Genomic DNA, 72,089 nt, shown 5'->3' with positions numbered 1-72,089 from the left:
CGTCACGTGTTGGCCTTGGCGCGGTGTTGATGCAAGATGATAGGGTGATTGCCTATGCGTCTCAACAGCTGAAGACTCATGAGAAGAATTATCCAGTCCATGACTTAGAGTTGGCATCCATTGTTCATGCATTGAAGATATGGCAGCATTATTTGTACGGTGTCCCTTGTGAGGTATTTACCGACCATCGGAGTTTACAACATCTGATCAAATAGAAAGTTCTTACACCATTCTATATCATTTCGAAAAGGCCAATGTGGTGGCCGATGCCTTGATTTAAAAGGTGGAGAGTTTGGGTAGTTTAGCATATCTACTGGCAGCCGAGAGGCCATTAACATTGGATGTTCAGGTCTTTCCCAACCAGTTTGTTAGATTGGATGTTTCGGATCCCAATAGAGTTCTTGCCTGTGTGGTTTCTCGGTCTTTGATATATGATCGTATCAGAGAGCGTCAGTATGATGACCCCTATTTGCTTGTCCTTAAGGCACGGTTCAGCACAACAATGCCAAGGAGGTTTCTATCGGATATGACTGTGTGTTACGGATGTAGGGCCGATTATGTGTGCCTAATGTGGACAATTTATGTGAGTTGATTCTTCAAGAGGCCCACAGTTCACGGTACTCCATTCATCCGGGTGTCTCTAGGATTTGAGGCAGCACTATTGGTGGAGGAGTCATAGTGGAGTATGTAGCTCGGTGCCTAAATTGTCAGCAGCTGAAGTGTGAGCAGCAGAGGCCGGACAGTTTGCTTCAGAGACTTGAGATTCCCGAGTGGAAATGGGAGCGTGTCACCAAGGATTTTGTTGTTGGGCTCCCACAGACTCAGAAGAAATTTGATGCGGTATGGGTGATTGTGGACAGGTTGACCAAGTCAACTCATTTCATTCCGGTAGTGATTACCTATTCTTCAGAGTAGCTGGCTTAGATCTATATTCGCGAGGTTGTCCGACTTTATGGTGTGCCGGTATCCATCATCTCTGACCGGGGTACGCAATTTACATCGTAATTTTGGAGAGTTGTACAGTGTGAGCTAGGCACACGGGTTGAGTTGAGTACAATATTTCACCCTCATACGGAGGGACAGTCCAAGCGCACTATTCAGATATTAGAGGATATGCTTCGTGCTTGCGTTATGGATTTCGGGGGTGCTTGGGATTAGTTCTTGCCACTTGCGGAGGTTGCCTACAACAATAGCTACCAATCGAGTATTCACATGTCTCATTTATCAGGCCCTATATGGGAGACGGTGTCGTTCTCCAGCTGGGTGGTTTGAGCCGGGAGAGGCTACGTTATTGGGCACAGATTTGGTTCGAGATGCTTTGGAGAAGGTCAAGACGATCAAAGATCGGCTTTGTACAACCCAATATAGACAGAAGAGTTATGCTGATCGAAAGGTTCGCGATGTTGCATTCATGGTTGGAGAGCGAGTCTTGCTCCGGGTTTCACCCATGAAGGGTGTGATGAGGTTTGGGAAGACTGGCAAGCTGCGCCCTAGGTATATCAGGCCTTTTGAGATCCTTGAGAGGATTGGTGAGGTAGCTTATAAGCTTGCATTTCCACCTAGTTTATCTGTGGTTCATCTGGTGTTCCGTGTCTCTATGCTGCGGAAGTATTACGGTGATTCATCTCATGTTCTAAACTTCAACACAGTCCAATTGGATGGGGATTTGACTTATATTGAGGTGCCTGTGGCTATCTTGGACAGACAAGTTCGGAAGTTGAAATCAAAGAATATTGCTTCAATGAAGGTTTAATAGAGGGGTCATCCAGTCGAGGAGGCAACATGGGAGACCGAGCATGACATATGGAGTCGCTATCCACATCTATTCACCACTTCAAGTATGTCCTTATGCACGTTCGAGGACGACTGTTTTTTTAATAGGGGGAGAATAGAACGACCCGATCGTGTTTTGTGTAATTGCGCCTCGTGGTGACGTCCACAACATACCTCTATGGGAGATATGATACAGTTGTATGCAATAATAATTACCTAACTATGAGTCGAAGTTGAATCCACTGGGAGTTATGAGGGGTGTTAGGAGTATACATTTGAAGCAAGCAAATGGGTTATCTAAGATTGCACTTCCACAACAAGGTTTTGTTTTCTATTTCTACTGTTACTCTAATGAATGCAAGCTAAAGAAAATAGATTATAGATAAATATTTTTGAGGTTTTTCCAATTAGATTAAAGGCCTAGGGCTGTGACCATAACCTAGGTGTTTGCCTAATGGGATAAATATGTTTATACTTATTTTGTTGATTGAGGTGTATTATAGCTCTCAACTCCACATTACCCACTCAATACCTCTCGGTCAGAGAGTGATTTTGCCCAATTTGGCTTTCTCAAGTCCAAATGGGTATCAACCAAAACAGTTGATAAGAGCTCAAGTCGGGTTCTTACTATCTCTAGTTTGAACTCTTTACTTAGGTTAATCAATCTCTCAATTCACCCAATTCCTTGTTAGCTAAGTTATCCTAGACTAGGTATCTCTTTCTCAAGTAGATACTAAGTCAAATAGGCATGAATCAATGTTTGCAACCATTAATTCCAAATACGAAGCATGAACTAAGTTAAATAATCAACATCCAATCATAAAACAACATAAAATTAATCACCCTAAGGTCCACACACTAGGATTGGGTCACAACTCTAGTAAAAATCTTGCTACTCATAATGGGATTTGAAGAAAATAAAGATGAAAAGCTAATTAAACTCATAAGGGAAGATTAAAATGATGAAATCTAATGTTAAAATACTCAAATAAGCTAAATCTTCCTAAAATAGCTAAAGGAAATGGTTACAGCAGGTTTGTATATTCCAACTTGACCTAATTTTGTAAAACTCGTCTATTTATACAGGGCCAAAAATCACAGACAAAAATTCCCCTCGGGAGGTTCTGCGGCCACACAATTCCATGTGCGGTCCGCAAATTTCTTCAGTTGGCTGGAAGGTGAGTTTTGCGGCCGCATATTTTTGGACTGCGGCCGCAACGCACATTTCATGGCTGCGACCGCGAGGCAATCTTCTGTGGCCACATAATTCTTGTGTGGTCTGCACATTGCTGAAAGTTCTGTTAGAATTTTCTTCTTGGTTTGCAGCGCGGCACAGATGGAATTTTGCGGTCCGCAATTTCTTCTGCGGCCGCATAATTCCTTTTGCGGACCGCACATTTGTGCTTTTGCGCCCTTTATTGCCTTGTGCTTCGGAACACTCCTTTTTGAGTCCGATTTCATCTCGGGAGACCAAACTTCTAGCATTCCTGCAATTTGCACAATTTCATTAGTTTCGGGAACACAATTCAATACTTTCGGACTAAAACAAAACTAAAATATGGTAATAAGCAGTCAAAATCCCCACTTATCAACTCCCCCAAACTTAAGTCTTTGCTTGTCCTCAAGCAAATAAATTAGTTCCCACCTTCAAAAGTTAAGGGTCATTTCAGAGAGTCAAAGGTGAGCCATCCACACATCAGTTGGTACCAACAATTACCCACACTACTCATGTATTATCAACAAGGCGACAAGTTAAACATTCATGCACATATAGTTCTAATGTGACATTTGAGCTTCAAGAGACTTTACTCATCAAGGACTCTTGCTCTATCATGTAAGTCATGGTGGACTCCAAACTCTTCCTCCTCTACTTTCCATTTTCCTAGCTCACTTAAGAAATTTAGCACTCAATCCAAAGATTTATGAAAGGTTCACTCATCTCTCTCAAAAGAATGTCACAAGTACGACTTCAAGTACCATAGGCTTTCCCCTTGTGTAGATCACCACTAATGTAAGCTTACTCGGTTTGAAATCAAGTAGGACTTATTTCGGGATGTAATGAACGCTTTTGGGTTAGGGTAGGATACCGTATGAGTAAGTGGTTACACTTTTCCTTAAGCACTCCATCTTTCATTTCTCGGCTCACACTTTGCCGATTCTCAGAGGCACTTTCTTTTCATTGGGGACTAGAGAGACCTAGCATCACTCTTTCTTGATCGTTTTATTATTTTTCTCCCTTTTTGATTTCTCCATGTTTGGGATCATTACCTCTTTTTGAATCTTTTCAACCCTTCCACTTATTCACTTTTTGTATCTTTCTTTTTATTCTTTTCTTTTCTTGCCTTTTCTTCTCATAGAAATAATTTATTTTCTCTTTTTGTGCCTTGATACCTTTTTCAAGTTCCTCATCTCTATCCCAAACTTACGTTTTAAGCCATTTGTTTCAGAAGAGTGTTAAGGAAAGCTCGGGTGCCAAAAAAGGGTCACGACCAAACGGGTAAAGGCTTGTAAAATGGTTATCAAATGATAAAGGCTAGAGGCTCAAAGGGGTTGACTAGGGATAATGACATTTGTTGGCAATAGAAAAACTCAAACGGGCCAAGGAGAGCCTACAATCACTTTTTAAATCAAGCAAAACTTTAGATTTTGCCTTGAAACACATTCGGGGAAAGTTCTACACCCTTCGCATGGATACTTGGAATAGCAACAATTCATGTCACTCCTCACGCAATCGGATTGTAAAAGAGGACAGAGTCGAGGGACCACATTGACCACATTCAAGTTTAAAGATCACTATGGTCCAATTAAACCACTCGATGATTGCAAAAGTCAACTCAAGAGTCACAAGTCACTAACTAGAGCTATTTCTTTCAAAAACCTTATTTCTAACCATAAGCACGTAGTTAAGTGTGTTGCTGCCAATTGAAGCATGGCTAACTCTTCGAGCATGACTTAATTAGGTCTATTTATTCATTAATACTACTATTGTTACCTAAACACAAAAAACAGACCCATTACCTTAAGAAGGTTGTCACGCCGTCCACCGTTAGGACGAGTCACCCTATTCATACAACAACTACCCTTGGAAAGAACCATGGCATTAAGAAAACCAAAGGCTTTATTATCTACTAAAACATAAAAATAAGCTACTAAATCAAAAAAAGAAGCTACTAAATCAAATAAAGAAACAAAAATAAAGAACCTAATAAGCAAAAACTACTAAAGATAGAATGAATATACATAATGAGAGAAAGAGAGAGAATATATATACATAATAAGAAAATAGAGAATAATATCAAGATATTACAGGACAAATATTTCAGAATGTATTAAATATAATAAATAAACTCTCCCCCCCCCCCCCCCAAATAAAGATAAGCATTGTCCCCAATGCTTAACAAAATAAGAGTAAAAGAGGGGAAAGAGTGAAGACAACTCCCTATGGCTCCTTGGACATATTTGTGTCCCCAACAATGTCATCGCCCTCAGGCTCAGCTAACTGAATCTCATCATCCTCAACTGTGGGTGTGGCTGGGTTGGCGATGTGAAACCCCATGTTTTCGTACGTAAAAATAAGTCGTAAGTCAATTAATGTAAACTCGAAAATGAGATCCTCTTTGAAAGTATATAAAATTACATCCAGTGTTTCCGTTCAACATACAAATGACTAGGTTAAGGACAAATGCACTTAAACGTGAGAAAGGAGGTTTTGGATAAATAAAAATAAGCTGCTTTGTTACCCGACATGCCTGCTTCACCAACTTACTTTCCGTCCCACTTGCTTGAGCTACTCGACACATGTCTAAATAATTTAACGAGGATGAGACACATGTTTCAAAATTGAAAAAGAACCAACATGTATCACCTACTTGATTAAGTAGGTGCATCACCTACTTAGAGTTTGTGGACCAAATTAAAAGGGAAAGGAAAAGGATAGAGATGGATAGCCCAACCCATCTGCCCAAGCCCATTAGTAGGGCCATATATACATAGATATTTTACTTAAAAAATAATTTAGAATCCCTCTCTCTCTATTTCTGAAGGAGCTCCAAAATATCATCCCAAAACCTCTCTCAGCGTTATCCTAGGGTTCAAGACCAAATCCAAAAGTTGGTAAGGTGATTTCTCTCTTCGAAGATCAAGATCACCTAGTTATCTCTCTACTTTGTTGTTTGGGGTAAAGAGCTTGTTTGAGCTTGAAGTAAAGCTTAGTTGGACAAGTATTCTTACTGCCAAGGTAAGGTTTCACTTCTCCTATATGTATTTAAGATCATCTATGTATATCTAGTTGATTTGATAAAGGGAACTTGTGAAGTAGGTTGAACTTCATGTTGAAGTGTTGTAGTTGCTGGACTATTTTGGAGTTGAATTCTTGATGTTTTATGGCTGAAAATCAGTAGAAATAACTTAAGAATACTATTGCTATTGTGGTTGATGTGCTAGAAAGAAGAGAAGGTTTGGAAAAGTGCAAGTTAGAACTTGATTGTTGGGTGAGATGGTGTGGACTATTTTGGTGATGTATTGATATATATATATATATATATATATATATATATATATATATATATATATATATATATATATATATATATATATATATATTTGTTGACATTCTAGACATATTGGTCTTGTTTTTTTATTTGAGGAAAGTGAAAAGAGTAAGGGGAGGTGCTGTCCAAAATTTTGTAGACGAGTTAGTCGCTCATTTGTGTTGAGTTATAGCTTCCGTATGATTAACAATGGTCCCTTATTATTTGTTGTAGATTGAAGTACTAACGGGCTGAACCGATGTCGTGTAGTTAAGTAAACTACAAAAGTATGTTAAGGCTATCCCTTATTTCCTTTTGGCATGATCAATATGATACAAATAAAACGATCAAACGCGCAACTTTCACAAATGACACTATTCTTAGAAGTACTAGGGGTGCCTATGTTCTTGATTCCCCATGTGTCCTATTATTATATCATTTGTTCATGGGTCTCAGAAAATACGTAAGTTGATAAAGTTTATTTCATGATATTAACCGAAGGCATATTGATCTTGTGACATTCTAAGAGATCTTATTGACTTACTTCTTTATGCATTGCATTAATTTATACATGTACATTGATTCATGACAAGATGGCATTATATACACGTATATTATATGTATATGGGGTATGGGAAAAGGTTACGACGTTATATACGCACTACCACCTGATTAGTTAGTATACATTGATGATTTCGCCCACAAATGCCGAGATGATATGATGGGATGCCCTCAGAGGCGTGATGATGTTATGTATGTATGTACCTATGCATGATATGACATTTATACGCACATGCATGACATTATAAATGTTGCATGATTCACAGAGTTATTCAGACTTACAGGTTGAGTCATTTACTCCATGTTTCTTTCATGTCTTTATATACTGATTTTCATGCCTTACATACTCGGTACTTTATTTGTACTGACGTCGCTTTTGTCTAGGGACACTGCGTTTCATGCCTGGAGGTCCTGATAGACAGTTGGGTAGACCTTCCTAGTAGACAGAGTCAAACATTAGCTTTGTTGGTAAGCTCTACCTCGGAGTTACCAGGTCTAGGCCTTGGAGTCCATTTTATATATACAGGTTTGTTGGGTAGGTCGAGGCCCTATCCCGACCATAATATAGTTCACTTATCTCTAGAGGCTTGTACACGAGTCCTGTATATTTTGTATATCCGTATTGTGGCCTTGCCAGCTGGTGCATATGTTAGTTTGGTATTGCTGGTTGTAGACATTCATGGTGGTCACGTCGGCCTTGATTGGTATTGTCAGCTCGCAGGTAGGCCTCATCAGCCTAAGTTAAGGGTTACCCCTCCAGAGTTTACAGTTACAAAATGGTACACTCGGGCCAAATATGGCACCGAGTGCCGGTTAGGCTTCCCCAAGTTTGGGGCGTGACAAATATGGTATCAGAGCAGTTCTATCCTAGGGAGTCTACAAGCCGTGTGTAGTAGAGCCTTGTTTAGAGATATGTTGTGCACCACATTATATATACAGGAAGCTACAAGGCATTTAGGAGTTTGTTACCCTTCTTTCAAATCTAAATTGTGTTATAGAGCTGAATCATAAGAGTTTGAGCCAGAACATAAGTTTGCTAATAATACAGAGATATTTGCAACTAGAAAGATTACAGCTAGCCAGAGGGTTAATACAGCAGAAAGTAAGGGCACTAGTAGAGGGAGAGTTCTTGACGACATGGCCCAATTTGAGGCACTATCAGATCGTGCATACAAGATGTGCAAATTTCCTGCTTAAGACCTTAGGATGGGAATATCTAACGTGCCCCGCGAATAGCTGGACATGGGAGTATCAGAAGGTAAAAGTATAAGTTTCAATAGGTAACAGAAACAAGGTGAAGGAGGGTACGAGGTACCCAGTTAGTGAAGATTATCAGTATTTACAATTCAAGCAGAGAAATATAAGCATTATGAGTTACCTTCAACAGTAACAGAGGTATGTACAATTGGCCACACCCATCTCAGTTATGCCCTATGGGAGCTAACAGATATAGTTTAAGAGAAGGATAGGATATCAGGATCAAGCTGGGGTTAAAGTAACCCAAAATGGTGGATGGATTGTTAGCGTTAGCTGACATTTTCGAAGGATATTGCAAATATGGTAATAGTTCTATTTGTGAGACATCCAGATGATGCACTCTAGAATAGTACAGTCAGATATGAATACTAGAACTTTCAGGAATTTCAGAAGATATGCAATGGAATCCTAAAAGGGATAAATATTTACCTTAGTATGACTCCCTCCCCAAGTAAAAAGAGAATGTTAGGCAACCCGAAGAGCCAATGAGATAGAGCAAGGAAGCTAAAAGTGAAAGAATGTTTTGTTGAAGTTTTCAGAATAAGGTAATAGACGAAAATATTAACAGGAGAATAAGAAGAGAGTAAATGAAGCATTATGAGTAAGATGTGATAAATGAGTGATAACGGTAAATCAAAATATGACAGGATGACAGAGTCTATAGTCAAGTGAAGGGAAGACAAGAGGAGACGTGCCTTGAAACAATAAAAGAGCATAAGTCATAAAGTCATATCCTAATTTTGAGAAATAAGTTGGTGACTCCAATGTGATTACTAGAAGGAAATGTTAGACCCCGGAGTAATAGAAATCACTATGGGCTAGTGAACAAGATAAACTGAACATGAATTAGGGACCGAAGGATTTTATAATAGTCGGCATCGTGAGAGTTTCAGAGATAGCGTTCCGGAAATAATAGAATGGACAACAAAAGAATAACCTTTAAAGTTCATTCAGGAAGACGCGTCCCTAAAGCAAGCACTATGAGCAGAGTTAAGCTTAAGAGACTAAGTGTTCCAATTACACTAGGTGTCACCCTTGTGCGTATGAAATTCAGTTATCCCTGGTACAGAAAGGTTACCGTAAGGTGAGTAATGGTCATTGATGATGTTAAAAGACGCCAAAGATGAAGAGGTAAAATATCTATAGGTAGATCGTTGTAGCACTAAATCTCAGTACTCCCCTAAAGGGGGGGAGGGGAGAGATGGTTTGATGTGGTATTAAGTCGGAGTTAAGTGGTTCATGTAACTATGGACTGGTAAATGAAGAATGCGATAAAAAGGCAAAAGGGATGAAGTTGCATTTATTCAGATCCTACAGATATGTCGCGACTCCAGAACATTATGCAAGCACGATGCCAGGGAGAGGCAGTAAGAGTTCCCGGCCAGGATGTTATTGATAAATAAGTGCGAATGGACACTTGATATATCAAGAGCCAGTGTAAGAGGTAAGTTAAGACAAAGTACATATACCAAGAGAGATTACACGGAATATAGATATGAGAATGGACCAACGAGTAGTTAGTAGTTGATTGGGGTAGAGCCTAGTTATGGCTAGATAAGAGGATACAGACAATCAGCATATCATGCAAGATAAACGCAGTAAACCCCAACATAGTGAATTCAACTTCGCAGATATGACATCATGATCCTTGAGAAATATTCATATAGGAGTTGGGGTAGTTAAAGGTACTGTATAAGTATTACAAAAATAAAAGAGAGTGCCACTGGGGAGACAGTTAAAATTTCAGTTCAGAAGCAACCCTACGAGCATAAGGTCGCGGAGGTAAGTAACTAAGGATATATACAGGCGAGTAATAACATCAAAAATTCCTTTGGGTATATGATGTAATAAGCTCGCAGCTTTATAGGAGTCAGAGGGTCTCCCTTATACAAAGAAAGACTAGCTGAGGATATAAGGAAGAAGGCTTCAACCTAAGCATAGTGACATAAAGAAGAAATGGTCTTGTAACAACAGTCCCACTTCAACATTGTATGCACTCCATAAGAAAGTGACACCTATACTGGCTAATTAACGGGAAGAAAAAAAAATCAAAAGTGATATTTGAGATCATATAAGTTACAGAAAATTCCAGTATTTGTGGGCAACAAGATAAGCCAAGTATTCATGCAACAAGTGGCAGAACGACCAGGAAAAGTTATTGCTTACATTTAAAAACAACTAAGAAGGCATAGAAGGAAATCTATAGTGCTAGCAAGTCAAAGGAAGGTTGCGAGTAGTATAAATAGATAGGTGTAGGTCGCAAGCTTATGGTAGAGTGACAAGGTTTTAGGTAGATAGGAGTAAGGATACGAAAAGGTGAGTGAAAAGGTGATAAGAATAGATAAAGCCTCGGGATTAAGCCCATAAAATCAAGAGAGATGATGGTTTTCGTAAGTTATAGAAAGCTAAGTATAGCCTGAATGAACTTGGAGAAGACTAAGACTAGGAGCAATTAGAAGAGATGAATGTTGCCCTGATAGTAGAATAAATGTGTAATTGTGATAGATAAGAGGATGACGTTTAGGCATTTGATTGAGTAATGATCTAAAGAAAAGGGATTTCATGAATTGCACAGGATTAGAATACCCCCAATAAGATGAATCACATTGGGATTCTATGAATTACAATTATTGAAGTATAGTATCGTCCCTAGGTGGATCGGGAAAATCACTTCAAATGTTCCTCGATGCGACGTGAGCCCTAGTGACAATGTATTACATAAGAGGTTTCAAGTTATCAGTGGTAGATTATAGATCAACATTGAGGTGAATCAACAATGGATGGATAAAAGATACAAAGTATGAGATGAGATTAGGTCGTCATTCTTAAGATGAATAGAAATGAGGAAGCATTAAAGGACTTAGATTTATACATATAAGATAAGTAACGAGAGTAACCTGGAGTTTGGTAGCAGACCTCAGTAACAATAAACCGAAGTAAGAGTTATGGTATAGTATGACCTACTTAGATGTAGTAAAGCCATAAGTATAGATAATAGAGGCTATGAAACAACATATAGCAATAGTCGTAAGTTCAACAAAGTACCGAGCGAAAAACTTCAGTACACCTATAGATGCCAGCGGGACAACATGAGAGAAGAGTCGCATAGGAGCACATACAAGGACAAAGATGTACAGACTGCATGATAGAAGGTAGAAATAGTTACAAGATTAGAAGAATTCCGACTACAAGTCGTGGTGTGAGAAAGAGGCCTAAATGGGGGAATGCCCCATTTGGATTTATTCTCAGAACAGTTGCCTAGATGGCAATGATAGTATTAAAGTACTCATAAGAGCTATAAGTTATGAGAATGATAAGCGCATCAGTCAACATTCGAGGATGAATATTCCAAAGGGGGGAATAATGTTACACCTCATGTTTTCGTATGTGAAAATATGTCGTAAATCAATTGATGTAAGCTCGGAAATGAGACCCTCTTTGAAAGTATATAATAATGTTATACCCCATGTTTTTGTACGTGACTAGGTTGAGGATGAATGCACTTAAACGTGAGAAAGGAGATTTTGGACAAATAAAAATGAGTTGCTTTGTTACCCGACGTGAGTGCTTCACCAACTTACTTTCCATCCTACTTGCTTGAGCTACTCGACACATGTCTAAATTATTTAACGAGGATGAGACACATGTTTCAAAATGGAAAAAGAACCAACATGTATCACCTACTTAATTAAGTAGGTGACAAGTAGGTGCATCACCTACTTAGAGTTTGTGGACCAAATTAGAAGGGAAAGGAAAAGGATAGAGATGGGCAGCCCAACCCATCTGCCCAAGCCCATTAGTAGGGCCATATATATATAGATATTTTACTTAGAAAACAATTTATAATCCCTCTCTCTCTATTGCAACATGAAGGAGCTCCAAAATATTATCCCAAAACCTCTCTCAACGTTATCCTAGGGTTCAAGACCAGATCCACAATGGTAAGGTGATTTTTCTCTTCGAAGATCAAGATCACCTAGTTTTCTCTCTACTTTGTTGTTTGGGGTAAAGAGCTTGTTTGAGCTTGAAGTAAAGCTTAGTTGGGCAAGTATTCTTGCTTCCAAGGTAAGGTTTAACTTCTCCTATATGTATTTAAGATTATCTATGTATATCTAGTTGATTTGATAAAGGGAACTTGTGAAGTAGGTTGAACTTCATGTTGAAGTGTTATAGTTGCCGAACTATTTTGGAATTGAATTCTTGATGTTTTATGGCTGGAAATCAGTAGAAATAACTTAAGAATACTATTGCTATTGTGGTTGATGTGTTTAGAAGAAGAGAAGGATTGGAAAAGTGCAAGTTAGAACTTGGTTGTTGGGTGAGATGGTGTGGACTATTTTGGTGATGTATTGTAATGAATATAAGGTTTTATATATATATATATATATATATATATGTATGTTGATATTCTGGAAATATTGGTCTTGTTGTTTGATTTGAGGAAAGCTAAAAGAGTAAGGGGAGGTGTTGTCCAAAATTTCGTAGACGAGTTAATCGCTCATTTGTGTTGAGTTCTAGCTTCCGTAAGATTAAGAATGGTCCCTCATTGTTTGTTGTAGACTGAAGTACTAATGGGCTGAACCGATGTCGTGTGGTTAAGTAAACTACCAAGGTATGTTAAGGCTATTCCTTCTTTCCTTTTGGCATGATCAATATGATACAAACAAAACGAGCAGAAAATACGTCTCTTAGAAGTACTAGGGGTACCTATGTTCTTGATTCCCTATGTGTCCTATTATTATATTGTCTCTTCATGGGTCTCAGAAAATACATAAGTTGATAAAGTTTATTTCGTGATATTAATCGAAGGCATATTGATCTTATGACATTCTGAGAGATCTTATTGACTTACTTCCTTATGCATTGCATTCATGTATACATGTACATTGACCCATGACCAAATGGCGTTATATACATGTATATTATATGTATATGGGGTATGGGGAAAGGTTACAACGTTATATATGCACCACCACCTGATCAATTAGTATACGTTGATGATTTCGCCCATAGATGCCGAGATAATATGATGGGATGTCCTAAGAGGCTTGATGATGTTATGTACGCATATACCTATGCATGATATCACATTTATACACAAATGCATGAAATTATAAATGTTTCATGATTCAAAGAGTAGACTTACAGGTTGAGTCCTTTACTCCATGTTTCTTTCATGTCTTTTATATATTTATTTTCATGCCTTACATACTCGGTACTTTATTTGTAATGACGTCCCTTTTGCCTGGATACATTGCGTTTCATGCCCGCAGGTCCCGATAGATAGGTTGGTAGTCCTCTTATTAGGCTATAGGCTCAACAGAAGGTGTTGGTGCACTCCACTTACTCAGGAGTTGCCTATTTGGTCGGTATATTTTGGACATGTATTGATTGGTATAATGGGGCCATATCCCGGTCTTTATGATGCGTATGTACTCTTAGGGGCTTGTAGATAGATTTTATGTATATGGATCATTGTATGGCCTTGTTGGCCTATGTTTTGAGTGTACAAATAATCATTTCAGTCTTATAGGCCCATATGTCATATGTTAAGTTTGTATACCATGTTGGGTCGTCCTATGTCGAGTATTCTGTTGTGTTTAATTTTTGTTATCTCATGACGGCCTTTTCGGTTCATTTACCCATGATAGTATGATAAGAAGGATATGTTACGTTGGTACTCGGTTGAGTTAGGAACCGCGTGCCCGTTGCGGCCCATCGGTTTGGGTCGTGACAGGAGAACATTTGACGCACTGCCTCAGTAGTGTCGGCAAAAAGGTGTGGCTCTTCAGACTGGCTAGCCGGTGCCACCGGTGCAGATGGTGTTGTAGGATATGGGACAGATTGGTCTGGGTCAAGTAGCATGTCAAAGGGGAGATCTCTGGCTATAGCAAGCCTGGTCACCTGTCTCCAGAGCTTGTCCACTGATTTCTTACTGCCATGGGACTTTCTCATCTTCTTTACTTCTTTTTCCCAGCTCTTCGATCACTGACTCGTGTTGTACCAAGGTAGCCATAATAGTGTTCTGGTTCTCTAGGAGCTTCTTCAATGTCTCTTCAGCTGTCGGGAAAACTGAGGTGCCTGAACAGAAGACTGCATTACAACAGTACTGGATAAGTCAGACAGCTTTGCAGTGGCTATCTGCATCTAGTTGTTGAGGCTCGCCAATGTCTGGGAGACTTTCAACGTAGAAAGTAGGACATTAGGCATAGGCACTGGCTTTAAAGACGAGGTGGGAGTTGTGGCAGGAACTGCAGTAGGGACTGTGGATGATGGCGGAGGCATAGCTGTGGCACTGGAGGAAGGTTCGGCCAAAGTGGATGGAACATCAACTACCTCAGCAGCTACCATAGCTCGCTCATCAGACTGGCTCGCAGTGGTAGGAGGCTGAACTTTATTTTTCGGATTGTTCGCATCCATCAGTGAATACCAAGTCAAAGGCTTCTTTGGCTTCACCTTTGTGTCATAATCCCTCGGCTCTACCCTTGCATCTGTAAGATATTCTGTAATAGTGGTGGGATATGGGTAGGACGAGTCATCATACCGAGCAATCACTGAGATATTGGCTGACATCACGGCACCCACATTGATAGGGTACCCGGCCATAATTGAAGCAACCAGAACTGCCCGAGGAATCGGAAGGTAAGTCTCATTCTGGCTCAGGTCCAGTCTATTGTAGAAAAAGGTTTGTCACCCCTTCGCTTCGAAACTTAGAGTGATCCGATGGATAGGAACCCCAACGAGAATCCATGGCGGTGGTGGCCCTGGTGCTGCTAAAATATCCTCTAACCAAGGTCGGGATGCATCTCCCAATGCATACTTATCCAAATATTCCTTTGGCTAAACATCTTCGAAGCCCAAGTACGTGTTGAGTGTATGATGGTCAAATCTCACTTTTAGGTTACGTACTTTATTCACTTTTGTCCCTTTTTTTATGTGAGCCACATTGGCATAGAATTCACGGACCAAGTACTCTTTGGCGTCCACTATACTTTGAGTGAACCACATCCACCCCTGGCGTTCCATGAACTGTCTCAACACTGATGGGTTGTACCTCCCTAGATCTTTTAACTGAAATTATCGCTCAAGAGTTAGCGACCTCACTGTCCACCATATACAAAAACTGGTGAAAGTGGCTAGGCTGACAAAGTGTTCCTCCCAAAACTCTTTCTTCTTTGATCTTTCAAGACCATATGCTGTAGCATCTCCCCTTCTGCCATCATCGGGGATATCCTGAACTGGTGTATCCTGTGCCTCAGGGACAGGTGTAGCCGATGGCTCAGAAGCCTGACTTGCGGTCTCCGATTCCTCAGAAGTGCTATGAGATGAGGATGACTCGTCCCTGAGTTGGTATCTCCCTGGTGGCATTGACTATACGGTCGGCTGCTCCTGAACAAAGGCCGAGTTGCCCTATGATGCTTCCCTAGACGCAATATATGAGCTTGTGTCGGATAGATCTGCACCTCCACCCCTACTGGTTGTAGCTTTCTTTGTAATTGTATTTTGTTGGCCAAGGGACAAGGCACTCTTGCATCGACCCCGAGAAGGTTCACTTCTCCCTTTAGATGTGTCGCCTCGTCCCCTAGATCAAACCATTATCTGTATCAAGCAAAGGCGATTATTAGTTACAATTCACTGTTCAAACATACCCAGGAGACATGCAAAAAGATATAAACTAGAAGACACTGCGAAGGTACATAGTCAAAGCATGCTTGTAGGAAACCAGATCTGCGGTCCACACAATTTTGTTTTGCGGCCGCAAAAGTCAAGTCCGGTCCGCATGATTCCACTTGCGGCCGCACCTTTGAGACCCAACAAATATAAGCTCTCTGATGACAGAGAATTGGTTGATTTGCGGTCACAACACGATTTCTGCGGTCCGCAAAATTAAACTTGCGGCTACACATTGGAGTCTCAAAGTAGGGACACTCTGATGACAGTAAAAGTGCATATTTGCGGCCGCAATGGGAATTATGCGGTACACACATTTTACCTTGCGGGCGCAGATCCCTTCTTCACTAATGCTGCCCTAAAATCAATTTCTGCGGATTGCACAAATTTAGGTGCGGCCGCAGAATTCAAAAATTACGAGCAGTTCAGTTGTTTCATTCTAGGTTTTTTAATTTCGTGCACAATTTGACATGGCAACATCATAGAAGCATGAAAATATGTTAACCTAGTCCACATAGAACATGTACTATTTAACCCATTACAGATTTACCCTCGCATGGATACACAATTTAATTCTAATGATAAATGGCCTAAAAATAACTAAAAATCTATAAATTAAAAGAAAACGATTAACAAGAAATTGATGTATACCAGATGAATGAGTGTAATGAGTGACTAATCAAGAATGTTGTGTGTGTGGACAAATGAAATCACCAAGAAATTTCAAGAGGGCACTATATATATGCTCAGAGAGTGAAAAACGTAACAAATGCCATTATTCCTCTATTTATACTTTTTGTTTATTAAGGGAAAGAAGCGCGAGTGCGGCCGCACATTTTCATATGTGGTCCGTACTCTGTTACCTGAAGACATTCTCTTATCATTTTATTTGCGGTCGGCACAATTTTGTACGCGGCCGCAGATTTCATGTGCGGTTGCACATCGGCCATTTCTCTGATAGACTAAACCTCAAAGAGTTGAAATTTTCAACCTCTCATTTGTGCGGTCCGCAAACTAATTGTACTGCTGCAATGTTCTTTTGTTGCAGCAACCAAAAATGTGCGGTCGACACAAAGCAACTGTGGTCCGCAATTCTTGTAACACTTAGCCATATTTCTATCCACAATTCCTATAGGTCACACGCATCCCTATAGCACACTTCAAATCAAGTTAGCACAAAAATAACACCTAACTACAAAAGAAAAAAGGAGAATAAACATGGGTTGCCTCCCAAGAAGCGCCTGATTAAACGTCGCGGCACGACGCAGAATACCATCAATTTAAATGAATGACCGCCACGACGTGGCTATCTCCAACCTTTCCCAAATAATGCATCACCCGATGACCATTGACTCGGAATACTTTATTGTTTTTGTTCTTCAAGTCTAATGCAACCAAAGGTGTCACACCCACAATTTCAAAAGGACTACTCCATTTAGACTTTAGCTTCCCGGGAAACATCCTCAACCTTGAGTTAAACAACAATACAAGATCGCCCACCTTGAACTCTTTGTTCCAAATGTATTTGTCATGAAGATATTTCATCTTTTCTTTGTACAAGGAAGAACTTGCATAAGCATGGTACCGAAAATCATCCAATTCATTCAAATGTGCAACCCTCAAGTTAGCTGCTACATCCCAATCAAGATTCAACTTCTTTATAGACCACATGGCCTTGTGCTGTAGTTCCACCAGAAGATGATAAGCTTTTCTGAACACCAACCGGTATGGCGATATTCCGATAGGTGTTTTGTAAGTCGTCCGATAAGCCCATAATGCATCATCAAGCTTCTTGGACCAATCCGTCCGATTAGCATTCACCGTTTTGGACAAGATACTATTTATCTCCCGGTTGAAAACTTTCACTTGCCCACTATCTTGTGGGTGATAAGGAGTCGTGACTTTGTGAGTAACATAATACTTGCTAAGCAAGGTGTAGAAAGTCTTGTTGTAAAAAATATGAGCCCCCATCGCTTATAATAGCACATGGAGTACCAAGCCGTGTGAAAATACTCTTCTTCAAGAAAGCCACCACACTTCTCGCCTCATTGTTGGGTAAAGCAATGGCCTCAACCCATTTGGACACATAATCAACCGCGATCAAGATGTAGGTGTTTCCACAAGAACTCACAAAAGGGCCCATGAAGTCAATACCCCACATATCAAAAATATCAATCTCCAAGATGGTTTTGAGAGGCATTTCATTCTTCTTTGAGATTCCACCGGCCCGTTGACATTCATCACATCTTTTCACTAGCTCACTTGCATCCTTGTAAAGAGTGGGCCAATAGAACCCGCAACTAAGCACTTTGACCGCCGTTTTTGCTTCACCATGATGACCACCATATGGTGAAGAATGACAAGCCCCAAGAATTTCACCTTGCTCTTCTTTTGGTACACATCTTCTAATCACCTTATCCGTACAAATTTGGAAAAGGTATGGTTCATCCCAATAATAATCTTGACAATCCTGTTTGAGTTTCTTCCTTTGGTTTGAAGAGAACTCATTCGGAATGATTTCACACACAAGAAAATTTGCTAGATCCGCGAAACATGGAACATATTTCATTGAAATAGTCAAGAGTTGCTCATCGGGTAAGGAGTCATTGAGTTCAAGGCCGTCATGCGGCCTCCCCTCCTCCTCCAAACGAGACAAGTGGTTTGCCACTTGGTTTCCACTCCCTTTTCTATCTTGGATGTCAATATCAAACTCTTGCAACAAAAGCACCTATCTCATCAACCGAGGTTTGGAGTCCTTCTTGCTCATAAGATACCGAAGCGCCACATGATCCGTGTGGACAATGACTTTTGCACCCATCAAGTAAGGGCGAAACTTCTCAATTGCAAATACAATGGCAAGGAGCTATTTCTCTGTAACGGTATAGTTGACTTGGGCACTATTTATAGTCTTACTAGCATAGTAGACCAGATGAAATTTTTTTTTTGATGCGTTTCCCCAAAACAGCTTCAACCACTACGTCACTTGCATCACACATGAGTTCAAAAGGGACACTCCAATTTGGAGCGGTGATGATGGGAGTAGTTGTCAACTTGAACTTCAACAATTCAAAAGCCCTCATGAAATCATCATTGAAGTTGAACTTAGCGTCTTTTTCAAGAAGCTTGCACAACGAGTTCACCACCTTAGAGAAATCTTTGATGAAATAGCGGTAAAACCCCGCGTGGCCTAAGAAACTCAATTTCTTAGAAATCACCTCAATTTTTGCCTTGTCAACTTCAATTCCATGCTTTGAGATTTTGTGGCCAAGGACAATGCCTTCCTCGACCATGAAATGGCATTTCTCCCAATTAAGCACCAAATTTGTTTCTTCATATTTAGTCAACACTTTATCCAAATTTGCAAGAAAATCATCAAAAGAATCTCCAACTACCGAGAAGTCGTCCATAAAAACTTCAAGGCAGTCCTCCACCATGTCCGTGAAGATAGCCATCATACACCTTTGAAAAGTCCGCATTGCACAAACCAAATGACATCCGCTTGAAGGCGAAAGTACCATAGGGACATGTAAAGGTTATTTTCTCTTGATATTCCGAAGCAATAAAAATTTGGTTGTACCCTGAATACCCATCAAGAAAGTAATAGAAATCACGGCCGGCCAATCTATCGAGCATTTGATCTAAGTAAAGAAGTGGAAAGTTATCCTTCCTTGTGACTTTGTTGATCTTTCGATAGTCTATACACACCCTCCATCCGGTCACCGTTCTTGTAGAAATCAACTCATTCTTGTCATCGGTGATCACCACCATGCCCCCTTTCTTTGGGATACATTGAACCAGAGAAGTCCACGAACTATCGGAGATGGCGTAGACAACCCCGGCATCCAACCACTTGATAATATCCTTCTTGACAACTTATTGCATAGCCTCATTGAGTGTCTTTTGATGTTCAATAGATGGTTTGGTTCCATTCTCCAACTTGATATTATGCATGCAAAAGGCGGGGCTTATCCCCCGAATATCCGCCAATGTCCACCCAATAGCCTTCTTCCTCTTTTGTAGCAACGCCAATATGGAATCTACATGCATGTTAGTCCAACAAGAGGAAAGAATAACTGGTAAAGTAGAACAAGGGCCAAGAAATTCATACCGAAGATGTGGTGGCAATGGCTTCAACTCCAAGGTAGGAGGCTCTTCAATAGAAGGCTTTGTAGGAGGAGTTGTCCTATTTTCAGGATCCAAGGACAATTTCCGGGGTGCATAGTTGTATGAACCCATTCCTTGCAAAGAGTTCACACATTCCATAAAGCCATCCATCTCGTCATCATCAAAGTTGAGCAATACCGCCTCCAACATATCACCAACATTGATTGTAGCACTTGTGTCTTCAACAATAACATCGGTCACCAAGTCCACAAAAGAACACACCTCATTGCTATTTGGTTGCCACATGGACTTACACACATGGAAAACCACTTTTTCATCACCAACCTGGAATGTAAGTTCTCCAGATTCAACATCACAAAGAGCCTTCTCCGTAGCAAGGAAAGGTATTCCAAGAATAATCGGCACCTCATAATCAACTTCACAATCTAGAATGACAAAATCCGTCGGAAGAATGAATTTATCAACACGAACCAAGACATCTTCAATCAGTCCCAAGGGTCTCTTCATAGTACGATCGACCATTTACAATCTCATAGAGGTGGGTCTTGGTTGCCCAATCCCCAGAGTCTTGAAAACTGAATAGGGCATCAAATTGATACTTGCCCCAAGATCACAAAGAGCTTTAGCAAACTCGGCACTTCTAATTGTACAAGGAATCGTGAAAGCACCGGGATCCTCCAACTTAGAAGCCATTGAATGCACAATTGCACTCACTTGATGAGTGATTTTTATCATTTCAAAATTCATTGACCGCTTCTTTGTCACGATATCCTTCATGAACTTTACATAACCGGGCATTTTCTCCAAAGCTTCAACTAATGGCACATTGATTGAGAGACTCTTCATCATTTGAATAAACTTCTTGAATTGGTTTTCACCATTATGCTTAGCACGTCTTTGAGTGTATAGAGGTAAAGGTGGAGGCTTAGGTAATGGTTCCTTAATCGTTTGCACTGCCGGCTCCAGTATGTCAATAATATGATCCCTAGACATGTTTACCTCCTCTTGAGTCTCTTCCACACTATCATCAATATCAATTCGGACTTCATCATTAGGTTGCACCTCATTTCTCGGGATCTCTTCTTCTTGCACCAATTTCTCATCATCCACAAGTTGCCTTTGACTTGAGGTGGGTGCATTCCCACCTCTTCCACTTTATGTAGTAACGGCCATGGAATGCCCCCGTATTATTTTCACACTTTGGGTTTACTACCGTGTCACTTGGTACTGCCCCTTTAGGATGAGAATTTAGAGCTTGAGAGATTTGCCCTGTTTGAACTTCTGAGTTGCGAATTAATGTGTTGTGTGAGGCAGGTTGGGCATCCGAATCGGCATTCTTTTCCATCGTTTGCTTGAACATGTTTTCAATATGCCCCATCTCGTTGTTTGAAGAACTTAAACCACAGGAAGGATAAGGAGGCGAGTTGTTCGGTTGTTGATACATTGGAGGCCTTTGAAAGTCCGACCCCCGGTTGCCTTGATTGTTGTTCCATCTTATTTGATTGTTACCCCCCCCCCAAATTTCCTTGATTATTTCCACTCTAATTTCCTTAATTGTTATTGTTATGCCAATTCCCTTGATTGTTGCCACCACTCCAATTTTCTTGGTTGTTAGAATTCCAATTGTCTTGATTGTTTTGAGGTCGCTATTGTTGTTGGTTTGGGCCTTGGAAGTTGTTTATTTCCCCTTGAAAGTTGTTCACATATTACACCTCCTCTTCTTGTTCATTATAAGAATCATCTTGATCAAAACCACTATCTTCTTGCACATAATTCTCCACTCAATTTTGCACTTGTGGACCTTTAGTCCTCATCTTGTTCACCATCATGTTCACTCCCTCCATGCCATTGAATTGCTTGGGATTTTGCATTTTTTTACTTGGGCCTTTGCTAGTTGCTTCATGGTGGTTGTCAACTCGGCAATGGCTTGCCCATGGTCTTGCAATTCTTTGTGAAGGTGAATCATGTTTGGGTCACCTTGTGGAACATTGGCCCGGGATTGCCAAGCCGATGACGTTTCTGCCATCTCATCCAAAATCTCACTCGCCTCCGCATAAGGCGTAGTCATGAAGTTCCCACCGGCAAGTTGATTCACTACACATTGGTTGGGTGTGTTAATCATACGATAGAAAGTTTGTTGAATCATGTTCTCCGTCATATTGTTTTTGGGACATTCCTTAACCATTGTTATATACGTTCCCATATCCCGTGTTGTGGTTCATTCGGCTCTTGCTTGAATGCCAAAATCTCATCCCGAAGTGTAGCCATGTGCCCCGGAGAGAAGAACTTAGAAATAATCTTTTCTGCCAACTCATCCCAAGTGTGAATGGAATGGTTTGGAAATCATTCCAACCAATATAAAGCTTTCCCCCGTAGAGAGAAGGGAAAAGGCCTTAGCCTCAATGTATCCTCAGAGACATTTGTTTGTTTGCTCCCCCAACAAGTGTCCACAAACCCCTTCAAATATTTGTATGCATTTTGAGTTGGAGCACCGGTGAAGAAACCTCGTTGCTCAAGCAAAGTGAGCATCACATTGGTGATTTGAAAGTTGCCCGCCCTAATACGGGGAGGGACTATTGCACTTGCATATCCTTCATTAGGTAATATCCTGTGTGGAGCCACTTGTGGTGGAGGTGGTGATGGGGCGGGGACATTGTCATGAGGCACCCGGCCTATTCTATTGGCTTGAGGTTCAAGAAGAACCTCATCAATTTGCTCATCCTTGACGTCTACATCACCCAAAGGTAAATTTCCGAGCTCATTGTTCGCCATGGTTATACCTACGATTTCTCAAACAAGTTAGTAACATGGAAGGAAAAGAAGATATTCCGAAAACACCCTCAAATATATATCTAACACCGTTTTATGTCCCCGGCAACGGTGCCTAAAATTGATAACGTCTACAACACACCTCTATAGGAGATATGATACGGTCGTATGCAATTATAATTACCCAACTATGAGTCGGGGTCGAATCCACTTAGAGTTATGAAGGGTGTTAGGAGTATATATTTGAAGCAAGAAAATGGGTTATCTAAGATTGAAATTCCACAACAAGGTTTTGTTTTCTATTTCTATTGTTACTCTAATGAATGCAAGCTAAAGAAAATAGATTATAGATAAATGTTTTTGAGGTTTTTCCAATTGGATTAAAGGCCTAGGGATGTGACCATAACGTAGGTGTTTGCCTAATGGGATAAAGATGTTTATACTTGTTTTGTTTATTGGGGTGTATTATAGCTCTCAACTCCATGTTAACCATACAATACCTCTCGGTTAGAGAGTGATTGTGCCCAATTTGGCTTTCTCAAGTCCAAATGGGTATCAACCAAAACAGTTGATAAGAGCTCAAGTCGGGTTCTTACTATCTCTAGTTTGAACCCTTTAATTAGGTTAATCAATCTCTCAATTAACCCAATTCCTTGTTAGCTAAGTTATCCTAGACTAGGTCCCTCTTTCTCAAGTAGAGACTAAGTCAAATAGGCATGAATCAATGTTTGCAACCATTAATTCTAAAATTGAAGCATGAACTAAGTTAGATAATCAACACCAAATCATAAACAATCATAAAATTAATCACGCATAAGGTTTACACAGTTGGGTCATAACCCTAGTAAAACTCTAGCTACTTATAATGGGATTTGAAGAAAATAAAGTTGAAAAACTAATTAAACTCATAATGGAAGATTAAAATGATGAAATCTAATGTTAAAATACTCAAATAAGCTAAAACTTCCTAAAATAGCTAAAAGAAACGGCTCCAACAGTTTTATATGTTCCAACTTGACCTAATTTTGTGAAACTCGTCTATTTATACAGGGCAAACAATCGCGGACAAAAATGCCCATCAGTAGGTTCTGCGGTCACATAATTTCATGCACGGTCCGCAGATTTCTTCAGTTGGTAGGAATGTGAGTTCTGCGGCTGCACATTTTTGGACTGCGACCGCAAGGCAATCTTCTACGGCCGCACATTTTTGGACTGCGGCCGCGAGGCAATCTTCTGCGGCCGTACAATTCTTGTACGGTCCGCACTTCATAAAGGCTCCTGGACCTGGTATTTTTGCTTACTCTTTGATCTATGACTCTTAAGCCCAGTTCTGCGGCCGCACAATTCATGTACGGTCCGCACATTGCTGAAAGTTCTTTTAAATTTTTCTTCTTGGTTTGCGGCGGCAAATGGAATTCTGCGGTCCGCAATTTCTTCTGCGGATTGCACATTTGTGCTTCTGTTCTCTTTATTACCTGTTGCTTCGGAACACTCCTTTTTGAGTCCAATTTCATCTCAGGAGACCAAACTTCCAGCATTCCTGCAATTTGCACAATTTTATTAGTTTCGAGAACATAATTCAATACTTTCGGACTAAAACAAAAGCTAAAAGGTGCTAATAAGCAGTCAAAATCCCCACTTATCACCTCGTTACCCCTTTTTATGCTTCACACATGTGTGTTTATGATTTTATGACTTGCAGGGTTGGTTAGTTCCGTTCCGGAAAGCTTTTGGGTTTATTTGGACCCTTGTTTCTTGACTTATAAGTTTAAGAGCCTGTTTGGCTTAGCTAATTTAAAGTAGCTAACAAACATTAGGTGTTGAAAAGCTTTTTTAGTGCTGAAACTGATTTAAATAAATAAGTAGTTATGTGTTTGGATAAAAGTGCTGAAATTGATAATAAACAACGGAAGTGTTTGGTTAAAAAGTGTTGATAAGCTCTTTTTTCTGTTAAAACGACTTAATGACTTTTATAACTATTTACACTACTAAAGGCGTCACTTCCTTCAAAAATTTAGATTCTAAATAAATTCAAACTCAAAATAATCTATTTATTATGTTATTTTAAATACAAAAATGATTAGATAATATCATTTTTTATAAATATAATTTATGTTATGATAAGTATACAGTCATAAATTAGAATGTAGGGAGTATAAATTAACAAAAATTAAGGAAAAAACTTAAATAATGCACAAAGTATTTGTAGAGAAGAAACAAGCACTTAATAATGTGTATTGTTTATGGTAAACATGTGAAAAAATCAAGTACAATGGAGAAATTCAGGATGATATTGTCTTTTCTCTAAGTATATACGTTATATTCTATAAGGTATTGTTGCTTTCATCCCTTTTTATTACTCGTTATTAAAAATAAGAGAATACATGTCTAACAGTTAATATCCCACAATAGAAATATACAACTAAGCGTAGGAATCTGTTACTTGAGGTTAATAGTTAATACACGTCACATAGGTATAACAATATGCTGAAGACAGGTGAATTTTGTTACCTCAAATTGCCGATGGAAATCTGGTGTAGAGAATTGCAGAGGCATGGGCTATTTAGGTTTTGAAAAACTAGGAGAGAGTGAAATTATATGAGGAGTTTTGTTTTAAAAGAAGTATTTTAGGGATAAAATAGTAGATATTTTGATCAAACCTAAAGCGCTTATAAGCTGAATTTAATAAATTGGAGGAGACCAACTTATGGCTTTTGGCTTATTTTTTATTTATAAGCACTTGAATTATAACCACTTTTAATTTTACCAAATACGTAGATAAGTCAAAAAGTGCTTATAAGCTAGTTTGACCAGCTTATAAGTTTATTCAAACACCCTCTAAATTAGAAAATGTTGACCGAACTTTGACTTTTATGAAAACGACCTCGGAACTGTATTTTTATGGCTTTGATAGCTTTATATGGTGATTTCGTACTTGGGTGTATGACTTTAATTGATTTTGGAAGTCCGTAGGTTGATTTATGCTGATTTACCAAAATTTGGCAATTTGAAGTTGAAAAGTTTGACTGTAGGTTGACTTTTAGCTATCGAGCTTGGAATTTGATTTTGGGACTTGGAATAGGACCGTTATGGTATTTAGAACTTGTCTGCAAAATTTGGTGTCATTTGGAGTTGATTTGATAAGATTCGGACGTCTAATTAAAATTTTAGAAATTCTTGAACTTACTGTGAAATTCATGAATTTTAGTGTTCGATTCGTAGTTTTAGATATTATTTTTGTGTTTTGATCGCACGAGTGAGTTCGTATGATATTTTTAGACTTGTGAGGATATTTGGTTTGGAGCCCCGAGGGCTCGGATGAGTTTCAGACATGTTTTAGAATGATTTTAGATTTAAATTTGACTGGTGGTGTGCTGGTGCTCTGTTATCGCAATTGCGAGCATCGGCCTCGCAATTTCAAAGGTGACAGTAGGGGGGCAGTTGTCACAAATGTGACTTCCCCTTCGCATTTGCGAAGGCAGCAGGATTTTGCTTAGATTGCAATTGTGAACAATTGTTCGCTTTTGTGATGATGGCCAGTTTGCAATTGCGATGATACATAAGGCTGTCAGGGTTCGCAAATGCGAGCCCTGGTCCGCAATTGTGAGGGTTCGCAAATGCGAACCCTGTGTCGCAAATGCGACATCTGCAGCTGCTTAAAGGGCTGGGAGACGGGATTTTTGAACAAATTCTCTCATTTTTAAACCCTAGACTCGATAGGAGGCGATTTGGAGAGGGGATTTTCACCTTCAAACTTTGGGTAAGTTATTTTAATCTATTTCTAATCATATTCCATCAACATATCTTAGATTTTAACATCAAAATTATGTGAATCAAAGTGGGAATTTGTGAAACCATGTCAATTTTTTTTTGAAAAATAAGAAATTGAGTTTTGAGAGTCGATTTGGACTCAGATTTTAAAACTAATCACATATATGAAATCGTGGGGTCGTGGGTAGTCGGAATCTACTTTTGGACCAGGGTTTGACCGGGCGAGACTTGAGTTGACTTTTGTTGACTTTTTAGAAAAAGTAAAATGATCTTAGCTTTATCTCTTGCAATTGATTTCCCTAGCATTGTTTGTTGATATTAAGTCGATTTTGGTTAGATTTAAGTCGTGTGGAGGCAAATTTTAAGGCAAAAGCTATTTTCGAGTGTTGAATTGGCCTAGTTGAGATAAGTGTCTTGCCTAACTTTGTATGGGGAACTACCCCTTAGGATTTGTATTGATTGATTCATTCGTGCTATGTGAAAGCCATGTACGTAAGGTGACGAGTGGGTACACGGGTTGTACGTGGTATTTGACCGGTTTAGGCTACTTAGAATATTTCCATGCTTTAGTTGAAATGTCATATCATGTTCTAAGTTCTCATAACCATTCTATTCCTATTTGTGTTAGTCTATCCTTACATGCCTTAATTGACTTGTTTAATACTTGTTCTACATCCTACTTGATAAATTTATCTCATGCCTTAGTTGAACTTGTTGCCTTTATGTGAGTCATGTCATCTCTTTCATTGTTGATTATCATTTCTTAAAGTCATTGTATGTGTTATCTCGTTTATTGTTAATTTCCATTATTTGAAGTCATTGTTACTAGTTATCTCTTTCATTGCTATTATTCACATTTGAAGTCATGTTATTCCTTCCATTGTGAGTTATTTATATTTGGTTCATAGTTACACGTTATCTTTCTTATTGTTGAGTTATTGGTGTTGAAGTTGTAGAATCCGTATAATTTTGAAACGAAGTTGATAATTGTTAAGATATCTTTCTTGTTGAGAATTTTACATTCATTGTTATTGTTGATATTCTTGTGTACGTTGTAGTAGAGTTGTGGGCTATTCTTGTGAAAATATTGATATTGTTGATTGTTGGTAAGTTGTGATATATGGGCACTTGTGGTGCGAGTTGTTATTATGATATAATATTGACGCGCATGCGGCGGTATAAGGCTTGGGGTTAATGTACATGCGGCGGTATAAGGTGGGACTTATGTGTGTGTTGCTTGTAGGGGAACTACGTGAAGCCACACTGCATCATAAGGTGTGCTAAGTGCGTGTAGCTATTTCAGAAAAAAACTGTTTTCAAAACCCATTTCAAATGTAAGGCTCACGCTGCGGTATAAGGAAAGATTGTGATTGAAATTGAGAAATGTGAATACGAGGCGGTACCTCGATTGTGATTCTTGATTTATACGAAGCGGTACCTCGATGGTGATTCTTATTATACACGAGGCGGTACCTCATTGTGTTATTTTGTTGTTTATCTCATGTTACAAAGAGCTTTGGCGGGAATGTTTCTTGTTGTTTTGTTTTTCCTTGTTCTAGTAGTTGTTGTCCGTATATGATCATTTTCGTTCTATCAGTTTCTTCTTTTATGTTATTTTTATGTTTAATTTACGGTATTAGTTCATGTTATTACCTTGTTTTGAATCAATCATTTCTTCTCTTTTCATTATTTATCCTTATTACACTTTCATACTGTTTATTTATATCCTAGTAGGTGTCTTGACCTGGCCTTGCCACTACTCCATCGAGGTTAGGCTTGATACTTACTGGGTACCGTTGTGGTATACTTATACTACGCTTCTGCACAATTTTTGTGCAGATCCAGGTACGTCTGCTCGTACCGGTCGTTAGAGATCATATGTTAACTACCTTACGGAGACCTCAAGGTATGCGTGCTCGGCGTCCGCATGCCTCAGAATCACCTTCCCTTATTCTTATTTACTGTTGTATTTTCTTTTAGACAATGATGTAGTAGTTACTCTAGTTTTAGTCTGTAGAGCTTATGACTCAGTTCCACCGGTTTTGGGAAAGTATTTACTGAGATTTTATTTCAGGAGTTTATATCAGTTATTCAGCCTTGTTTTAGTATTTTATTAATAATTTTTGTCAAGTTGTTATTAACTGTTAGACTTACCTAGTCCTAGAGACTAGGTACCATCACGACATCCTTCGGTGGGAAATTGGGGTCGTGACATTATCATTGCTTACAATTTCAGAAAGCAACGCACAATGAATTAATTTGCCACAGAATTTAACACCTTCCAGCCGGAAAAAGTTTCCAAAAATAGCATCTCTCAATTTCTTCCATTGCACTTTCGACAAGAAGCTTTTTATTGCTTCCTTATATTGAAAATCACCTTTCCAATACCTCGTCAAATTACGCCAATCGTCAAACTCAAAATATCGATCTTCTTCCATTAGCACAATACTCAGAGCCTGTATTTATAACAAATAAATTTCACCAATAAATAATATATTAAATATATTTTTACTAATCTACAAAGTAGGAAATAACAGGTAAACTTCAAGACACATCTAACTCCCAGTCAATTTTCCAATAAGAATTTCAAAGAAACAGTACAAACCAACAATGTGATGACCCAAAATGTCATCTTTAAATTTAATAAGTAATTATATATTTTAAGACCTCGAAAAGCACTATTTATCATTCCTCGACTTGTGTGCGCAGTCCGTATAATTTTCTGAAAAGTTTTTATGAGAAAAATGGATTAAAATGTAAAATAGAGCGTTAAAACTTAACTAAGTTGACTTTGGCCAATATTTTGACCAAACGGACTCGGATCAGTATTTTGACAATTCTGGTAGGTCCGTATCATGATTTGAGATTTGGGTGTATGCCCAGAATCGAATTCCGAGGTCCCTAGCCCAAGATATGAAATTTTGATGAAAAATTAAAAGCTTGAAAGCTTAATGATTTTTAAGAAATTACTGATGTTGAATTTATTGAAGCCGGGTATGTATTTTGGTTTCGGAGCCCGGTATATGTCCAGTATAATATTTATAACTTGTCTGTCGAATTTGGTGAGAAACGGAGTTGATTTGACGTGATTCAGACGTCTGGTGTGAAAATATAAGTTTTAAAGTTTTCTTAAAAATTTCATTCGTTTTGGGGTTCAATTTGTAATTCTAGGTGTTATTTTGGCGAATTGATCACGCGAGCAAGTTCGTATGATATTTTAGAACTTGTGTGCATGTTTGGTTTGGAGCCCCGAGGGCTCGAGTGAGTTTCGGATAGGCTACGGGATAATTTCGGACTTAGGAAATCTGGTTTTCTGCAGACTTTGGGCTTCTGGTATTTTCTTCATCGCGGTCGGAAATGTACTCTCGCGAACGCGAAGAGATAACTGAGCTGGCTGAATTTTCCTTCTTCGCGAACGCGAAGCTATGGGGACTTTACCCTTCGCGGACGCGACCAGCTCAACGCGAACGCGAAGCTTTAGAGGCCTGGGAGAGGGGTCAGTCGTCCTTCTACGCGAACGCGAGCACTGGCACGCGAACGCGAAGGCCAGGGAGAAAAAGCCTTCGCGAATGCGAAAGCCACGGGCTGGTACTCATCGCGAACGCGAAGAAGGCCTGACGTGTGTGACTTAAAACAGAACCAAAATGGGATTTTTCCCATTTTTCACAAACCCTCAATTAGAACTCGGTTTAGGGGCGATTTCAAAGGAGTTTTTCATGATTTCGAATTGGGTAAGTGTTCTTTATTATATAGTGATTGTATTTCATAAATCTAAGTCTATATTCATCATTTATTTTGGATTTAGAGGGAAGAAATTGGAATTTTTATAATATCTTCCAAAAACGAAAATTTAAGATTTGAAAGTCCGTTTGACATCGGAATTGGATAATTTTTGTATGGTTGAACTCGTAGCGGAACAAGTGTTCGAATTTCGCGAGTTTTTTCGGGATTTGAGATATGGGTCCCATTGTCGAATATTTTAATGAATTTCGGATTTTTATTCGGAAAATTAGTAAATTCATATGGAATTAATTCCTATGATTCGTATTGAGTATATTGAATTGTTTATGAATAGATTTGAAACTTTTGGAGACAAATTTAAAAGGAAAAGTTGTGGTCGAGTAATTGATTGGAATTTGCAAAGCGAGGTAAGTGTCGTGGTTAACCTTGACTTGAGGGAATAGAATCCTTAAACTATTTGATATGTTAAATGCATGTGAACGACGTATACGCGAGGTGACGAGTGTCTATACGTCGTCAAATTAATTGTTTGCATAATTACTTGAAAAATCATAAATTATTTTAAATCATGAATTAATCATTATAATAATTATTTCTCTCCTATTCTTTGTCAAATATTAATCTTTGAATTCCTGCATTAATTGTTACATGCTATTTGAACTATGTGTCTTAATTGTTATTTGACATTTAGCATATTAAATATTAAACAACCTATTTTCTCTCTGATTTCCATAATAATTTGCTATTTGTCTTTGTTTGTTTCATAATTAAATCATAATTATTGTATGCTTGTTGTCTTATAATTTTATATTAATTGTTGCATTTATTGGGGAAATTTCTTCTATAAGAATTGGTAAATGAATATGTTGGATGAGCGACAAAATTGATTGAAATAAATATATTAGAGGATAGAGTTGCACGCCGCAACAGACTTATTAAAAGTCCATATTGGAGGATCGGGTTGCACACCGCAACAGACTTATTAAAAGTTCATATTGGAGGATAGGGTTGCACATCGCAACAGACTTATTTAAAAGTCGATATATATATATATATAGATATATTGGGGGATCGGGTTGCACGCCGCAACAGACTTGATTAAAATAAATATATTGGAGGAACGGGTTGCACGCCACAACAGAATTGAATATGAATATATTGTGAGAGCGGGTTGCACGCTACAACGGAAATTGATGAAAATGATAATTGGTTATGACTGCTGAGTTGGCTTCAATTATTATAAATGAGTTACCTGATATATTTTTATTATTTGTTGTTATTACTAAATAGCGTACAGGTTAATGTAAGTGACCTGCCTTAGCCTCGTCACTACTTCGTCGAGGTTAGGCTCAGCACTTACCAGTACATGGGGTCGGTTGTACTAATACTACACTATGCACTTCTTGTACAGATTTCGGAGTTGGTCCCAACGGCGTACCATAGACTTGCTCGGATTTCAGCTACTCAGAGGAGACTTGAGGTATAACTGCATGGCGTCTGTAGTTCTGAAATCCCCGTCTATTTTACTTTAGTTGTGTGTTTATTTCCAGACAGCTTTATTTTATTCAGGCCCTTACTTGTATTATTCTAGAAGCTCGTACACTTGTGACATCAAATTCTGGGATGGTATTTAGACACCGTTATATTTATGAATTATTCACTATATTTCAGACTTTACTTCCGCAATCGTTCTTTGTTATTAATAAATTTAAAAATTATTTAAAAATTGATTAATATTATTCTAACGTTGGCTTGCCTAGCAAGTGAAATGTTAGGCGCCATCACGGTCCGAAGGTGAGAATTTCGGGTCATGACTAACAACAACCTTGAGTCGATTATACATAGACAAACCCCATTTGCATAAACCTTCAAAATTTTCCATTCCTTATCAAACATAGCCATTAATTGTGCAGCAGTGACCCTTTTTTCCCCTTTATCTATTGTCATATGTTTCAAGAAATCAGATGAAACATCTTTATACCTCAAGAGCGAAGATATTTTTGTTTTCAATTACAAACAAACCATCCAATGGAATTAACTTGCAACAGCAACCCCACCAAAAGTACTCATGATTCAGAAAATGGTATAGGCACACTCACTGCTTTAGACTTAAATTATACATACATTGTGTGTTTATTTATACTATAATTTTTCACCTAATATCATATACAATTGGCTTTAAATCTTACATGTCATCTGGTTAGAGATTCTAATATTCAGTTAGAAAACTGTTATTGGAGTTTCATGTTTATAATTACTATAAGAGGAAATAGAATAGCTATCAAATGAAGGTAGCATTGCAAGGGAAATGAGCTTGCCAACCTTGCTACAAACTATCCTTTGGAATTTAACGAAGATGCAACGTTGCTTTCGTTGTCTTTTGTTTTGCAGTGGAAGAAAATTTAATTTGATATATATATAACAAAACAATAACAACGACAACATACCCAGTATAATCTCACAGGTGGGGTCTGAGCAGGGTAGTGTGTACGCAGACCTTACCCCTACCTGAAGAGGTAGAGAGACTGTTTCTGATAGACCCTCGGCTCAAAAAAAGATGGAAAGGAAGAAAAGGGAAGAAGAAGAAGAAGAAGAAGAAATGGGGGGGGAGAAAGAAGAGGGAGACAAAAGACGATAAGGAAAAAGAGGAGAAAAAAGTAGCGTCTGATAGTAATAATCAGGGAGTAATAATTTCCAGTAAAAGGGGAGAAAGAGTAGCATAAAATAGTAACAATCACGGAGCAATAATTTTCAGTAGCAATTTTCAAAAATAATGGACGTGGTTGATAATAACAAACTAGAAGGAAGTAACTTTCAACCAACAACAAGAATATTACTAGTACTACTGGCAAACTAGGAGAAACTCATAACTACATATCAACCCACCACCTTAATCCTCGACCTCCACACCTTCATATCACTAGTCATGTCCTCGGTTAGGTGCAGCACCGATATGTCCTATCTAATCACCTCTCCCTAATACTTCTTTGGACTACCCCTGCCCTTCCTCAAGCTCGCCAAAGGCAACTTATTCCCACAACTTGGCTTCCACGGATGCCACTTCAACCTTGTCCCTAATAACTTCACTCATGATCTTGTCTTTCCTGGTATGTCCACACATTCATCTCAACATCCTCATTTCAGCTACGCTCAGCTTCTGGACATGGGACTTCTTGACGGACCAACACTCAACTCCATAAACATAGCCGGTCTAACCACCACCCTGTAGAACTTGCCCTTAAGTCTAGGGGGCACATTCTTATCGCATAAAACCCCCGAAGCTAGCGTCCATCTCATCCAACCCGCTCCAATGCGGTGAGTAACATCCTCATCAACCTCCTCGTTGCTTTGGATTATAGACCCAAGATACTCGAAACTATCTCTTGTGGGTATGACTTGAGTATCAATCTTTACTTTCACTTATTCGTCATGCCTCTCATCACTGAACTTGCACTCCAAGTATTCAGTTTTCGACCTACTCAACTTGAAACCTTTACTCCAGTGTCTGTCTCCAAACTTTCAACCTAGCGTTAACACCCCCTCGCATCATATATATATATATATATATATATATATATATATATATATATATATATATATATATATATATATATATAAAACCTTATAAATAGTTTAACTTCTTAGTGAAGGAATTTCGTGAACCCCTTTCCGTCCCCTGGATCCGCCCCAAGGTAACATATAATGTAATAATCTCACACGATACTGACCTACAAACCCGAAATCTAAACAGACACCACATAGGCATGAAAATATGAAAAAGGATATGGCAACGAGACTGGATTTTGTGCCCACATATACTATAAAGTATAAACTATATTCCATAGTGACTAGTTTTCTTTGACAACAATTTTAGTTCTACAAATAAGGAAGTCGATCGAGCAGAAGTTGAGCTTAATACTCAAAGAATCAAACCTGATTCACTGCGACGATTTCTTAGCTGCTCGAATCGATTAATGAGTCCGAGAAGTTCTTCAAACTTGAAACAAGTGTTCTTCAAGTTTCCGCTAATATAAAAAAGTGTAATCATCCGTCTAAGTAAAATGAAGCAAACATAAATAAACTTACAGAGTCTAGATGCAGTTGAATTTAGAAAAAGTTAAATATTAGGATCTGAAAAAATACCTAGAACATGGAGAAAATAGTGAATATTAGGATCTGAAAAAAAGTAGAGATTATCCTGAACTTACTCTGCAACTGAAATTATTGCTGCAACGATGAAATTTGATGAAAACCCATGCGAAATTTTGGAGAAATTCCCTACTGTTCGTAGGGAAGTAACGAGAGATTGAGTTCTGGAGAGAAACGAGGGTTTTGAACTTTTGATAATGAAAAAAGTTTGGAAAAGAAAAGACATGAAGAAAGGGTAAAAACATCTTTTCGTATTAATTATAATAGAGTAGTGGCTCGTTTTGCTCGGTAATAAAATTGGTGGCTAAACACTAAATAGCACCTTAAAAAGTGGCCACCCTATGCCATTTCCACACCAAACGACCCGGCACAATTAGGCAGGCCCAATGGTCATGATCACATTAACACCAACTCTTGGGCCGGCCTACAAATTCCACTCGCCAAGTAGACTGCGCCGGCTGTATAAAGCGCAATTTCATCCTTAAGCCAAGGTCTTTGCCGCTGTAACTGCTGAACGGCGATAAATCTAATCCTCGGCCCGCGATAATGGTAACTCTCATGCTCCCTCTTACTCGAATTCATCACGCTTCGTTCACTAGGAAAGGAAATGATTATTTTTTGTAATTTGATGAATGAGTGTATATTTAATTACAGTAGCATTTACTTAAAAACTGTCTGGATATATATCGGAATGAAACTTCAATTTGAGGGCTGTTTTCATTAGTAGCTGTGCACCTTTTATCTCTCTTTGTATGAACGAATTCTAATAAGTAGTCTAAAAATTTTATGCTGTTTGATGTGTATGGTTTTACTTAAATCTATTAGCAGTGGAAGTTTGTTGGATATGGGTAGGAACAAATTGTAATTTTTTATGACAGTCGTGTTCAGGCCAGCTTGCGCACACGTTAACCATTTTACCTGGTACCCGCTACCTGCTGCCTCCCACTATCACAGGTATCGAGTAACTCTAACGGCAGATAGTAAGAAATCACCTAGTATTTTTTTCCTCCATCGGGATTTAAGGTGGGTACAAAATTTATTTTGAGGGGAAATGAAATGAGTTGATGTTGCAACTTTAGAACTGATTTTGAGCCCTCTAGAATATTGTGCAATTATATTGATATTTTCAACAACAAAATTAAAGTAGGTTGACTTGTTCCATTATTCATAAATGTTCAAGCATGCTTGCTTCATAGTGCTTTGGTTTAGTGGTAAGACCGCAACTTGTGATGTGTGGGTTAGACGCACATCACTGGTTTGAATCCTTACAAAAGCCTGGAATTTAAGTAGAGAAGGGTAGAGGGGGAGTACATTATCCGTCGAGTTTCGAACCATATGCCATGGGCTCTCAGAGATTTCTTGATTATAAAAAATATGTTCAGACATACTTCTTGACCTTCCATGACATCTTAACCTTGGTTGAAGAGTTTGGACAATCACAAATTAACTTTAAGTATCCCTTATTATTTTGTCGTTGCAATTGCTCTTCTTGGGAACTCCTGTCAAGTTCAAATTGATCCCCTCACCCCTAGATTCATCCATTCCTTTTACGCACGTATCATAATTGGGATTGTACTGGATGGAGGGTAGTGAAGCCCTTGTACACCTTTAGTACTAGTTGAGCTGCTTCAGAACAAGTAAGCTAGTGGGTGGGGCGCCTGTTGTGCTGCAGTTATTGGTAAGGAGGCTTTGAAAGTGGATTGAGATGTTGAATTAAGAGCACAATTTACAAGAGAGCTTAGGGAAAGAGCATATGCACAGTTTTGAATTTTATAGAGGCACGGTTTATAAGTTGAGGGTGATATTATTGATAAATCTTACCACTTGCAGAGCACTGAAAGAGATGAGAGAGCAGCCCTTCTGCTTGTTATAACTGTTTTCTTGTGAAACATGCCTGCTATTTGACTTATCATCTTTTTCTTGCATGCCCTATTCTCTTCCCTTGGAAGCTAGTTATGTTTTTTTATATATAGTTTTTGCGATGATTTGATTTGGAATTTTACTTAATTTAATCAGCCTTTAACCAAATAATGGTGTTAACCATAATTAGAGTTTGTCATTCTCATGATATGATTGATTTTAAATTATTTATTCAATAACCACTTATTCAAATGATGAGCATCGGTTTCATACACGAAGACGAACAGGCTTGTTTAACTTGGTTTTGATTCCGGCTCTTGCAGGTGAACGTGCCTAAGACAAAGAAGACCTACTGCAAATCCAAGGAGTGCAAAAAGCACACCTTGCATAAGGTCACACAATACAAGAAAGGAAAAGATAGCCTAGCTGCCCAGGGAAAGCGTCGTTATGATCGCAAGCAGTCAGGTTATGGTGGACAGACAAAGCCCGTCTTCCACAAAAAGGTGAGAAGCATTTTTAGGTTTCGTGATGAACAAACTCTTTCATAGCCCTTCTAATATCTTTTTAATAGCCATATTGTAATTTTTTTTGGTGATTTGATAAAATAAGAGTAACAAGAAGAAGCTTAATGATTTATGCACTAGTAGTGGTGTTAAACATTCTAAGCTACTTTGTAGTGTCACTTATCTGCCTCCTGTTTCTTCTGCCATTCCAAACCAGGCAAAAACTACAAAGAAGATTGTCTTAAGGTTGCAATGCCAGGGGTGCAAGCATGTCTCTCAGCACCCAATCAAGGTATGTTAAATGATGATCTCTGCTTCTATAATTTCCTTAACAATAGCTTTGTTCCTGTTATTTTACAAGTTAAACTCTTGTCCTTGGTTGTGCAGAGGTGCAAGCATTTTGAGATTGGTGGGGACAAGAAAGGAAAGGGAACATCTCTTTTCTAAATTGCCTGTGATGCAAACTTTGATAGTTTTCTGTTATACGTTTTTAGATTTTGTTTTTTTTTTTTTTTTTTTTTTTGCTTTCTTCGTGTAGTTCAAGAGCTTTTGTTTTCTAAGATTGAAGTTAAATACTATGTTGTGCTAATTACATTTTGATCAGGAGATCAAAGTTGTACTTTTCAAGTTTCTATTTAGTATGATTCTTGTTCCCTTATTGATGTTCAAGCTGTTGGAAGCTAGTTTTGCTGCTTTATTACCCTTGGTTGCATCAGCTCTTGTATGTCGGGTCTACGTTATAATTGCTTTTGTTTTAATTTCCTATTTTAGTATGATTGCAGTTTCCTTATGGACATTCAAGCACTGCAAGTTAAGTTATTGCTGCTTTATTACCCTTGGCTGCATCAAACTCTCAAAAGAATCGTCGTACGTTTGGTATATATGCAGTTATGCGTAAGGTAGTGGTTGCATCTGTGCATCTGCATCTGCTTATGTTACATTGGACTTCAATGTAACATGCAGTTCTAAGATTTCCATCCTTTCTCCAATTGCAAAGAACTAAATGAAAGTGCAGTTTCATATCCAAAAAAACTTCTTTAACTGTAGCAACGGGAGAACTGCCATCCCCTTGTCAGAATCAAATGGATTCGGTGATGGAGTCTTAACTAAAATTGAGTAGTAGGATAACCTAAACCCAGATAGGAACAAATAATAAATCCAATGAACCATGTCAAGTAGTGACCGTCAGGCTTCAAATGAATATAAATGTATCTTCTGAACTTACAAGCAAATATCATGTATATTTCATTTACAACTGACTGACTGGATATAATGGACGATTATTGTGAGATATTAAAAGAATCACCATTGCGCACTCACAAAGAATACAAGTTGGTGGGAGGACAAGACCAAATAGGCCTCCATTAAAGTACAAGCTTCTAATCACAGTAGTTTCAAAAGCTAAAAGAGAAGACTCTGTATGTACAGCCCTTCAGAGGGTGGTCATTGGCAATGAATCCATTAAGATAATGGCATTATTGTCTTCATGCTCCTCGTCTTCATTCCTGCTAGACTTGAGTGACCTTACCTTCCCTAAAAATCCCGTGACGAGCCCCTTACTGAGGTCTGCCCTCTTTCTCAGCAAGTCCAAGGAGAGAATTCCCCAGTTGCCCATGTTCTGGCTGCCCTTAGTTGCATTGCCTTCCTGCTCCGGCTTCAACCGAGTGCCACATGGGCAAGATGATATCCTCTTAAAACAATGCTTATGGAAAACTGAGTCACAAGATTTGCATCTTTCAATCTCTCCTTCCTGGTCAAAAGATAAATATGTCAATCAGCAGTATTTTATGACCCATTCTGACAATGGCATGCATTACTTTCTAATATCGTTTGCAGGATTGACCTTTTCTTATGCAAGTAAGGTTTAAGTTAACAATTTCATCATGTTCACGAATATAATTTTAAACTTGAGGTCAACACTACTTTAGCAACATTTTTGGCAGACTGGGTAAGAAGTCATGGTAACTAATGTACTTAAAATCTTCCTACATACGCAGGTAGTACATAAGATACATAACATCTGAACCTCAGAAAGAAGGTTTAATAACTGAGGAACTTAAGACTAAGAGCCCGTTTGGATTAGCTGATTGTAAATAGCTGATAAACTTGTAGTGCTGAAAAGTTTTTTTAAATGCTGAAACTGATTTTAAAAATAAGCATTTACGTGTTTGGATAGAAGTGCTGAAACTGATAATAAGCAGTTGATGTGTTTGATTAAAAAATGCTGATAAGCTATCTTTTGTTAAAATGACTAAAATACCCTTGAATCTTTTTCAAAAGATTATAAATTAAAAATTTCTTTGTAAAGAAAAGAATTAATAACGAATATGGAATGAAGAGAAAGTTAAGAAATTTATTTTGGGAAAAGTATTTTGTGAATTAGAAAATATTATTAAGGATAAACTAGTAAAAGTGTTGGTCAAACTAAAAGTGCTTATAAGTTGAAAAGCCATAAGTTGGGGGTGACCGGCTTATGACTTATGGCTGATTTTAGCTTATAAGCAAAGTGCTTATAAGCACTTTGAGTGTTTACCAAACGCGTAGATAAGCCAAAAGGTGCTTATAAGCCAGTTTGACCAGCTTATAAGCTTAGCCAAACACCCTCTAAGACATGCCTACCTGGAAAGGGAAAATGAGAGAGGAGGGATCATCACAGTCTTGCCGAGCAGTGCAGGGGATTCCCACGTCATAACATATTAGGCACTGGTCGGTTATATGCTCCACAATCTTTCTCAAGACAGTATCGACCATCACTGGTAATGCTGCTTTGGAAATTGTAGCCAAAACAAAAACACCAAAAAGATAAGACAGTTTGCTCAAAATGTAATCACATAAAGAAAAAGGCTGTCTATATTATGGAGAATGACATTAACCCACTCTTCTTTTCTTAGATCCTTTTTTCCCCAATTCTGACAATCAGGATGCATCACGGAAAGCAGCAGAGACTAAAACCATAAAAAGGTACCAAGAAGGATGCATGCTAAAGTAGGGGATTGATATCACTTCCTGTTATGGACTTACGGTTTAGTTAGTTAGTTTGGGGGGGGGGGGGGAGGGGATTTCCCTATCAGAATGAAACAAAGAGCTACAAATATTTTCCCCAACTTGTACTCTTCAACTAAAAACTAAAGGGACGGTAGGAGAGAAATACCAAAAATATAAAAGAAGGAAAACCACATAAAAGTTAAAACCATCCTTCATGAGTATAAATTTGTATTTAACAAACTAACCTGCAAAGACTCCTTTGGAGAGATCAATAAGATCTCTGAGGGCAAAGAAGTCATTGCCTTCAAGAATATATCTTCGAGAGCCAACCCCTTTGTAGATGGAACTCCGAAACGGGCAACGAACAAACGGAAGGATTTTTTCTATTCTTTTTCTGATATTTGTGACATGCTGCAGTGCTGGGACTCTCGAGAACAGCATGGGGTTGACTGCACTGACACAAAGCATTGGCTGCAAGAGTAGAAGAATGAACTATAAGTCGTATCTAATTCTTAACATAGGTTGGCAATGTATTGCTAATGTATCTTCCACTTCATCCGTTCATACAATGATATGCATACGGAGAAGTAGGAGGGGGCAGGATGATACAACCCAGATGGAAGACCACAAAACTAAAAGACTTTCACCACTGGAACTTACTGCCTCTTCTCAATTAGAAGGAACAACTCTATGCATTACTAACCAGCCAAATGCCTACTTAATAATATTAGGAATGATAATTGCAATGCATTCTAGTTTAAGTCTTTGGGCGAGAAATGGTTGAAAGTAGATTGGTATTAAAGATGAGGAAGTTTCTGGAAGCATAAAAGTTTGGCAAGTCTTTTCAGCATGATTTTCTCATTACCTGGTCATATATAGAGTCCAGATAAGACTTAGCCAGCTGAGAAACTGGGTATTGATTAAAATCCCAACAATGTAGAACTCTTGCAGGCAAGACAGCCATATCATTTGTGTGGCATGAAGAGCAGAACAACTGGCCACTGTATTCACAAAGACGAGGCTTGCCCCAGCCCAGTGTCTGTGCAAGTTCCTGTATCCGAGTCTTTCCATCATCAAAACTTTTGTAGCAACCAGCACAAGAATAATGTTGCTCATCTAGCAGCTGTTTCTTTGATTTGAGAGGCCTTTTATGAACAATTAGGGATATTTTTTTCCCCAAGCTGGAAACATCCCCTCTGCTTGTGCTTCTTGAAGAATATGGAGACTGAGGTATGTTTGTATCAGAAGTGGGAGAATTAGGAACATCCTTTGACGGGGACAAGAAACAAATCAGAGCATTGAGGGGACCTGAACGAAACTTGTCATGGAGAAGTGAGTGTAAACACTCTTGAATGAGAACACTTCGGTCAGCAACAACATTAGGTGAAGCACTACCAAAAATCTTTCGTGATTCTCGTTCAGTGGCAGACCAGACAGGTGGGAGAATCCAGCCTTGATCTGCAAATGACTTCTTCAACTGATGATAGAGGGCACAAAAATCACGATACCGCCTCTCAACCTCCCAATAATCCTCACCACTCCACACTTTTATTCTATAAACGGTGTATTTCTTCACTCCAACTAACCGCTCACTAAGTGAAACATCCCCTGTCTTCTGTCTTGCACCAACGACCTCCACTCTATCAAATCTCACAGGGCGTTGAGTATCAGGACTAACATCAAATGTAACAGAAGTCGAAGCAGTAGAACCACCATCTCTAGAAGGAAGAGGTATATAAGAATGATGTATCTTGTTTCCAAGAGCAAACCCAGGAGATTCGCTAGAGTCTAGCAATATTTCTTCCATATCATGAACAACCTCATTATAGAACTCGTTCAACTCAAGGTTGTGTGTCTGCATAAGGACGATAAAGTGCAGCATCAAGACAAGGAACCTTGTATACAGGACTTTAGAAAAAATTAACAAAAGCAAGAGAGTATAATAAATAACCCAATATGAAAAGAAAAGGCAGCCGCCTATAAACCAGAAATCAGAAAATACATGCACAAACGAAATACTACTTATTTCACATGTTCCTGCAAAATATAACTATCAACATGAAGGACCTTGGCTAGCCAAACAAATGGTTTTACAAAAGCAAAAAATCACCTAAAGTCAATTTGCTGTAGAATATGAATCAGAACGTGTTCCAAGGAAAAAGTTTTGTAAAAAGGAGGAAGAAATTGAGGACTTCTCCACTTAAACTTTTTGGGTTGTTCCAAGGTAGAGGTTAGACGTGACAAGTGGGTTGAGTCAGCCCATTTTTTACCTGGCCGGGCCCGGTCAATTGAGCCTAGGCCCCGCAGGGGAAATTAAGGGGTCCGTAGAGGGCTTGCGGGAAGTTGGACCGGCTCAATACGAGCCCTGGGCTGACTGGCCCAGCCCAATCCCTATTTAAAAATCTTGAATTCTTGATCAGTGTTTTTTAGCTGTTTCCGGCCATTGTTCAATGGCATTTCTTTGGTCCTTTTTGCCCATAAGCCAACAACTATTTTGCCCCCCTCCCCCTTTTTTGACTTAGAGTATTACTGTTTGGGCCCTAAAATCTCTCAACTATAAATACCTTTCATCCCCAACTTTATTCTTCAGCCTTCAACTCTAAATTCTCTCCTCTCTTTTTAATCTATCAAAGCTCTCAACTATTGATTCTCAAGCTATTGATTAGTGCTTGAAGTACGAGACATCAAGCTCCAAGCTCAAATTTCACTTAAGTTTGAGAGATCAAGATCCAAGGGCTGGATCTGTCTCACCCCTTCTCAAATTTTAACTATCCCATTAGGGGTTGGCCCCAAACGCAGCCCACAGGCTCTTCACTTAATGTACCAGATTGGGTCCAGCCCAATCCACTTAACATGTATAGGGTAGGTACTACAAAACCGATAAGCATTAATCTAGTTATCACAAATTTTTCCAACTTCATAGTAAATATTACTATTATTTATGATCATCTCCCTTACAAAGTGAATTCTTCTTACTTTTGTTTTCTTAAGAAGCCTCTCACTAATTGCTGCGATTTAATCATTTTATTTTTTGTTTGTTCTTCATCATCAAATAGCAAACACCCCCCCCCCCCCCCCCCAACACCTACTCCACCTTTGTTCTCCTCAATTAGCAGACCAAAGATCCATTTCATATTGAACCAAACTGCACAATTGCCAATCAATCAACCACTCCTCACAAATCAATCAAATTTCACAATTGCAACAAAAAGGAAACATCTAAAGATGTAAACATGTCCTTGTTGTACATATATATGTCATTGCATGATTATGCATATCTTTTTTTATCATTCGTATATTGTAAGCACTTAAAATTTAATTGGATTTTATAGGTCCAATTATACATGTAGATTTAAGTTGAATCCAACGTCATTTGGATTAAATTATTAATTTGGACTTTACAAGTTAAACAAGTCCATTTTATTAGTTTTAAGCCCGAGATCCACCTGATCTTGAGGCCCAAACTCATGCCATGCGTCCAGTGACATGGGAATGCCGAGATAATGCTTTGTGTTTAAATGACGTGGCATGCCAAGTCAAAATAAGGACCAACCAAAGGCAACAAAGTGTAAAATGACATATCTTGGCCAATCAAACACAATCTTATCATATAACTTTTATGATAGGCTTGATGACTCATATGAGCCAATCAATATCATTAGGGAGAATTCATTTACAATTGGATCGCTTTACCCCCTACAACTATAAGTAGGGGATTACATATCTCTCTCTCTCTGGGTGATTCAAAGTTGGAGAAGAGGTCATTCAGAAGTTCACAAAAGATCAACAGAGCTCTTCCTCAAGATTAACCCAGAGTATCAAAGTGCTGCTTGACTTTCTTGAAGATCATATACATCACGATGAAGTTCACATCATCCTTTGTTCAAGAAACACGTTGATCCAACCCTCAAATCACGACAAAACTTTGAAGAGAAAAATCACAAGAATAACTGAATTTTACTCGCAAAGATATAATAATAAAATCTTTTCTTTTGTTTTTATATTTGTCTCATGATTGCAATTTATTTTTGTAAACTCGAATTTTTTGCGAACAACTTTATCGCACGCTCGATAGGACAAGCTTTGCCCTTCATCTCTCCATCTTGCAAACCGAAGCCTGCAAACTTCAAAGATCAACTGTAGCCTTTAGAAAGAACAACAGTACTGCTTCAACAACATTTACTATGTTGCATCAGCTAAACATGATCGCACTCGTTCTGATAACTCGAACATGCTCAAGGCTACAACTACAACTTTTGGGGGGTAACACCATGTTCTCTCCATCTGATAGAGTCTCTCAAATTAGCTCCAACCTTGACGAGTTCGAGGATTCGGCAAATTCATCTGCATCAACAAAGGTCAACACCCTGATATTGATGAAACCAACATGGATGAAAAGCTTGACGTGATGGAACAAACTATCGAAGCCTTGAGAAATTGGTTGAAGACATAAATATTCAATTGTCGAATTTATAGCAAGATAAGCTCTATAATCCTAGAGAGTCAAGTGACAACTCGACACAGCAAGCAGAGGTTGTTGAATCTCCACCAAGACATCTAACGCTTTAAATGCAAAACAATCTGCTTCAGTGGCCACATTGACCGACGGTCCAACAACTACAAGATCACGAATACCATCACGACGCAGTATGGTGGAACGTTACAAAGTTCGTTGTATTATTCCAAACCATAGGCTAAACTGATCAATTGTCTACCAATATAGATTAGCTATCAACCATTAAAGCTGCAAAGAGGGCCAATCTCTGTCCTATCCCTTGGCTCATAGGTCTTGACACAAGGTTAGAATTCTAGCCCTTCCAAAGTGGTATCTCAATGATGAATCGATCTTTTGGACTTTGAAAGGGCATCCAATGGGTCGATCAAGAAAACAAAAATTGTATACTAAACCTTCCCACACGGGAGAGCTAAGAAAGGGATTAGCACTAGCACTAAGTTGTTGTTTGATGGCAAATATTACCCACTTTGTCAAGACTTGTAGCAAAGTTGGAACTCATGATGATATGTTAGTTGAGCAGTTTGCTTGTACGCCGAAAGGGAATGCCTTCGATTAGCTTACTGATCTTGAGCCTGAGACAACATATAATTGGATATTCGCGACAAATTTCGAGTATGCAAAGCATACTGCAATCACGAAAAGACATAAAAAAGAAAAGAAAAGATTTTACTAATAGATCTTTGTGAACGCAATTATATGTATTCACTTAATTCTTCCTAAATTTTTTCTTTGATTCAAGGGTTAGAGCAGCGTATTTTTTGAGTAAAAGATGACGTAGACCTCCTCGTGATGTCTTTGATATCCAAGAATGCCAGACAACCTTTGAAACTCTAGATTTATCTCGAGGAAGAACTCCGTTGAGTACTTCTCTCTTATTAAAGAGTTACGTATTTAATGTCTTAATCTCCACTTGTGAATGGTCTTTTGTGACATTCCAAATGACCTCTTATCCAATTCTGAATCATCGGAGAAATATGTGACCCCCTATTTGATGTTGTAGAGGATAGGCAGTCCAACTGTAAATGAACTCACCCGAATGATTTTGATTGACTCATGTGAGTCATCAAGCCTATCACAAAAGCTAAGTGATAAGATTGTATTTGATTAGCCAAGAAATGTCATTTTGACACGTGCCAGCTTTGATTGGTCCTTATTTTGACTTGGCATGCCACATCATTAGAATACATGGCATTATCTCATTGCCTTTGGATTTGACCCGGCATGTCATGTTATTAGACATACAACATAAGTTTGGGCCTCAAGATGAAGTTGATCTTGTAACTAATAAAATGGACTTATTTAACTTGTAACGTCCAAATTAATTGTTAAACCCATATGAAGTTGGATTCAACTTTAATCTGGATATATAATTGGACCTAAAAAATTCAATTAAATTTAAGTGTTTAGGGGTCGTTTGGTACGCGGGATAAGGTGGGACAAAATGGGATAAAGTATGCTACTAAATTTATACCATGTTTGGTTGATGGTATAAATTTATCCCGGGATAAAATTATACCGTCAACCAAACATGGTATAAACTTAGAGCCCGTTTGGACATAAGAAATTTTTCCCTTTCTTTCAAAAAAATTTCACTTTTTTCCGAAAACAACGTTTGTTCATAAAATTTCCAATTTTCACTTGAAAATGCATTTTAGAATTTTTCGAAATTTTGAAAAACTCCAAAAAACCGTTTTTCAAAATTTTTACTCAGATTACTCACAAAACTTCAAAAACAACCCAAAATTATATTCATATCCAAACACAACTCTAATTTTCAAATATCATTTTCACTTGAAATTTTTTTTCACTTTTTTTTGGAATTTTACAATTCGTAAGTCCAAACGCCCACTTAGTCCCAAACTTAATCCTGGATATCTCATCTTATACCACCTTATCCCATCAAACTTGGTATTACTTTATCCCACCTCTCAGGTGGGATAAATTAGTCTAGGGATTATAATCCCGGGATAATTTAGACCGTGTACCAAACAACCCCTTAGTGCTTACATATACCACTGCTTGTTATCAGCAAACGGATAAGAACATCCACAGGCACCGCCATGCTCAGTTAATGAAAAGATTGACATAAGTTCATTTAAATACGTATGGTTTTTAAAAAGCCTCCTGGATGAAGTGATATCCAAGATAACTAAGTTGTTAAACGTGCATATAATTTGGCAGTAATGTCAAATATTCATTTAAACAATAATTTTTGTGTTGGGAAAACAGAAGTTTAAGCAACATATATTCCATGATAAAGCAGCCACCTTACAGCAACAAGATAACTCTGCCTAAGCACCCTAATGCTTTCAATTTTAAGGATTTTCATTGAAATTTTGCTGAAAGATTTTCAAATTTAAGTAGATTCTAGACTCCTCCTACCAGCATGATCCATCACAAAAGGAAAAAACAGGTAAAAGCCTTAACCTAGTGTATGGATATGCAATACATATATGTCATTGTGAAGCAATTACTCATAGCAAGCATTGAAAAATGGGTCACCAATTAGCTATCACTCTTTAACAAGCTATGTAACTAAAAATGGAAACATGCAAATGTTGCAAATTTTTATATCTCATGTAACAACAGATATGCATGGCTCTTAACAATCAGTATGCAGTTTGTATCATAAGCTTAGCTTCCCATAGATCATATAACATTATATCTCCATTTGACAACCTCATCCTATGCATTTACATTAGCAATCTAAAAATGGCTTTTGTATAGAATCATGTTTTTGTGTAGGTTCTCCACTTGTTGTGTGCCACTTGTATACCTGGACTTTTCCACCTCTGAAGAGGTATTACTCTATAGGAAAATGTCATCAATCCAAAAAATTGGTCATGCATTTCCTTATCGATTTCATTCGCATGACAAAATTTGAAGAAACTATAATAACAATGCAGAGATTGATCCGATGCAAACTGCAAACAAAGAAGACACAAGTGCTAATAGAGTTCTTGAAAAGAATCATACCTTGCCTGATGTAAGATGGTCTTCCAAGTAATTGACGGAGGACGAACTATTCCTCGTTCCATGTTTGGTCCTTGTAGCATCATTAGCCACTGATGCTGATGAAGGAGATGAGCTCTTGTCTGCTGATAGTTCCACTGTTCTATCATCAGAATGCTCCATAGACAGATAATCTTTGCTTGTAGCAGAATGAGACAGAGGTTCCAAGAATAATCTTAAGTTCTCAGGCGCAGCTTTTCTAGAAACAAGATCATCAGTAATGTGAATAACTTCCTCATTACATGCACATTGATCTGTCGGTTCCAATACTTCCTCCTTAAGTTTAGCACCCTCTATAAAAGAGGCTTCTCCTCGTTGTCTTTGCGGATTATGGTCCACTTGCAACATATTATGAACAGAAGACTTGTCATGGAACTCCGCTGATTCATTGACTTTTCTTGTTTCATTGTTCTTAACAAGCATCGGTTTCTCACCTTCAGCGTTCTCTCCTTTCCCCTGGTTCAGAAGACTCAAAGGATCCAAATTATAAGTAGTGGTGTGCTCAGTTGATTCATTACCACCTTGGCCATGATAACTGGGCAGAAGAGTACCTTTCTCCTTTTCTTTAGGCATTGTTAAACCTACACTTGAAAACTCAGCATTGACAGTTGAAGCAGAACTCAAACATCCATTTTCACTTTCAATACTTGGTTGGTTTTCAGCTTGAAGTTCATTGTGCACCATTAAAGTCGGAGTAAATTCTCCATTTTCTTGCATGAAATCATCCCAATCATTTGAACCAAAGGCTACTGCAGAACCCATAACGAGCTTATATTCATTCTTGTCATGTTCTTGATGTGAGTGTTTTACTTCTTTCCTGAAATATGAATCATTCTTCTCATCATCTGTATTACCTCCGAACATTGAATCCTCGCCTTCTGAATACTCATATCTTGAGGAGGCCTCACTTTCATCCAAACACTCAGCTCCACCAGTTGCTGTACCAGGTTGCGGACTTGACACCTCCAAGCTCCCATCTACAGCTTCAATATCCCTCTGAAATTCTGCTTCAATTTCCAATGTGTTATTACCAACTCCCGAAGCTTCAGTGTCTCCTTCAATGAGCACGCCGTTCTTATATTCGTCAGATGTACAAGAACTTCTGTTAAAGCATAACTTAGTACCATCGTCACTCCTCATGTTTGGCATTTCGTCATCCTTGACGTACCATTCGTCACCCATATCCATGTTTTGTAAAAACGTTTCCTCATCCATGAATACTGCATTACCATACAAATCTAATCCCTTTCCGATACCCACCAACCCCTCCTCTCGTGCACTACCCTTTCCACCACTATATTCACTTCCTCTAGTAGAAGGACCCACCCCACTAAAATCTGATAACTTCTTACAACCCCTAAAACCTTTTACTCTATAACTGTCATCCCCTAATTTGAAGCTTCCAGGAAACTCATGAAATGCAGTCACAACTGAACCTCCAACAGTTGGAGTGCCCATGGCCGAGTTAGCACTGCAGTATCTCTCGAATTCCGACTCAGCATCACATGACGAGTACTCAGTTATGTCATCACCATCCTCCGATTTCTGACTTTGCCATGAGAACTCATTTCCCAGTGGAACAAAAGGAGAGGACACCGCGGAAGTTAAGTGCTCCTTAGTCCCCTCTCCGTTTTCCATCTGATTACAACCAGCAGTGAAAACTGTACAATTAACATATATCCAATACCAAAAAGTTCAGAAATATAGTAATTTAAACTTTCGTATAGAGTACTCCCTCTCTCCCAATTTATATGATGGGATTTCCTTTTTTAGATTGTCCCAAAAAGAATGGCACATTTCTATATTTGGAAACAATATAACTTAAACTTCATATTTTACTTAATGAGATAATCAGTTACACAAATATCTATGGTTTGTTTTAAACCACAAGTTTCAAAAGTGTTTTTATTTTTTTTTCCTTAAACTCTATGTCCAGTCAAACAGCATCACATAAATTGGAAAGGAGGGGGTATATATATCAGTCAATCTACTACGTCTCAATCCTAGAACAGTTTGGTTGGTTATATACTTACATGAATCATTTATATCCATTCCGCTTTGTTAGTCAAATTTGACATTTTTCCATTGAAGATATATAGAATTTACTATTGTTCCTTTTGCATCTGAGGTATATAGAGAAGACGACTTTAAAAACTAAATCAGATAACTAAATTCAAATAGAAGCATAAAATCAAGAATTTAAAAGCTCTATTATGTAGTTCCGATCTTTGGACAGAGTTAAATTGAAAACAATTTTCAGATACTAATGGGATTAGTAGTTGAAGCTTAGAAAATGGAAGGAGGAAGAGCTGACCTCGGAGATCGACTGACGAGAGCACAACAGAGATCAGAGAGAGAGAAACTAGTTTGATGATATGTTAGAAACTTTATTTAAAGTTCTTTACAATTTTGGTCCTAATATAAGTGCATATTAGACTTGAGCCTTTGCAAATATGAGAATGAGAACTTAGTCCAGGTTTGATAATTTCAAATTCGGAAAAGGGCCAAATATACCCCTTACTATAAAAAATTATTTAAACTTACCCTTTATTTTACTATTTAGTTATTTCAGACCCTGCTATTATATTATGGATCAGATTTATCCTTATTTTTTTATGGAGGGCCACGTGGAACCTCCTTATTAAAAAGACTCACCCCTAATTTAATCTACTCGGTTTTATTAAAAATCCTACTCATAATCCGACCCGTTATCCGACCCATCCCTTCAGCCTTTCTTGTTCAACAGTGGGTTCTTTGAGTTTTTCTTTTCTTCAATCGAAATTCACAAATTTTAAATCAAAATTGTGGGAGGGAAAGTTCCCCAAACTCATCGGTCACAATTATAGTTATTGAGAGATCTAAACCAAAATCAAGCTTATAATGGGGGGGGGGGGCACGGAGGTTCAAACATTCTCCCATGAAACCAATGGAACGTCTACAACTACGAAAACCGCAAGAAATAAAACGCAACGAGAAAGCCACCGCAAAAGAGGAACGACTCAAACAGGAACAATGTCACAACCACATTTCCAACCAAAAGGGATCGTGATGGCGCCTAACGACATTTGCTAGGCAAGCCAACAAATAGCAATAATAAAGGCAATGTGAAACGTAAATGACATAAAACTATAAATAAAAGATAGAATTAAGAAGAATAAGATCATGTCTAAACCTCCAACCATCTAACATCTCCCAAAACTGGAGTCACTAAGTACATAAACGTCTACAGATTTAACAAAATACAAAGTTTGGAATAACATTACATTGTTCAAAATAAATAAATATTAATATGACTATGAGACAGGAGACTCTGAGAATGAGAGTGCAGCACTAGCTTCGGTCTCCTCCGCCAGTTAGCTAATCTGCTCTATGAGTACCACCGGAATCAGCACCAAAATCTGTACAAGAAGTACAGAAGTATAGTATGAGTATAACCAACCCAATGTACTCTGTAAGTATCGATCATAACCCCGACGAGACCAAGACAAGACACTTACATATAAGCATGTATAATTGAGTAACGAGAAATAACGAGACAAGATAACAAGTAAAATAGCAAGTAAGATGACAAGATAAATAGCATGTGAGAGAGTAACAAGAATAAAAGTAAGGAGGTATAGAACAAGAAAATAAGAAAAGATACGACTAAAGTAAACCACAATTTATGCTTCTACAAGCACCCCGAACAAACATTCCAAAGTAACCACGAAACAACATAACCAAGTCCTTAATCTGCATAGTAAAATAAAGAACAAGCAATATCAACAAATGACACGGCATCACCCTTCGTGCTTTTACTTTCATTCTCACATACACAATATAATCACAAGCTCAAAAACACCCATCATGCATATTCTCTCTTCCTCTCGAGCACGGTAACACCCTTCGTGCAATGATATTAATATATAAAGAAAGCAAGGAAATACTCGTCGTGCATAATCACCCTTCCTGACAAGCACGGTAGCAACCTTTGTGCAACTCACTCTTCCTCACCAAGAATAAACATGTAAAACAATACCAAGCAAGGTGGGAAGCACAAACAATATCAAGAAGAGCGAATGAACATAGCTTGCCATTTGAGAATTTACCATCACTTTTGCAGCAGTAGCCAAATCAATATTTCAATAATTTAACGCCTAATCACTCAACAAGCTCAACATAGTTATTAACATGAATAAGAACAAATCAAAGAGTTTCACAATCTATTTAGAGCATGGAAGACATAACACATAAAGTAACATGGCATAAATAAAGCTAGTTCTACCCACATGCTTAACCCATGGCAAACGTATATACACTCGTCACCCTGTATATACACCGCCCCAACAAATAGAGCATATAGCAATTAGACATAATTACATTCTAATTCCCTCAAATTAAGATTAACCAAGACACTTACCTCTTTTCGGCATAATTCAACAATCCAACACAACTTTTTCTTTTGAACAAGCCTCCAAACTATCCGTATCTAAGTCAAATATTAGTCAAATAAGTCAAAATAAGCTTTAGGAACTACCCAGGTACCAAAAAGATTCGATCTTTATCATATTTGAAAAAGTCAACAAAAAGTCAATTCGGGCACACATGGTCGAAATCCAAAATTAAGACTAAATCTCGACTACCCATTCACCCCGAGTCCAAATATGTGATTTGTTTCGAGATCCGACCTCAAATCGAGGGTTAAATCTCTAAAATATAAAATCCTAAATTTTTACCTAAAAACCTGATAAGTGTGGATTTTAACCATTCACATTTAGTACATTCTTGCTTTAGTTTTTAGTCCGAAAGTAATGATTTTTGTATCTGAATCTAATGAAAATAGTTCAATTGCAGGTGTGCTGGAGAATGTGATCTAAATGAAGAAAAATAACTCGAAAAGGAGGTGATCTAGCCAAGTTCAGCAAAGAGGAGAAATGCTAAGAAAGGTGCAGTCTGCATAATTTCGTCTACGGCCACAAAAGCTAGTGCGGTCCGCTGAAGATGAAATGCGGCCGCAGAAGAACTGGAGCTTCATGGATTTTTGGCAGAAGTGCGGTCCGTAGACTAAAAATGTGCAATCACACTTGATTCGGAAAACAATTTCGCACTAACAAAGCCTGAAAGATTAGAGAATGTACAATATTACAAGTCTGAAGCCTCCTCAAATGCAGCCCGCAAAAAATCATGTGAGGCCCCAAAAGCTAAAGTGCGGCAGCAGAACTCCTCTAACTGAAAGCACTCCCAACATTAACCCACCAAAGTGCGGACCACAGAAGTTAAAGTGCGGTCGCAGAACCCTCCGAAGGGTATTTTTGTTAGAAATTTCGTAGCACTATGAATAGGCATGTATCACTTTTTGGGCATCTTTTTGTATTGTAGCAATAACTTATAGTTTTTCTTAGCTATTTGGGACAACTTTGAGCTACAATTAGAGAGGATCAATTATTTTCCATTTTATTTTAGCTTTATGACTTTAATATCTTCTTCCTTTTATCTTTCTATGTTCATTGCCATGAGTAGCCAAATGTTTATCTAGGGTTGTAATCCAACCCTAATGTCTAATACTTATGGGTATTTAATATTAATGGTTGCTATTGATTGAGTTATTGTTATTTAGTTTTGTTTATGCTTTAAAGTTAAAATTAATGGTTGCAAACATTGATTCATGCCTATTTGACTTTGTTCTTACTTGAGAAAGAGGAATTTAGTCTAGAAAAATTTGGCTAACAAGAAATTGAACTAGTTGAAGTATTGATTAGTTTAATTAAAGAATTTAAACTAGAGATAGGGATAATCTAGCTTGGACTCATATTCAATTACTTCCATTGCTATCCATTTGGACTTGATAGAGTCAATGTGGGCATAATCATTCTTTATCGAGAGGTATTAAGTGAGTACTTGTGTATTGAGAGTCATAACAAACCCCGATCTTCCAAGCAAGCCTATATTTGCTCTACCCATTGGGTTTACACCTAGGTTAAGGTTACAACCCTAGGTTTTCTCTATTTGACAAAACTTCAAAGACATTTCAATTAATACTTGTTTGCTAGCTTAGTCAAAATCATTGGTAGTTTAATTTAGCAAAATTGATACACATTTTTGTTTGGAAGTCAAATCTAGTTATTTCGAGTTTTTCTCTTGAGTATTTACCTTAACATGCAATTTAAACCTCTTGTGGATTCGATCCGGACTCGCATTGGGTATATTATTGTAATGACCATTTCATATTCCCTTAATTGGGCTGTGAATTGGACGTGATCAATTTTTGGCACCGTTGCAGGGGAGTTTACAGTGTTAGCTATATACTTACGTTTGTTTCTTGAATTATATTCTTTTACTTTCGTGATTCTAACTTGTTGAAGTGATTGTAGGTTCCAAATGGCGAACAACGAGCTTGGAAACACACCATTGGGAGAGGTGGATGGCGAAAAGGAACAACTTGAAGAAATTCCACAAGTTCCACAACAATTTCGCTGAGGCCGTGGGCAATAAGACAATGTGCCTCCACCCCTCCCCCCCCACCTCCACCACCACCACAACCACAAGTGGCGCAATATCAAAATTTTTCCAATGAAGGGTATGAAAGTGCCATAGTCCCCCATCGCATTAGGGCGGGCAACTTCTAAATTACCAATGTGATGCTCACTTTGCTCGAGCAACGAGGTTATTTCACCGAGGTGCCGAATTAAAATGCTTACAAATATTTGAAAAGTTTTGTGGAGACATGTTGGGAAAACAAACGAATAAATGTTTTAGAAGAAGTATTGCGATTAAGGATTTTTCCCTTCTCACTAAGGGGTAAGGCTTTGGATTGGTTGGAATGCTTGCCTAATCATCCTATTCATAATGGTATGAATTGGTGGCGAAGTTTATTTCAAAGTTCTTCCCTCCCGAACATATGAAAATTCTACGGTATGAAATATTGGCTTCAAGAAAGAGCCCAATGAACCTTTGTATGAAATTTGGGAGTGATATCGGACTATGGTGAAGGAGTGTCCGAATAATGATATGACCGACAACATGATCCAACAAACTTTTTATCGTGATATTAATATCATGAATCAATATGTGGTCAATCAATTGGCCAGAGGAAACTTCATGACATCACCTCATGTAGAGGCATATGAGATTCTTGATGATATGGCAAAAACTTCTTCGGCTTAGCAATCCCGAGCTAATATTACATGATTCATCTTCATAAAGAATTGCAAGATCATGGGTAAGCTATTGCAGAACTGACCACAACCATGACTCAACTCGCTAAGGCTCAACTTTATCAAACTCAAGTTCCTAAGAAAGTTCATGCTATGGAAGTGGTGAGTGTCTTGACCAACAAGAATAGGACTAAAGGTCCCCTTGTTCAAACCCCGGTGGAGACTTATGCACATGATGAAGGTGGCTATGACCAAGGTGACTCTTCTCAAGAGGAAGAAGAAGAGGTACAATTTGTGAACAATTACCAAGGGCAACAAAGCAATTTTCAAGGCTCCAATAAAAATCAATGGCGTTCTAGATATAATCAAGGCAATTGGGGTTCTAACAATCAAGGGAATTGGCATAACAACAAAAACAACCAAGGGAATTAGGGAGGTAACTATTAAGAAAATTAGGGAAACAATAAAAATCATCCAAATCAGAGTTCGGGTTTTCAAAGAACCCAAATGTACCAACAACCGAGCAACCCACCTCCTTATCCTTTTCATGGTTCAAGTTCTTCAAGCAAGGAGATGGATAGTATTGAGAATATGTTCAAGAAAATGATGGAAAAGAATGCGGATTTGGATGCCCAACTTGCCTCACATACCACATCAATCCGTAATCTTGAAGTTCAAATGGGAAAAATCTCTCAGGCTCTTAATATTCATCCTAAAGATGCATTACCAAGTGATATGGTGGTGAACCCAAAGGGTGGTAACAATACATGGCATGTTATGGTGGTTATCATAAGAAGTGGAAGAGGTAGGAATGTACCCACCTAAAATGAAAAGCAATTTGTAGATGATGACCAAATGATCCAAGAGTAGAAAATCCCACAGAATGATGTTCAAGGACATGATGACATCCAGAATGATATTGATGATAGTGTGGAGGAGACCTGAGAAGAGGTGAACCCGTCTAGGGAATCCATCATTGACATGCCGGATCCGATGGTGCAAAAGCCAAGTCACCATTTCCTACGCCTCCACCTCCTTACCCTCAAAGGCTTGCTAAACAAAATGGTGAGAACCAATTCAAGAAGTTCATTCAAATTATGAAAGGTCTCTATTATTGTGCCATTGGTGGAAGCTTTGGAACAAATGCCCGGTTATGCCAAGTTTATGAAAGATTTTGTGACAAAGAAGAGGTTGATGAACTTTGAAACAATCAAGGTCACTCATCAAGTGAGTGAAATTGTTAATTCCATGGCTCCTAAGTTGGAGGATCCTGGTGCTTTCACAATTCCTTGTACTATTAGAAGTGCCGATTTTTCTAAAGCTCTTTGTGATCTTGAGACGAGTATTAATTTGATGCCCTATTCGGTGTTCAAGACTTTGGGGATTGGAAAACCAAGACCCGCATCAATGAGGATGCAAATGGCCGATCACACAATGAAGAGACTGTTGGGAGTGATTGAGAATGTATTAGTCCGAGTTGATAAATTTATTCTTCCGGCGGATTTTGTGATTCTAGATTGTGAGGTTGATTATGAAGTGCCTATCATTCTTGGAAGGCCTTTCCTTGCTACGGGTAAGGCCTTTTGTGATGTTAAAGCCAAGGAACTCACTTTCCGGGTTGGTGATGAACAAGTAGTATTTCATGTGTGCAAGTCTATGAGTCAACCAAATAGAAATGAAGTGTGCTCTTTTGTGGATTTGGTGACCGATGTCATTTTTGATGATACTAGTGCTACAATCAATGTCAGTGACATGTTGGAAGCCTTTTTGCTCAACTTTGATGATGATGAGATGGATGGTTTCATGGAATGTGTGAATTCGTTGTAAGGTATGAGATCTTACAACTATGCACCCCGAAAGTTGTCATTAGATCTTGAGAATAGGAAGACTCATCCTACAAAGCCTTCAATTGAAGAGCCACCGACCTTGGAGTTGATGCCATTGCCACCTCATTATTGATATGAATTTCTTGGCCTTTGATATACTTTATCGGTTGTTATTTCCTAGTGTTTGACTAACATGCAGGTAAATTCCATATTGGAGGTTTTGCAAAGGAGGAAGAAAGCTGTTGGGTGGACTTTGGCGGACATTCAGGGTATAAGCCCGCATTTTTATACATAAAATCAAGTTGCAGGATGGTGCTAAACCTTCCATTGAACATCAAAGAAGACTCAATGAGGCATGCAAGAGGTGGTCAAAAAGGAGATTATCAAATGGTTGGATGCTGAATTTGTCTACCAAGAAGATGGGCATGATGGTTATTACCAATGATAAGAATGAGTTGATACCTACAAGAACTGTCACCGGTTGGAAAGTTTGTATGGATTATCGTAAACTCAATAAAGTCACAAGGAAGGACCACTTTCCTCTTTCTTTCATGGATCAAATGCTTGATAGGTTGGCCGGCCGTGCCTTCTATTGCTTTCTTGGTTACTTAGGATACAACCAAATTCCTATTGCACCGGAAGACTAAGAGAAAACCACATTTATATGTCCATATGGTACTTTTGCTTTTAAACGGATGCCTTTTGGATTGTGCAATGCACTGATGACTTTTCAGTGGTGTATGATTGCTATTTTTATGGACATAGTGGAATAATACCTTAAGGTCTTCATGGATGACTTTTTGGTGGTTAGGGATTCATTTTATGATTGTATTGATAATTTGGACAAGGTGTTGTCTAGATATGAGAAAACAAATTTGGTACTCAATGGGAGAAATGTCATTTTATGGTTGAGGAAGGCATCGTCCTTGGCTATAAAATTTCAAAGAATGGTATTGAAATGGATAATGCAAAGATTGATGTTATTTCTAAGCTTCCACCCCCTACCTAGGTTAAGGGTGTGAGGAGTTTCTTGGGCCATGCAGGATTCTACCTGCGATTTATCAAAGACTTTTCTAAAGTGGTGAACCCTTTGTGAAAACTCCTCGAGAAGGATGCCAAATTCCATTTCAATGATGATTTTATTGAGAGCTTTTGAAAAATTGAAGCTCAAGTTGACAACTACTCCTATCATTACATCTCCAAATTGGAGCTTGCCATTTGAGCTTATGTGTGATGCAAGTGATGTAGTGGTTGGGGTTGTTTTGCGTCAACATATCAACAAAGTTTTTCATCCGGTCTACTATGCTAGTAAGACCATGAATAATGCTTAATCAATTATACAGTTACGGAGAAGGAGCTCCTTGCCATTGCATTTGCTATTGAGAAGTTCTGTCCATACTTGATGGGTGCTAAAGTTATTGTCCACATGCATCATGTGGTGCTTCACTATCTTATGAGCAAAAACGAATCTAAGGCTCATTTGATGAGATGTGTGCTTTTGTTTCAAGAGTTTGATATTGACATCTAAGACATGAAGGAAAGTGAAAATCAAGTGGCAGACCACTTACCTCGTTTGGAGGAGGCGGGGAGGCCACATGATGGCCTTGAGATCAATGACTTTTTTCCCGATGAGCAACTCTTGGCACTTTCAATGAAAGAGGTGCCATGATTTGCGAATTTGGAAAATTTCCTTGTGAGTGGTATCATTCTGGAAGAGTTCACTTCAAACCAAAGGAAGAAGATCAAGAGGGATTGCAAAGACTACTATTGGGATGAATCATACATTTTGTGGATTTACACGGATGAGGTGATTAGAAGATGTGTGCCGGAGGAGGAATGAAGTGATATTCTTGGGGCTTGCCATTCTTTGCCCTATAGTGGCCATCATGGTGGAGCACGAACGACGACTAAAGTCCTAAGTTGTGGTTTCTATTGGCCGACTCTCTACAAAGATGAAAATGAGTTGGTGAGAAGATGTGATGAATGTCAACGGGCCGCGAAATTTCAAAGAAACATGAGATACCCCTTACAACCATCTTGGAGATTGATATCTTTGATGTTTGGGGCATTGACTTCGTGGGCCCTTTTGTGAGTTCTTGTGGAAACACCTACATTTTTGGCTGCAGTGAATTATGTGTCTAAATGGGTTGAAGTCGTTGCTTTACCCAATAATGAGACTAGAAGTGTGGTGGCTTTCTTGAAGAGGAATATTTTCACAAGGTTTGGCACTCCGCGGGCAATCATAAGTGATGGAGGGTCGCATTTTTGCAACAAGGCTTTTGACACTTTGCTTGGAAAGTATGGTGTCACTCACAAAGTGACTACTCCCTATCACCCAAAAGCAAGTGGTCAAGAGGAAGTTTCCAACTGTGAGATAAAGAGTATTTTGTCCAAGACGGTGAATACAAATCGTTGGATTGGTCTAAGAAGCTTAATAATGCTATATGAGCATATAGAATGGCTTACAAAACACTTATCGGAATGTCTCCATACCGGTTGGTGTTCGAAAAAGTTTGTCATCTTCCGGTGAAATTAGAGCACAAGGCAATGTGGGCCTTGAAGAAAATAAATTTTGATTGGATGTAGCTGCTAACTTGCGGGTTGCACATCCGAATGAATTGGATGAATTCCGGTATCATTCATATGAGAGATCTTCCTTGTACAAAGAAAAGATAAAGTACCTTCATGACAAGTATATTTGGAACAAAGAGTTCAAGACCGGTGATCTAGTGTTGTTGTTCAACTCAAGGTTGAGGATATTTCCCAGGAAGCTTAAGTCAAAGTAGAGTGGTCCGTCTGAAATTGTGGGTGTGACACCCTTTGGTGCTTTGGATTTAAAGAACAAGAACATTGAAATATTTTGAGTCAATGGCCACCGAGTGAAGCACTACTTGGGAAAAGTTGGTGAAATCCACGTGGTGGTAGTACTCTACTTAAATTGAGTATTCTATGACATTGTGTCGTGCCACGACGTTAAATAAGGCGCTTCTTGGGAGGCAACCCAAGCTCTTTTCCTTTTTCTCTTTTAGTTAGAGGTTGTTTCTTGTTTTTAACTAGATTTGAAGTGTGCTGCAGTGATCAATCTTAGGTATTGAGATGATGGCTGAAGATATGCCCTGCATGGGAAACTGTAGACCACACTTTTATTTGTGCGGCTGTAGAAGAGGAGAAGCGGACCACAGAAAATTGCTCGCGGTCACAGATTTTACTTGCGAACTGCATTTGCAAGAAGTTTCTCAGGTGCTGAATTGAAGGTCCTCTGAATTTTTTTCCCAACAGTGTGGAGCCAACTTTGCTGTCTATCAGATAATTTTGCGGTCGAAGGAGAGCACTATCAGAGAAGTCACTGAAACTAGGTGGACAGAAGTGCGACTGCATTTGAAAAAGTGCGGATCGCACAACTACAAGCTCCCTACCGCCCAGGTAAGAGAGTGCGGGCCACATTTAGAATTTTGTGGCCGCACTCATCCTCTTCTCAACCTAACCCACATGTGAGTATAAATAAAACAATAGGTTTCCTTTTTACACCTTTTGCCATTTTTACCATCTGATTGAGATTCTACTGACGAGCAAGTTGCTTGCACTTTTGAACACACTCAACCACCTACACTCCAATTGTTCTTATCACACTAGCACAATCTGGTATGCATCACTTCCATCTTGTTATTTTTCTTTTTGAATTCATTTTTGCCTTTTAACTTCTTTTAAGGCCATCTATGATTACATCATTTATCTGTGTCCATGTGAGGTAGTTTAAAATTAGGTATTTGTGAAATCATGCTTAGATGAGGTTGGATCTTTTGCTATCATGCCTTTACCATGTTACCCAGTTGGATTGAACACATAATTGAATAACCTAGGTAGAAAATGACCCTCGTCCTTAATTATTCTTGATTGTGCAGGCCGCATTTGAAATTTTGTGGTCCGCAATTGCTATTTTAGGTTGCCTAGCCGATTCACATAGTTCTGCGGCCGCACATGAATTATGTGGACTGCACTTGAAATTTTGCGTCCGCAAAGAGAGGTCCGCGCTATCCTTCTGATAACTTCTTCAGTGGGACCTGAGTACTTGCACTCAAGTGCAGACCATAATTAAAATTGTTTGAACTGCAGTTGGATTTCTGCAGCTGCATATGCGAGTTCACACTGTCCTTCAGAGACTTCTATCTGAAGGTTTGATACATTCTGTGTAGAAGTGCTGACGCATTTGGAATTGTGTGGATTGCACTTTTATTTGCGGACAACACTTGGAATTGTACGGACTACACTTCCACCATATCCACTATGTGATTAAGCAATGCACTCCCCACTGCTCTTATGCTTTCTTCTACTGCTAATATGACTCCTGGCTGCTTTGTACCTCAACTCAATAACTGACAACTCTTTTTGTATATACACAGATTATGGTACGATCAAGAGGAAATAGAGAGACATCTAAAGGAAGGGGTAGCCAAGGAAAGGGCAGTGGAAGAGGTGCCATGCACCCTAGTGCACAAAAGGCAATCACCAAGAAAATAACTACTGGCCGAGGGAGAGGTAAAAGCTTCTCAGAGTCAGATTCTTATGTCCCGTCAAGGGAAGCCTCCAAAGGTAATTTAGTGCCTATATCTGAAGAGCATAACCAGGAACAGTCTCAGGGGTAGTCTGAGCCTCAATCTTTGCCTTCCATATCTCAAAGCACCTCCCAGGGCACAACTAGCAGTAGTCATAAGTCAAATGCAGCTGCTCAAGACTCTGATTCAGATGATGCGCTTGATAACAGAAAAGGGGGAACAATTGCAAAAGATGACATAGTAAGAACAAAGAAGAACGTGGTATGGGAAGACCGAATTTTGAGCCTCAATGCTTATTCAGACTTCCGAAAGTGGTGGAAAGAAAGGCCCCTCACTCATGAAAGACAATTCCTCAATAAGGACTTAGACAAGTACAATCTGCAGTCCTAGAGTAGTTTAAAAAGAGGAAAGGTTGGTTGCAATTCACTGAGGAGCTGGTGGATGTCAAGGAACACCTTGTCCGGGAATTCTACGCCAACATAGCGCACATTGTAAAAGGGACCAAGGTTATCAAAGTGCACAACCTAAAAGTAAATTTTGATCAACGCACTTTGAATTCATACCTCGGACTTGAGGATGTGGAGACAAAGGAGTACTTGACTAAACTGGTCGAGAAAGAAGAATTCCGCCAATGGCTCGCGGAGATTCTTGAACCTGGGCCTACCCCCTGGATAGGTGCCGGAGTACTAATCTTCCATAAGACTTTGAGTTTCGAGGCAAAGGGGTGAAAGACTTTTATGTGTACAAAACTTGATCCATGATTGAATGAGAACAGCCTGCTTCTGAAGAGAGCAGTGCTAGTAGCTTCTATCATGGACGGGTACCCAATCAATGTGGGTGCTCTAATGTCGATCAATATCATGCTTGTAGCACAGCAGGGTAATACCTCCTACCCCTACCCCAGTACCATCAGAGAGTACCTGGCAGATTCTAACGTGGTGTCCAGACTATTTGATACGAAGATTAAGCCAACCGACCTCTTTGATCTGTACAAGTTGCAAGACCCTAGGAACCCAAAGAAGATCAGTCAGCCTTCCACTGCTACTAGCCAGTCTGATGAGCCTATTGTAGTAGCTCCTGGTCCCTCTGATATCCCTTCCACTTCAGCTGAGCCTTCTACCAGTGCCAGAGATACTAATCCTGAGCCACCATCGACCCCTACTCCATTGCTTACACCATATACGAGGCTGGTGCCTTTTCCTACTAGCCCAGTGTTTACTTTACGGGTTTCTCAGACGCTGGTGAGTCTCAACAACTGGATGCAAACAGCTACATAAAAGCTATCTGAGATATCAGTTGTAGGGCAACCCTCTATACAACCGGACTCTTTTGACATTAACATATAGCTCACCAAAGTCTTGGAAAACCAGAAGGTGATCATGGACACACTTGTGCAGCATGGTGCAGTGATCGAGTGGTTGACCAAGCAGGTGAAGAATACACAGGCCAGTAAGAAGTTAGTTGAGTTGCTCTGAGCTTAAGTGACTAGGATAGCTGAGGCTGACAATTTTTCGTTTGACATGGGATTGACCCCCACCCAGCTCAGACTTCTTAGGATTCCCCTGCTGCTCCGCCTGAGGAGCCCTGCCTTGCATCCAATACTGCTATTGCGGTGCGTGACATGTTCACATATCAGGCAGCTCCCACGGACAATGATGATACCATCCAGATAGATGAGCCGGCTCGGACTGACCCCACTGGTGATACTATGATGACTGAGGATGCTTAGGGAGTTTCTTTGCCCTTCTCTACTCTTTGAGATTGTTTTGCTAAGCATTAGGGACAATTCTTACCTTTATTCGGAGGGTGGAGAATTTGATTGATTGATCTATTTTATGACACCGGGATGTAATAATTGGATGATTTATTTTGTTTATTTTTAGTAGTTTGATATATTTAGTAGTAATCTATAATTCTGTTTGTTTTGGTAGTATAAATATTATGCTTCTCATTATTTTATTGATACTGAGACTTTGGTTTTCTTAATGCCACGGTTCTTTCCAAAGGCGATTTCTCGTGTGAACCATGTGACTTTTCCCGAGGATGGATAGTGTGATAACTTTCTTAAGGGAATTAGTCCGTTACATGTTTAGGTAATAGTAGTAGTAAGTAGTAATGAATAAAAAGCCTTAATGAAGTTAGTCTATGAAAACTAGTTATTTATGCTTTATATGATACCAACATACTTAACTACATGCTTATGGTTTGAGATAAGATTGTTATGAATCATTTTTTAAAGAAGTAACTCCAGTAAAAGTGACCTTGAGGATCTTGAGTTGTCTTTGATAACCATTAGATGGTTGAGTAGACCATAGAGATCTTTAACTTGGTTGTGGTTGTTGTGGGTCTTAGACTCTATCCTCTAGTCCAAGTGCTTGAGTGAATACTCTAGAACTTGCCCCGAATGTGCTTCAAGGTGAAAGTATAAGTTTGCTTGGTTTGAAAGATGATTGTAGGCTTTCCTTGGACCGTTTGAGCTTTCAATTACCACCCTATGATTATTATTCCTAGTCAACCCTCTTTGAGCTTTTATCCTTTCTCTGTTGATAACCATGCTACAAGTCTTTCACCGTTCTGAACATGATCTCCTCTTGACACCCGAACCCTCCTAACCACTTATATATACTAAGTGGCTCAAAGCCGAAGTTTGTGAGGGGGGGGGGGGGGGAGTTGAGAAATCTAAAAGAGGTACCAAGACATTAAAAAAAGAGATAAAAGAAATGATCTCCATGAAAGAGAAGGCAAGAAAATAAAGTAATGTGAACAAAAGAAGCCCAAAGAGGGACAAAAAGGGAGATTGATGAAATTGAGCGAGGCAAGTACCTCTAGTACAAAAATCAAGGGAGAAAAAGAATGAAATTGTCAATAAAGTGTGATGGTAAGTCTCTCTAGCCTCCAATAAGAAGAAATACCTCTAACGGTTTGGCAAATGTGAGCCAAGAATTGATATGTGAAGTGCTTAAGGAAGGGTGTAATCACTTGTATCCCATATAGTATCCTACTCTAGACAAAAAGCCTTCATTACAATCCAAAAAAAATCCTATTTGATTTTGAACCAAGTATGCTTACATTAGTAGAAATTTACATGATGGGCAAGCCTATGATACTTAAAGCTTAACATGTTACATTCCTTTGTGAGAGAAGAGTGAAACCTTTGTTGCACTAGAAGTTGAGTGTTGAATATTGAAGTAAGCTTTGCAAATGAAAGGTAGAAGAGGAGGAGTTTGGAGTCCACAATGATTTACATGAAAGAACAAGAATCCTTAATGAATGAAGTTAACTCTTAAGGCTTAAATGTCACACTAGAATTACATGAGATGAGCAAGTTACGCCTTTTTGAAAAATTTGACACATTGCTTAGAATTCATGAGTATTTTGGGTAATTGTTGGTTCCAACTGGGTATAAATGACTTTTAGGTTACTCCTTGAAATGATCATACAATGATTAAAGGAGGTAACTAATATAGTTTCTTGAGGACAAGCAAAGACTTAAGTTTAGCGGAGTTGATAGGTATATATTTTAACCACTTATTAGTACCTTCTTGCTTTAGTTTTTAGTCTGAAAGTAATGCCTTTTGTCTCTAAATTTAATGGAAATGATTGAATTGTAGGTGTGCGGGAGAATGTGAGCTCAATGAAGAAAAATAACTCGAAAAGGAGATAATCTAGCCAAGTTTAGCAAAGAGGAGAAATCTAAGAAAGGTGCGGTCCGCATAATTCCATCTGCGGCCGCAAAAGCAAGTATGGTCCGCAGAAGATGAAATGCGGCCGCAGAAGAAGAACTTGAGCTTTAGGAATTTTTGGCAGAAGTGCGGTCTGCAGACTTAAAATGTGCGATCGCACTTGGTTCGATAAACAGGTTCGCACTGACAAACCCTAAAAGATCAGAGAATGTGCAATCAAACAAGTCTGAAACCTTCTCAAATGCAGGCCGCAGAAATTCAAGTTCCAACTGAAAGCACCTGCAACATTAATATAGCAAAGTGTGGACCGCAGAAGTTAAAGTGGAGCCGCAGAACCCTCTGGAAGGTATTTTTGTCAGAAATTTTGGAGCATTATAAATAGTCGTGTATCATTTTTTAGGGCATCTTTTTGTATTGTAGCAGTAGCTGGTAGTTATTTTTAGATATTTGGGGAACGTTTGAGCTACAATTAGATATGATCAATTACTTTTCCATTTTATTTTAACTTTATGATTTTAATTTCTTCTTCTTTTTATCTTTCTATGTTCATTGCCATGAGTAGCTAGATTTTTATCTAAGGTTGTGATCCAACCCTAGTGTGTAAAACTTATGGGTGTTTAATATTAATGCTTGCTATTGATTGAGTTATTGTTATTTAGTCTTTTTTATGCTATAAAGTTAAAATTAATTGTTGCAAACATTGATTCATGCCTATTTATTTTGTTCTTACTTGAGAAAGAGAAATTTAGTCTAGAAAAACTTGGCTAACAAGAAATTGATCTAGTTGAAGTATCGATTAGTTTAATTAAAGGACTTGAACTAGAAATAGGGATAATCTAACTTGCACTCACATTTAATTATTTTAATTGCTACCCATTCGGACTTGAGAGAGCCAGTTTGGGCATAATCATTCTTTAACCGAGAGGTATTGAGTGAATACTTGTGTATTAAGAGTCATAACAAACCCCGATCTGCCAAGTAAGCATAGATTTACTCTACCCATTAGATTGACACCTAGGTTAATGTTACAACCCTAGGCTTTTCTCTATTTTACAAAACTTCAAAAACACTTCAATTAATACTTGTTTGCTAGCTTAGTCAAAATCACTAGTAGTTTAATTTAGCAAAATTGATACAAACTCTTGTTTGGAAGTCAAATCTAGTTATTTCGAGTTTCTCTCTTTAGTATTTACCTTAACCCCCAATTTAAACTGCTTGTGGATTCGAACCCGACTTGCGTTGGGTTTATTATTGTAAAGACCATTTCATATTCCCTTAATTGGGGTATGAATTGGACGTGATCAAAACATTATTACTACTCTATGAAATCTTAGATTTAATTGTGAAAATCTATGAAAAAGTAATGAAAATTAAACAAATTCAAGTTGAAGTTACTAACCTATGACGTTGGGAAGAAATTGCTCTACAAAATCATCTTTATGTGGAGTCTATGTCTCAAAGATGGAACAAAATGAGCTTAATCCTAAAACTCTCGTTTTTACCCAACTGCAGGTATCGCAGTTGCAAACGATTTTCACAATTGCGATGTTCAAAAAAGCGAACAGCTGATTACTATTGTGAACCAACCCCTAAGCCTCAGATCTCGCAATTGCGACACAAGTATCACAATTGCGACGCAAGTATCACAATTGCGGCAGTCGTAAATATGATAGAAAGCTCGCAATTGAGAAGGATGGCACATTGCAAATGCAAACTGAGCTTTGCAAATGCGAAGCTGCCCCAACTCCCCCTCCAGTATTGGAAATGCGACAAAAGACTCGTAAATGCAAAGGTCGACCCCTCGCAAATGCAACCAAAATTTCACAATTGCGAAGTTGCCCTAGCTCCTCCCAGCATCAAAAAGGCGAGCTAGCACTAGCAAATGTGAGGTCGCATTTGCGAACATAATCACACCCAAGATACACCCAAAAATGGGATATGAAATGGTTGTTAGCAATATATAATACCCAACAAGAGTCGGAGTTGAACCATAAAGAGTTTATTTGGTAGACACTCAAGTAAGCAGCTTAATGTATCTCAAGGTGGAATAGTGAATCTATTAATTAAACTAAGATGGTTCCAAGGAACAATTCAACAAACACTAGATACGCAATAATTCAAAAAAGTTGCATCAAATGGAGAAAAGCCTAGAGTTGTATTTCTAACCTAGGTGTAAACCTAATGGGTAAAATCTAATATGTTTGCTTATTCGATTGAGGTTGTTATGACTCTCAAATCTCAAGTGTGCACTCAATACCTCTCGATTAAAGATTGATTATGCCCAATTTAGCTTTCTCAAGTTTCAATGGGTAGCTATAAGTGTATTTGATGTGAGCCCAAGTTGGATTATCGTTATCTCTAGTACAAATTAATTAAACCAATCAATCCATCAACTAGTTTAATTTCATGTTAGCCAAGTTTTCCTAGACTTAGTTCTTCTTTCTCAAGTAAGAACAAGGTCAAAAAGGCATGAATCAACATTTGCAACTACTAATTCAACTTTAAAGCATAAACATGGCTAAACAACACTTAACCCAATCATAAGCAAGCATAATATTAATAACACATAATATTCACACACTAGGGTTGGATTATAACCCTAGATAAAAATCTAGTTACTCATAATAAAGGACATAGAAAGATGAATACAAGATGGAATTAAAGATATAAAACAAAAATAAAAGAAAGAATATAAAATCTTCTCCAATTGCAGCTCAAACTTGCTCAAAATAGTTAAAAGTAACTAACTCCCAGATGCTACAGTGAAAAGATGCCCTAGAAAAGCTATAAAGTTCTATTTAAAGGACTCCCAAAATTTCTATGAAAAATATACTTCAGAGAGTTTGTGGCCGCCAAATAGGATTCGCGGTCAGCACTATGCGGGGTTGACTTTGCTTGTGATGTCAGTGAGTGAAGTTATGTGATCGCACTTCAGGCATTGCGGCCGCACATCAACTTTGCCGACCGTACTATTAATTTTGCGGACCGCACTTGAGGAGGCTTCAGATACAGCTAACTGCTCAATCTCTGATTATTCATTTCATCAGTACGAACTGTTTTGCAGATCAGAGTGTGACCGTACATTTTCTCTTGCGGACCGCACTTTTGCCTAATATTTTTGAAGCTTCAGTTTATCTTTTGCGGTCGCATTTCTTCTTTTGCAGAGCGCAAATACTTTTGCGTCCGCAGTTCCATTTCTGCGGACTTCACTTTTCTCTGTCCTTCTCCTCTTCCTGAAATGCCTAGAATTATCCTCTTTTTGTATCATTATTCCTCCAAGGCCTTAAATTCTTTCCAGTATACCTGTAATTCAATCATTTTTATTAGAATAGGGATTTAAATTAGTACTTTCGGATAAATAACTATAGCAAGAAGGCACTAATAAGTGGCTTAATCCAAACATCCACACAAGTAAAATAACATCATATGAACTTGCTCGTAATCTCAAATCATCAAAATAACATTTAAAGCCAAGAATCAAACATCAAAACTCAAATAATTTTAAAGTTCATACTTCAAATTTCAAATTTTCACATAAAGTGCCGAAATGGCCTCGAGTCACCGGGGATTCCAACCAAATATGCGTACAAGTCCAAAATCATTATACGAACCTATCAAAATTGTCAAAATACCGATCCGAGGTCGTTTACTAACAATGTTGATCGTGGTCTACTCCAACCATTTTCAAGTTCAAAAATCAAGTTTTCTTTAAAATTTTACATTTAGATTTTTTTAGAAATTAACACGGACCACGCACACAAGTCATAAGTCATCAAATAACACTATCAAAGGTCTCAAATCATGAAATATGGAGCTAGAACTTAAAGCGACATATCGGGTCGTTACAAATAATCTCCCAAGCACGGCTCCGCATACCACCTCGAGCAACTCCATCAAGCTTGTGGCTTATCATCATCATCGTCTTCAAATCACGTCAAAAAATCACCATCAACAAAATAGAAAAGATGTTCCTAAAGAGCTGTTCAATATACTGTAAGAGATGCAGAGGAATTTAGTTGATTTTCATAACAAATAAAGAAGCATTAAAACTATTAGATCTCGAAAATTCTCACTACATGTTCGATGTGTTGATTCAACGAGTTTCGAATCGAATTCTTAAGCATTTTCGAGGAATTCGAGTAGTTTGTCTTTGGCGAATTCGTCGTCCTTTTCAAATAGTAGCTTCAATTCTCCGGTGACTGCAATGACCGCCACTAAGATGTCCTCGTCGTCCTTAAAAGATATTTATATTTCATTAATTAATTTTTTTATAAAGATAACACTTCAAACTAAATATTGATCGAGCTTATACCACAAAAAGTCTTAAATGTGGAATAGGTGGCGTAATCAGAAACAAGCAAGGCGACTAGGTGGTTGGTTTTTACAAAACCTATGCAACGTCACCTATCCATGCAAAATTTCTTGCTTTCAAGTAAGGTCTTCATACTGCATGGGACCTCAAACTTTATTCGCTCGAGATCAAAACAGATGCAACCCAGGTAATAAATCTTTTGGAACATAGATACCCTAATTATGATAACCTTATTCGTGAATGCAGGTTGTTAATGTATCATGTTCTCCAGGCGAAAGAGGCGCTCATGCATAATTTTCGAGAAGGGAATGAGGTTGGTCATCTTTTGGCTAAGGAAGCTTCAAAAAAGTCGAATATTAATAGGCTATCATATTTTACTACTCCACCTTTTTTTGTTCAAGGCACTCTACAGTCGAACAAGGATGGAACTCCTTTTATTAAACTTATTTTTGAAAATATAGGTATTACGTTAGTTGAACTGCATTAGTATGGCATGTACTACAACTAGACAAAATTAGTATTACTATAATAATTTCTATTTTATCAAAACAATTTAGTGAAGGTCGATGTTGTTATATGTAGAATACTATTATGAAGAGATAAAATATAATATGAAAAATTAATTTCACAAAAAATTTAATTATTGTAGTGAAATATTATTATAAATGATAACTATTATAAAGATCTAGCCATACTATGAAAAAGAAGTATTAGAGAAAAAACAATGTCGTTTAACTTTTTACATTTTTTTCTTCCGCAATCTATAGTGATTTGGAGTTGAACATCCAAATCTTCGAAGATAACCAAAATATATGAGGAAATTGATTCATGAAATAACTGGAACAAGAAAATTTAATATCCACAAGCAAGACATATATGGCAACAAATGCAAGGACAAAATTTTGGCTGTGTTGAGTTGAGCTTTATAGGTTTTGATGATTGACAAAGGAATATATGCATGATCCAGGTTCATGGATACCGTACACATGTCACGGTCAGAATCAAGCAAAAGGCATGCACGTGCAAGGGATAAGTATAAGTGGTTATTTATGATAATACCTGAACGAAAAGATTGTATATTTGATAAGGAGCAGGACTCCTTACTTGAAAAGAACTCTATCCAAGATAAGAAAAAAGTTAAAGGTTGAAGTTAACTAGAATTCTTTCACCAAGGAAGAGTAAAGCATCAGACTTCTAGTTACTCTTATTCTACTAACTCTATAAATATTAATGTTGTTCACTTTTACAGGATGGCACACATACTGAAATAAAGCAAGAATTAAGAGCAAAATAGTAAGACATTTTGTGAGCAATTCCTATGAGATTCAAGGGTGCGAATGTGAAACTACAGGAATCAGATTGAAGAACCAATTCTATATATCTTTCTTTAATTCTAGTTCAAGTGCAGTAGGAGCTTTTAGGTTGTATCTTTCAACCTTCTTAAGAAGAAATTGTACTAGATACTTGAGTTGTCTTATTCAAGTTAGAGTTAATCCTTAGGTTTCCAAAGTTTGTAAACTTTATTTTGTCTCAGAGTTTAGTGAAGTATTTGGGAAAAATTCTACTAGAAAGTAGGTCGTGGTTTTTTCACCTTTTGAGTCGGGTATTTTTCACGTGAAAAATTCTTGTGTTCTTTGCTTTCTACATTAATTATTCTGCAATTGTAGTATAAGAAATGCATCAAAGAACCAAATCCTTCGATAATCTAATGCATGTAAAAATTGGGTATCACACAAATCACCTCCCCTCTTGTGTGATATTAAAGTATAAAAAATTAATTAGTATCAGAGATGGTTATCCTTGAATAAGCCAGAGCTGGTTATCCTTGAATAAGCCAATACCTTAGAAAAAGATCAAGATTAGTGCACCACCTAGAAACTATAAAGGGGATTCCACTGCAATGCCACTACTCTTCAATGACCAGTGCTATTTATGGTGAAAGTAGAGGGTGAGAGATTATTTATAGGCCAAAGATTATGAGTTGTGGGACATAATCACTGATGGTCCGTTATCAACACTCAATAAAAATGACCAAGGTTAGGTTGTTCCAAAATAAGAGCTGACTGTAATGCTGATGATCTTAAGAAGTGGGAGAAGAATGCTAAAGCCAAGAAATGACTTATATGTAGACTTGGTCCTGATGAGTACATCAGAATCTAAGGCTGCTATATTTCTAAATAAATATAGGACACACTACAAGTGGCTCATGAAGGAACAAGTCAAGTGAAAATATCAAGAGAAACTTTGTTGTTTTCACAATATGAAAATTTTGCCATGAAGGATAGAGAAACTATTCAGGAGATGTACACCAGGTTCACTACTTTGAAAAATGAGTTGAGGTTTCTTGGAAGGATTCTCACTAGAGAAGAAATGGTTGAGATAATCCTATCTAGGGTTTTACTAGTCACTTGAAAAAGTAAGATCACTGCCATTCAAGAATCAAAGTACATTGCTACACTTCCCTTAGATGAGTTGATTGGAAATCTCAAAACTTATGAGCTAAGGAGACAAACTGTAATAATCCGTCCGGTCATTTTGAGCGTTGTAGTCTCGTTCCCCTATTTACTACTTATTCAATACTCAAATGTTGTTACGTGACTTGCCGGAGTGATTGGTTTGGCTCCGGGGATGTTTCAGGATAAATTGGGACTTTTAGTCCCAAGGTTGGAAGCTTAAGTTGAAACAGTTAATCGAATGTTGACTTATATGTAAATGACTCCAGAATAGAGTTTTGATGGTTTCGATAGTTTCGTATAGTGATTTTGGACTTAGGAGTGTGTTTGGATAGTGATTTGGAGGTCCGTAGGTGATTTTGGCTTAAAATGGCGAAAAATAAAAAATTAAAAGTTTGGAGAGTTGAGAGGTTTGACTGAGGATTGACTTTATGATTTCCGGGCTCGGATTTTAGTTCCGAAAGTTGGAATAGGCCTGTTATATCATTTATGACTTATGTGTAAAATTTGAGGTTGATTGGAGTTGATTTGATAGGTTTCGACATCAATTATAGAAGTTGGAATTCTTTAGTTTTTATTAGGGTTGAATTGGGATGCGATTTGTATCTTTGATGTTGTTTGATGTAATTTGTGGACTCAACTAAGTTCGTATCGTGTTTTAAGACCTGTTTGTATGTTTGATTAAGGTCCCGTGGGCCTCGGGAATGATTCGAATGAGAATCAGATTGAATTATGGACTTAGAGGTGCTGAAGCTGGAAATGTGCTAGTGTGACCGTACCTGCGAGCTCGCAGAAGAGAACAGGGGATCACAGGTGCGAGCCTGAAGAGGTTGGTCAGTGGTCGCAGGTGCGAAGGAGTTTCCGCATCTACGAGCCCGCATATGCGTGTTTGGTTTCGCAGAAGCGG

At 38.3% G+C, this 72,089-nt stretch overlaps 3 protein-coding genes and 1 long non-coding RNA gene across 7 annotated transcripts in view; 2 read left to right on the top strand and 2 right to left on the bottom strand.

Moving 5' to 3' along the window:
• LOC138899827 (uncharacterized) overlaps positions 1-1,753 on the top strand; it is a 3,794-nt gene extending 2,041 nt beyond the window's left edge. The window contains exon 4 of the mRNA XM_070186524.1: positions 1,229-1,753. Within this exon, the coding sequence (XP_070042625.1) occupies positions 1,229-1,753 (525 nt within the window). The remainder of the gene's footprint in view (positions 1-1,228) is intronic.
• Positions 1,754-23,468: 21,715 nt separating this feature from the next.
• LOC138900477 (uncharacterized) lies at positions 23,469-34,578 on the bottom strand. The gene is made up of 3 exons (XR_011411507.1): positions 34,406-34,578; positions 34,131-34,222; positions 23,469-24,225 (listed from the first exon to the last, which is right to left on the bottom strand). It is a non-coding gene; the product is annotated as an uncharacterized lncRNA (long non-coding RNA).
• A 162-nt stretch (positions 34,579-34,740) lies between these two features.
• Positions 34,741-37,367, top strand: LOC104114532 (large ribosomal subunit protein eL42). Its single transcript, XM_009625000.4, has 4 exons — positions 34,741-34,895; positions 36,530-36,709; positions 36,927-37,001; positions 37,097-37,367. The coding sequence occupies exons 1-4, from the start codon at positions 34,893-34,895 to the stop codon at positions 37,154-37,156; spliced, it is 318 nt and encodes a 105-aa protein (XP_009623295.1). The 5' UTR covers positions 34,741-34,892; the 3' UTR covers positions 37,157-37,367.
• Positions 37,368-37,857: 490 nt separating this feature from the next.
• LOC104114531 (uncharacterized) lies at positions 37,858-49,658 on the bottom strand. Of its 4 annotated transcripts, none has more exons than XM_009624998.4 (6): positions 49,537-49,658; positions 47,187-48,860; positions 40,560-41,549; positions 39,940-40,165; positions 39,329-39,474; positions 37,858-38,459 (listed from the first exon to the last, which is right to left on the bottom strand). In XM_009624998.4, the coding sequence occupies exons 2-6, from the start codon at positions 48,858-48,860 to the stop codon at positions 38,142-38,144; spliced, it is 3,354 nt and encodes a 1,117-aa protein (XP_009623293.1). In that variant the 5' UTR covers positions 49,537-49,658; the 3' UTR covers positions 37,858-38,141. The 4 variants fall into 4 exon arrangements, with proteins under 4 accessions (XP_009623293.1, XP_009623294.1, XP_033516745.1 ...); XM_009624999.4 differs by having other exon boundaries at positions 47,187-48,883; positions 49,537-49,598; XM_033660854.1 differs by lacking the exon at positions 49,537-49,658 and adding an exon at positions 49,256-49,289 and having other exon boundaries at positions 47,187-48,883.
• Between the last annotated feature and the right edge of the window lie 22,431 nt (positions 49,659-72,089).

The sequence above is a fragment of the Nicotiana tomentosiformis genome, chromosome 10, assembly GCF_000390325.3.
Source record: "Nicotiana tomentosiformis chromosome 10, ASM39032v3, whole genome shotgun sequence".
In the NCBI taxonomy this organism is placed as follows: Eukaryota; Viridiplantae; Streptophyta; class Magnoliopsida; order Solanales; family Solanaceae; genus Nicotiana; species Nicotiana tomentosiformis.
The sequence above is the reverse complement of the archived record's forward strand: the minus strand, read 5'-3'. Positions and strand labels throughout refer to the sequence as shown.

Bases quoted from the DNA above. Each gene is read 5' to 3' on its own strand.
- LOC104114532 (XM_009625000.4), top strand. The intron at 36,710-36,926 runs GTGAGAAGCATT...ATTCCAAACCAG, and splicing joins AGCCCGTCTTCCACAAAAAG to GCAAAAACTACAAAGAAGAT. The intron at 37,002-37,096 runs GTATGTTAAATG...TTGGTTGTGCAG, and splicing joins TCTCTCAGCACCCAATCAAG to AGGTGCAAGCATTTTGAGAT.
- LOC104114531 (XM_033660854.1), bottom strand. The intron at 39,475-39,939 runs GTTAGTTTGTTA...CAATTTCCAAAG, and splicing joins CTCCAAAGGAGTCTTTGCAG to CAGCATTACCAGTGATGGTC. The intron at 38,460-39,328 runs GTAGGCATGTCT...TCTTTTGACCAG, and splicing joins CTCTCATTTTCCCTTTCCAG to GAAGGAGAGATTGAAAGATG.